Here is a 72,089-nt window from a genome sequence, read left to right as displayed (position 1 = left end):
ATAGGGAGTCGAAGTTGTTCCCTTATGCTAAGTCAGTTCATGGGTGGGGCCATCAAACTGGTTGGCAGGTCCAGGTGGGGCCATCTGGTAGTTAGAAATGCAAAAACCTGAAAAGACATCTTAAAAGGCCAATTATAGGTTCACAATAGTGATGCTATCTTTAAGAGTAATTGGGATAGTTGCAAATCTCATGACCTCCAGATAATGATTGATAATATTTAGAATTCCAACCCCTCTCATTCCAACTTGGTGGCTGGTGGCCTTTCATTCGTTTTACAGTAGTTTAGCTTTTGAGAAGGGTTATTCTTTAAACTATAAACTAAATTCCTTCCCAAGGCTAGTTCAGCCTACACCTATGAATGGATAAGGACAGTTTAGAGATTAGAGGCAAGATGGAATTGTTATAATTTCCTTAGTTATAATTTGCAAATTTTGCAAGTTTTCCTTAGTTTAATTTTGCAAAAGTTATAAATTTTGCAAAGGCACTTTCAACATGTGTCCGAATTTCCCCTTCTTATGAGGATATCTATCATAATGGATTAGGCCCACTGTAATGACCTTATCTTAATTTGATTACATCTACAAAGACTCTATTTCCAAGTAAGGTGACATTCATGGACAGCAGAGGATAGGACTTCAACTTCTTTATTTGCAGAACAGGATTCAATTCAACAAATAATATTCCCTTCTGTCTTCCTTTCTTCCTCTCTCTTTTGCTCCCTCTCTCATTTCCTTTTCTCTCCTTCCTTCTTTTATTCTCAATATACAATTTGCATTGTTGCCCTAATTTTTTCCTGACAGAAAAATGATTTAGCAAGTTCTGAATTAAGTAAAATTACTTCAATAGAAATATCTATGTAAGTAATGAATTTATAAGAGTGATACTTACGCAAATGAAAGAACTACATCCCTTTCTGAGTCCATGAGTCATCTAAAAACTGATAAAAAATGAATGACTGTCACTGATCTTTTCTTCTCCTTTGACACTTTGCTTTGAATATTCCTTGTCTCTCACTTCATGTCATGTTATGGAAAGTCATATCATCTATTTATATTGGCTTATCTTCTACCCCTCCTCAATAAGCTTTATTTACTAGGCATCATCCCTGTCCCAAATGTACTAAAACTTGTCCGTTCTTAATGCAAAAAATTATAAAATACAAAAAAAACCACACACACAAATTTTATTCTGATTCTTCATAAGCTACAATACTGTCTCACTCCTTTTTCACAAATGTTTCTAAAGAAATTTAAATTGTTTTAACCACCACCTAACCACCCTTTTAATCCTCAGTTCTCTGGCATTCAGCCTCCATCAACTGGCCAGGCAATGGTGGCTCACTCCTGTAATCCCCAGGTGGGTGGATTGCTTGAGCTCAGGAGTTTGAGATCAGCCTGGGAAACATGATGAAACCCTGTCTCTAAAAAAAAATACAAAAATTAGCTGGGTATGGTGGTACATGTCTATAGTCCCAGCTACTCAGGAGTCTAGGGTAGGAGGATTGCTTGAGACTAGAAGGTTGCATTGAACCAAGGTTACAGTGAGCTTAGATTGCACCACTGCACTCCACACTCCAGCCTGGTTGACCGAGTGATACTGTCTCAAAACAAACAAACAAACCCTCTGTTCTCTCCAACTCTATCCCTACTCCAGAGGCAGTTTTCCAATAAGACAGACCTAGCTTTTATCCAAGCACATCCTCTTTCCAGCTGTGTAAACTTCAATAAGCTACTTACATGCTAACTCTTGATTTCTTCTTCTATAAATGGTCATAATACTTTCTTAAAATGAAGTTTATTGAGCTAAGGCATACGCATATTTAGTTACACAGTGCAAGTTTGACAATGGTTAATCACTCAATCCAAGTTATTATTTCAATAATAGTAAATATTAATGTTATTATGTGCACTTTTAAGTAACAGTTAAATCATATTCAAAGTGATTTTGAACACACAGCTTTTTGCACTCTTTTAACTGTTTAGGGCTGCCACTAGACTCTACCCTTAGGCAAAATTATCATCTGATTTGAAATTCATCTCATTTGAGTATATCCTCTGCATTTGTTCATGTTTGCTACTAATGTTTAGATCGCTCCTCTACATTAATCAAGGACATTCTACATGATGGTCTGTGTCTTCTTCAAATCTTTCCAGAATTCCTGACATCTCCAGAATGCACCAGGCTAACATAGCCTCTTTCCTAGATTTTTCTTTCGACCAGTGTGGCAAATTATCATCTTCAGCCAACCTCAGCAACCCATCAGCATGCTCTTACAGTATACCTTGGCTTCAAATCAGTGGATCCTACACTGTAATTGGATTCCCCATTAGCCAATTAGCTCCTCAAATCTTTTAGATTTTAATAATTCTTAAATGTTTCTTAAAATTGGTTGAGAAAATTCTCAACAAACAAGAAAGGCAAGTGTTGCAGGAAGTCAGGGACCCCTAACGGAGGGACTGGCTAAAGTCACGGCAGAAGAACATAAATTGTGAAGATTTCATGGACATTTATTAGTTTCCCAAATTAATACTTTTATAATTTCTTATGCCTGCCTTTACTGCAATCTCTGAACATAAATTGTGAAGATTCCATGGACATTTATCACTTACCCAATCAATAACTCTTATAATTTCCTATGCCTGTCTTTACTTTAATCTCTTAATCCCATCATCTTTGTAAGTTGAGGCTGTATATCACCTCAGGACCCTGTGATGATTGCATTAACTCCACAAATTGTTTGTAAAACATGTGGGTTTGAACAATATGAAACCTGGGCACCCTGAAAAAGAATAGGATAACAGTGACGTTCAGGGAACAAGGGAGATAACCATAAGGTCTGACTGCCTGCAGGGCTGGGCAGAACAGAGTCATATTTTTCTTACTGAAGAAAATGAGTAGGAGAAATATCGCTGAATTCTTTTCCCAGTAAGGAATAACCCTGGGAAGGGAATTCTAGTCAGACCAGTTCTCTGCTCTTGAACCCTGTTTCCTGTTAAGATGTTTGTCAATGACAATGCATGCATAGTGGGACAAGGAACATCATCAGTAATTCTGATTTCACCCCAGCCTTATGACCTTGCCCTGCCCTTCCATCCTTGTGATCTTTTGTTGCCCCTAAAGCATGTGATCTCTGAGACCCACTCCCTATTCATGTACCCCTCCCCTTTTGAAATCCCTAATAAAAACTTGCCGGTTTTGTGGCTCAGGGGGCATCATGGAACCTGCCAATATGTGATGTCACCCCCGGAGACCCAGCTATAAAATTTCCCTCTTTTGTACTCTTTCACTTTATTTCTCAGACTGGCCGACACTTAGGGAAAATAGAAAAGAACCTACGTTGAAATATTGGGTGCTGGTTTCCCCGATGGCAAGAGCAAAAATCTACTGGAAAATTATTTTGAGTTTTCCATGAAGTTTGAGAACCAGTCCCAGTCAGCTTTCATTTTTTATTCATTATAGGTGTCAATCCTTTACTGTATGTCTTCGCATTTTAAACATTCTTTGAGGCGATGATCTTGCCTCCTGATATGAAGAAGTAATTCAGGCTATCAATTAGGAATTTCCACAACTACTTACTTTCTCCACCAATACATGTATTGATACTCACTGCAGTCTTTCCTCTTTCTCTTCAGGACAAGGAGGATGCATATATGTCTTCTAAGCCACACAATTATTTTACCTGTGCTCATGACTCCACTGACTTGTGATTTCTCCAGAGGTCTTGCTCTATCAACTCTGTCTTTATTGGCTATCTTAGTTAACTTGGGCTGCTGAAACAAAATGCCATACACTGGTTGACTTAAGCAACTGACATTCATCATTTATTCCTCACAGTTCTGGAAGGGGGAGAAGTCCAAGATGAAGGTTCTGAGAGATTCAGTTTCTGGTGAGGATCCCTTCTTGGTTTGCACACCTCCAAATACATTGGGAGTTACAGTGTTCAAATACAAATTTTGACGGGATAGAAACACTTAGTACATAGCAGTGACATGAACTGTTTCTCTCCTGAAACTGTATCATAAATACATAATACTTAAGACTCTTTCGTCTAAAAACTATACAAATTAACAAAACTACCACATTCTTCTTTGAGAGTTAAATTCTAGACAACAATGAATCTCTCTTTTAACTTTATAAGTAAAATTTCTAGAAATAATTCTTTATGCTCACCGACTTTACTTTCACTCTCTGTATATTCATCCATCTGGCTTCAACATTTATTTCCCTCTAAAACTGCTCTTATATAGTCCAACAGGCCAGATGGTTCTGAGAACATGTACTATGAGCTGGTGATGCTGAGAAAAATCTAAGACTTTTTACATTTTTAAGAGAGGCGTGAAGATGATCAGAATCAGAGACATTATATAAGATCACGTTCTATGTTACAGACAAGACTCTGGCAAAATTCAAACTCTCCAAAGTGTGTCAATCTCATGTACATAATGACCACCCCATGCATTTTAAAAATGTTTGTGCATCTGGCTATATTAGTGAAAGCTTGCTTACTTTATCTTGTTTTGGTGAAAGACAAATACAGAACAACACTATAGCATCAGTTAAAAAAACTACCAAATATATACAATGACCATAATTCCATGATCTAAAGCTTTGAGAGTTTTATGATAAAAAATTTTATAAGACAAGGAGATATGGTAATTCTAGGAAAATCATGTTGGTGTCATACCAAGATCACTTAGAAGCAGGTCCAGTTTTGATGACAAGATATAAATATATATATATATTTGCATGTAACTCTTTTTATATGTATGTTTGAAAAATAGTTCTTAAGGTTAATTATAAGAGTATGTAGAAACAGGGCATTCAAATTTTTTGGGGGAAAATATTTTGGTACTTAATTTCTTGAAGAAAATTTGCCAAGTATCAAATATCTTACTGTCTAGGTTTACTTTTAATAGAACAATATTAATTTTGAGATGTATTTGTTTACAACTGTGAAAGTGGAAAACAATATAAAATCCATTAATAGGTGGTGTATTAAGTAAATACATATACATACAGAGGCATACTTGGAAGCCACTAAGGAATCTATAGCACCAAAATATATAATTCTTGGAAAATATTTCACCTTATAAAAAGATTTAAATGACACATAGGTTACAAAATGGTATGTATCAGAGAATATCAATTCTATAATTAATACATAATATGTCTATATATACAGAAAGGAGTCTGGAAAAATTTGTAATTCTTGATCTTGCTTAATTTTTAGGGATCAGATAATGAATAAGTTTTGCTTTTTGTGTAGCTATTCTAATTTTAAAGTAAAATACAAAGTATTAATATAAGGCAATTATGTGAGGAAACACTAGAATTGTAACTTCTGCTCAATCTCCTTCACTTACTCAAGTGACAGCCATTGGCTCTACTCAAATTTCATCTCGAATTGTAATCTCCATGTGTCAGAGGAGGGACCTTGTGGGAGGTGATTAAATCATAGAGGTGGATTTCCTCCCTGCCGTTCTCGTGATAGTGAGTGAATTCTCACGAGATCTTACAGTTAAAAAGTGTGGCACTTCCCCCTTCAGTCTCTCTCTCTCCTGCTGTGCCACGGTAAGACGTGCTTGCTTCCCCTTCACCTTCTGCCATGATTGTAAGTTTTCTGGGGCCTCCCAGTCATGCTTCCTGTATGGCCTGCAGATCTGTGAGTCAATTAAACCTCTTTTCTTCATAAATTACCCAGTCTTAGGTAGTCGTTTATAGCAGTGTGAAAATGGACTAATACTCTAAGTGAATGACTGAAGAGGGTTTTTGTTTGTTTCTGATAGTCTTGCTCTGTTATGCAGACTGGAATACAGTGGCTTGATCATAGCTCACTGCAACCTAGAACTCCTGGGCTCAAGCGATCTTCCTCCCTCAGCTTCCTGAGTAGCTGGGACTGCAGGCACATGCCACCACACTTGGCTAATTTTTAAATTTTTTTGTAGAGAGAGAGATTCTCTCTAAGTGGCCCAGGCTGGTCTCAAACTCCTGGCCTCGAGCAATCTTCCTTCCTTGGCCTCCCAAGTGCTGGGATTGCAGGTGTGAGTTACTGCATCCAGCACAAGTGAAGAATTTAATTAAGGGGTGGCTTCTATATATGACCATCACTCAGTAGAAAGTACGTCACATATCCTATTCAATTTCACAAGAACTTATGTATAAAGTATGCTAGATGCTATAACAAATTTTTAGTCCCGATATGGTTAAACATTGTGATTGGTTCTATGGTTTTAAAGTTACTCTGTCACAAATTCTGGGCATTAGGTTGAGATTTGTGTCTGTTACTCACAGAGTTACTCAGGGAATAATGATAAATGCTAGTACCCAAATAGGGCCTCTCTAACATCTTAAAACTGCTCTGAATGTTCATTCCTTTTGTGTATTTATATAGAGTCTCATTACACTCAATCTTTACCTTAAGTTCAAACAAACAAAATGTAATAGGTTCCTATGTCCTGAACTCTCAACTTGACCCACTCATACTCTCCTAAGTGAATTGCTGGCTATTGTATGACTTCAACTCTAGCAATGAAGTTTTTAACTACAGTGTGTGCCTGGATTGCATTTACATAGTTAAAAAAAATCTTACTGTATTTGGAACATCATGAGGGCCAACATTTTAGTTTTCAACATGAATAATTAATATGGAAGAAAAGCATCATTAGAGAAATATTTACTGAACTTTTATACAAGTTTCTTGCTTTTGAACCTTAATTCATAATAAAATACATTTCAGCACATGTATCTATTTAAAGTAACTCAGACATCTGTACTATTTAGTCTCATACTGGGCATATTTTCTGTTCTATTATGTGGGGATTTGGTGTATTTGTTACTACTGTGGAAACACACACATTTTCATAAGTTTTTTCATCCAGGTATAATTTAAATGTATAAAAGTTGTCATATTAAAATATTATTTCCATTTCCAAAGGTCATATAAGATCATTGAATTCCAGTTGTACCAATATTAAATGAAACTCCTTGGAGTTTAGGAAAAATAAAAGGACATTATCATGTGTAGACTTCATTACTCAAATGGCATTATATACACTTCAAATTATGCATGATTTGTTTAGGAAAAAAAATGTTGGCTGGAATGCATTGTGTTTTGTTTACCTGTAGCCAGTTTTCGTCTTTTCCTTACATGGTAGAGCCACAAAGTACCATGTTATATAGGACAAATACAAAAATATATTTTTTCTTCAACTACAAATTATATTTAGATTTCTTCAGAAACGTGTAGCTATTTTTTCCTCATATTATGCCTATAGAAGTTGCTTCTTTTTACATAGTATATGTAGTATTTATTGCTTTATTTTCATCTTGATAAAGACAAAAGAAAGAAAACCTACATTTAAGTGTGTAATTTGCTTAAAATAACTAGAGTCCTTTAAGGTCCATGGATACATGACCTTGTATAAGCACACTGTGTTGTATATTTACCTCTAACTCAGTGAAGCTACTTTTGGTATCTGTTACAGTGTATATCTCTCTTACACAGAATTGGGAAGATGGTTTTTAGATAGTTCAGAGTAAGGAAAATTCAACCAAGATCATATCTTTCTCTATAAACATGTATATGATAAGTGAGCCAATTTAGTCAATTTTGCAAAAATAGATTCATCTTTATATTTTGAAAAAGTGACATTATATCACATTGCTTTTTATTTAACCATTTTAACTCATTAACTGTGCTGATATTTGACTTAATATAGCAATGGTAACTGTAAATGTTGGGAATGGTATTTACAATTGTCCTCACACTTCAACTAATATGTTGATGCTGATATTTATAAGCTCAGTAGAACAATGAAATGTCTGTAATGTGTGATGTATATAATTTTAATGTTTCTAAAGCTTTGTTGTAGCTGTAGTTCAGATGGATACATTGTCTCTATTGTGTTTACCGTTCATCATGAAGTTCTTTAAAATAACATTTCCTAAAATACCTGTCATTATAAACTTTGATCAATCTCATTTAATTCTAAGATGTCAGGCTTGTAGACATATAAATAGAAAAACAAAAATAAAAAAAAAAACTCCAAAGCTGGGGGAATTTAATTAACATAAGTGGAGTTTCAATAATATATTTTATTCATTTTATGATACATTTTTTCTTAGCATGTGTATTATAACAAGGGAAATCCAGTTCCATAGAATTATACATTTTTAAGTAATACAGAAACATTAACCTATTCAATTTAAATAGCTTTTCCTTTGATCTAAATGATATAAAACTGCATTGTACAATTAATATTAACAGGTTTTTTGTCATCTTAATGGATTATTTGCTGTAATATTAAAAGTATATTTATAATGTTGGCAGAGATCTGAATTCTGGGTATTCAAAGAAATTGTCTATCTTTAAGTAGGAAACTAAATCTAAGAGTTTAAAAAACTGATTTTAAAAACATTAAAACAGCCTATTCAGGATCCCAGTGGCCAAGCATTAAAAGGAAGTGAGCTATAGAATGCTATCAAGGCTGCCAAACAAACTTAAAGCACTTAGTACTTTTACATTTGACCTCTCCTGTTTAAACTCCAGGATAACACCCAATTTGGAAAGATAAGAGGACAGAACAGAGCAAGCACATATTTAAATACCCTGCTAATTTAGAATTGAAAGAAAATTAATTGAAATGATCCAACACTTTACAATAAAGTACAGTGTCTTCAGTGTATCATATTGTGTTACAGGAAGGCTTGCAAACTGTTCTGTGTTAACAGCTTGTCTCGTTTCTAAAATTAATTGCCTTCAACTGTATGAACAGCAGAGCATGATCAAGTAACATGAAAGCTTTGGACAGATCAATAATAAAGGCTTCCTAATTTATCCTTTATTCACCACCAACACCACAAGATTAATACATTTCAAAAGGGCCAATTGAGTGAAGTCTTTAGCCTAAAATTACTACTAAAACATCATCCAAATAGAGAGCACAACACAGCTCCTCAGAGTTGCTAAACCAATCAGGCAAAACTAACACAGAAATCAACAGTAGGGATAAGAGGTATTTGAAGATGCTGAAATATTTCTTCTGCATCTGTTATAGAATGTTATACTCTATAGGAGGCTGAACTATCTTTTCCATGTGCAAGATTAAAGGGAGAAAAAAAAAAGTAGAGAAATGCTGGTCAAAAGAAGGTTTTGTTTCATAATGAGCCAAACTGGTCTAACTTCATTTTTTGTCTCTTTCCTGTGTAGTCCCTGTTGCATGTGCTAACAAGGACTAGAGTTGTTTTTTTAAATGATGCAAATACTGCATTAGGAAAACTATTCAATTAAATATGTAGTGAGCCTGCTATACAAAGTATTTGATAAACATGTGCAGATAAATAAGCATAGGTATATGAAAAGCTGAGTCAATAAAATACTTTGGTAAGTAGTCAGTTGTGTATATTCACTTTCTAAAAGTCACTGCAGTAGACATCAGAAAAACTTTGTTCTAGCCTTGGCTTTGCCTAAAAACAGTTCTCTAATATTGAGTAAATAGTTTGTGCAAAATATTCCTCTTGGTTATCTACAAAATTTTATTATATGATTCTACTTATAATCTGGTCAGAGAACAGGAAGAATAGCAGGGCAGTGACAAGTAGATCATTATTTCATCGTGTTCAAAAAGAGTCCAAGACAAGATCAACTATTAGTTTCCCCTGCAAATATGTGGTTGAGTACAATATATATTTATGCAATATAGATGCATATATTTGTATGTCACAGAAATATATTTTTTAAATTTTTAATATGAATGTAATTTATTTTATACAGTATAAATCTCCTATGTTCCTTTATTTCTTCAGACTAAAGAAATCACACATATGATCAAAACGGACAATATTTCTGAAAACATTAGAATGTATTACTAAACACAGTCTTGCTTTGTTATCAGAACACTTTTGATGTGTTTTTTTTTCTTCTTTTATTATTATTATTATTATTATTATACTTTAAGTTGTAGGGTACATGTGCATAATGATCTTTCGCCTTTTGATGTGTTTTTAATAATTGTAAAAGCCAAATTTACTTATGTGGAAAATGACTCTGTATTAAACTTAATATTCAGAACTCAGGTTTAGAATGCAAAGATTCTAAAAGTAATATATACTGTAAAAGTAGTTAACTATCAGAAGGTAGAATTTGAAATCCAATGTTTCGAAAAACAAAAATGGAGATTATAATTTTTTCTAATAATGTTTAGCTTCCTTGCATTTGCTATAATCATTTTTTTAAAATTTAGCAGATTAAGCCCTAAATTTATATAATTTAACAAATTGTCTCTAAATAGAATCTCCTTAAATAATTACTCATAAATTGGTAAACAGCTGAACATGATTGAAATAACAGAGAAAAACTGAACTTACATTTTAGAGTTAAATTATTCACCAGAGATATTGATAAAGGTAAATATATTGATGTATTTAATGCAAGTTAAGATCTCCCAGTGGACAAAGAAAATTTCATGGAACTTTGGAAAAACTTGATAAAATGTTAAGACATGCTAAAATATTACTATAATTATCATATTAAGGGTATTACTAGAGACAAATTCATGTTAAAATATGTAAAAGTTCTTTTATACTTCCCATTTGTTCACATAGTACACAAAACCTCTAATTGTGAATACTTTGAAACTGCCACCACTGTGTGTTAAATGACCTTTTAAAATGTCAGTGCTAGGCAAAATGATCAAATAGGGGAAGCTTTGCTTTGACGTTTGTGCGTTTCTCCTTACAGCATCACAAAATGCTAGATGACTGGGAACAGATCTGCAGGTGAGGTTGCTGATGAGAAAAACAATGTCTTTCTTTGTGCCTCAAATGACAGGACTATTCTTTCAACCAAAAATTCAATGGATTCACTTTGGGGCAATTCCCTTCCTTCCCTTTCTTATGGTTTATACTTTGTAATCATGCCTATCATGCATTGTCCAATCAGATGCTATTTCTCCCCATCTTTGTATTGCTCTCTGCCACTGATCACCTTTCCTTCTGTCCACTGAAACAATGACTAGGAATCTCATTCCCCGATAGGCAGTGCTGATGCTCAGGTTTTTAGTATTTACTCTGAAAGCAATAATACACACAATACTTCTTCAAATCAGTTTGAGAAAAGCTTTCTACCTATTTTCTGTCTCTATGTGTCATTTAATAACGCAAAATGAAGAAAATAAATTAAACAACCATTTGATTTAGTTTCAAAATTGATGATGTAAGATAAAACCTACAAACACCATCCCAGTTATTCAGTCAGTTCAATTTATAAGAATGAAATCAATTTCTTACTGATATAAACAATAATTCTTTTGATCTTTTAAATCTAAATGAGGTGAACAGGGTAATATCGCTACAAAAACACTTTGGTATTCAATGAAGGGTAAGTATTATGAAATAAAATCATTATAAAATGAACATCATTATGTAAATAATAAAAAAACTACTTGATCTTAATTAGCTGTACTGTAAGGTTATGATGAACAGACTATGACACAAGAAATGAATTCAATAAATTCATTGTGTCTTTCAAAGTGTGCAATCAAATTATTTTACCAGAAAAATCATAAATTACTTTTTAAAAAAATATTAAGATTTATTTCATAAGTCATTTATTACAGTAACTCATAGCTTAACAATGGGAAAATCTTATGGGAAATGTGTCTTTAGGGGATTTTGTCATTGTGCAAATGTTATAGGATATACTTACATAAACTTCAGATGGTAGAGCCTACTACACACTTGGACTATATTTTTAATATAGTGTACTACTCTTAGGCTACATGTTACTGTACTGCACACTACTGAATACTGTGGGCAATTTGTAACACAATGGTATTTGTATATATAAACATATATAAACATACAAAAAGTACAATAAAATCAGTATTGTAATCTTAGGGGACCATCATCTTATATGTGGTTCATTTTTTTGTTTGTTTTTGTTTTTGTTTTTTGAGATGGAGTCTTGCTCTGTCACCAGGCTGGAGTTCAGTGGCATGATCTCGGCCCACTGCAATCTCTGATTCCCAGATTCAATCGATTCTCCCGCCTCAGCCTCCCGAGTAGCTGGGATTACAGGAGCATGCTACCACGCCAGGCTAATTTTTGTATTTTTAGTAAAGATGGGGTTTCTCCATGTTGGCCAACATGTTCTCAATCTCCTGACCTTGCGCTCCACCCATCTTGGCCTCCTAAAGTGCCAGGATTACAGGAGTGAGCCATCGTGCCCAGCCTGTGGTTCATTGTTAATGGAAATGCTATTACATGGCTCATGACTTTATATTTCTCAATGTATGGCTAGCCCCCAAATTCACAGCAGTGAAGTCTCAATTTATATTGTTAGTTATGTAAGTGATGTCTAAGCTATCTCTAGGTACTAAAGTAAGGTGCCACTGCAGCTTATTGAAAGTCTAATTTAATTAATTCAGGCAGGACTTGGAAATTGGATTATCAGGAAGACAATTAACTGTGGTACAGCATAGAGTGTAGAGGCATTTCTAAGAACCACCTCTTTTTGAAAAGAAAACAGCAGCTTTTTGGCATGAAACACTTTAGCTGAAAGGTAATTTTAACTATGTAGATACATACTGGGAATTATGCTGGAAATGTGAAAATATTCAGGAGAAAAAAAAATTGAACAAATAGAAGTTACCTATTCTTCATTAGGCCACTGGTCGATGTGACCAGTTCGTTAGCCCCTGTATCTAGATACTACTGGCCCTTGCCTTAATTTCGGGGTGCTATGACTATTTTAGTTTCTCTTGCTGGTTGTCAGACTGTTACTTAATCTGTTTCACCCTCTGCAGCCATTCTTAGAGCCAAAGTATCTTTTAACTTCAAACCATATTTCTAGATAAGCACAGATTTTATGTCTGTGACTATCAACTCTATTGCCTCAATAGTCCCCTTTCCTTTTTTATTTCTTTTATGTTTTAAAATGTGGGCAATTAGATGCTTTCACTTGTTTCCCACCACCCCATCCCAACCTACATACACAAAAGAACCATGAGTGTTAAATTTGTCTGCAAAACGTTTTTAAAATAAATTTTGAATTTGAAAAGAAAGTTTAATGTCAGAGATTCTCTCATAAAGTCTTCACTACCAACATCTCTTTAGATATCTGTGGACTGGTTACTCTAGGTTTGTCTCCAGATGAGCTGGTAAAATCTGCTGTTATTTTGCTGGGATGTGTGCTTGTTTGTTGCCTCAGTCTCCATCGCTCTATACTTGGCTGCTCTACCCATTTTCTTTGTTAGCTTCTCCCTGGAGGCATTTCATGTTGTATTCTTGTAATGAACACTGTTTTAAATAAGCTGTAAATGGACATATGACTTACTATTCAATGAATAAATACTCTCTGTGGGTGATTGTGGCAGAAATCTAGTTGTTTACAAATACCTGTGAGTTGTCTGCTTTGACAATGATATGATTTGTCTGTGTCCCCACCCAAATCTCAACTTGAATTGTAATAATCCCCATGTGTCAAGGATGGGGCCAGCTGGAAATAACTGAATCATGGTGGTGGTTCCCCCATACTGTTCTTGTGGTAGCAAATAAATCTCATGAGATCTGAGAATTTTGTATTTAGGCCTGTTCCCCTGCACAAACTCTCTCTCTTGTTTGTTGCCATGTAAGACATGACTTCACTCCTCATTCACCTTCTGCCATGATTATGAGGCTTCCCAAGCCATGTGGAACTTTGACTCGATTAACTATCTTTCCTTTATAAACTACCCAGTCTTGGGTATGTCTTCATCAGCAGCATGAGAAAAGACAGTCAACTGTTACCAGTAGAGTGAGGTGTTCTCTAAAAATTCCCAAAAATGTGGAAGTGACTTTGGAACTGTGTAACAGGCAGAGATTTGGAGGGCTCAGAAGAAGATAGGAAAATGTGGGAAATTTTGGAGCTTCCTAGAGACTTGGAGGGCTCAGAGGACAAGAAGATGTGGGAAGGGTTGGAACTTCCTAGAAACTTGTTGAGTGGCTTTCCAACATGCTGATAGTGATATGAACAATAAAGTCTAGCCTAAGGTAGTCTCAGATGAAAATGACAAACTGGTTGGGAACTGGAATTAAGGTCACTCTTGCTATACAAAGACTGGTGGAATTTTGCCCCTGACATAGAGATCTATGGAACTTTGAACTTGAGAGAAACGATTAGGCCTATCTGGTGGAAGAAATTTCTAAGTGGCAGAGTTCAAGAGGAAGCAGAGCATAAAAGTTTGAAAAATTTTCAGCCTTATGATGCAGTGGAAAAGAAAAACTCATTTTCTGGGGAGAAATTCAAGCTGACTGCAGAAATTTGTTTAAGTAATGAGGAGCCAAATGCTAATCATTGAGACAATGGAGAAAATGTCTCCAGGGAATGACAGAGACCTTTGTGGCAGCCCCTCCCAGCATAGGCCCAAAGGCCTAGGAGGGAAAAATGGTTTCCTGGGCTGGATCTAGGGCCCCCCTGCTGTGTGCAGCCTCAGAACTTGATGCCCTGTATCCCAGCTGCTCTAGCTGTAGCTAAATGGAGCCAATGTACAGCTTGGGCTATGGTTTCAGAGGGTGCAAGCCCCAAGCTTTGGCAGCTTCCATGTGGTGTTGAGCCTGAAGGTGCACAAAAGTCAAGAATTGAGGTTTGGGAACCTCTGCCTAGATGTCAGAAGATGTATGGAAATGCCTGGATATCCAAGCAGAAGTCTGCTGCAGGGGTGGAGTCCTCATGGAGAAGCTCTGCTAGGGCAGTGCAGAAGGAAAATGTGGGGTTGAAGTCCCACATGAGTTCGCACTAGGGCACTGCTCAGTGGTGTTGTGAAAAAAGGGCTACCGTCCTCCAGACCCCAGAATGGTTCATCCAGTCTGCCGATAGCTTCTATCATGCACCTGGAAGAGCTGCAGACACTCAGTGCCAGTCATGGAAGCAGCTGGGGCAGGGGGCTGTATCCTGCAAAGTCACAGGGCAGAGCTGCCCAAGGCTATGGAAACTCACCTCTTGCATCTGCATGACCCGGATATGAGACATGGAGTCAAAAGAGATTCTTTTGGAGCTTTAAGATTTGACTGCCCCACTGGATTTCAGACTTACATGTGGCTTGTAGCCCCTTTGTTTTGTCCAATTTCTCCCATTTGAAATGAATATATTTACCAAATGCCTGTAACCTCATTGTATCTAGGAAGTAACTAGCTTGCTTTTGATTTTACAGGTGCAAAATCATAGGTGGAGGGGACTTGCCTTGTCTCAGATGAGACTTTGGACTGTGAACTTTTCAGTTAATGTTGAAATGATTTAAGACTTGGGGGGACTGTGGAAAGGCATGACTGTTTTTGAAATGTGAGGACATGAGATTTGGAGGGGAGGTCAGGGTGAAATTATATAGTTTGGCCGTATCCCCACCTAAATCTCAACTTGAAATGAATAATACACATGGTGAGGGTGGGACCAGGTATAGATAATTCAGTCATGGGGGTAGTTTTTCCCATACTGTTCTCATGGTAGTGAATAAGTCTCAAAAGGTCTGATGGTTTTATAAATTGGAGTTCTCCTGCACAAGCTCTCCCTCTTGCCTAACACCATGTAAAATGTGACTTTCTTCCTCAGTCACCTTCCACCATGATTGTGAGTCCTCCTCAGCCATGTTGAACTTTGAGTCAATTAAACCTCATTTCTTTATAAACTACCCAGTCTCAGGTATGTCTTTATTAGCAGTATGAGAACAGACTATAAAGACAACTTCTAGTCTGCATTTCCAAGTTCCTTTGCAGTTAGGCGGAGCCATGCCTTCAGTTCTGGTCAGTGTTTTCAAGGGAAATTATGGACTTTTTCCTGGCTTGGCCCCTACAAAGTCTCCCCAAGCTCCTTCAAGCTCTTTTTCTTATCTAAATGCCTACAATTAAGTGGAGGATTCTGAGACCCTAAATATTGCAGATGTAGAAGATGGAGTTGACTTGTCTCCCTGACAGCACAAAACACAGGCCACTGCTTACCTGCATTGTAACATTACACAAGAGACACACAAACTTTATTGTGTTAAGCCATGAATATTTGCCTAATATTTGTAATAGAAGTTAGATTATCCTGATTAGTACAACAGATGGGGACAAGCAGCAGAGAAATTCTAGGTATAAAAGGGCAGGTGCCTAGTGAAGACCCACCCTCAAGCTGAAAAGCCTGAAACAGCAGCCCAAAGTGAGAATTTATATCTCTGTTTTTCTGCTCAAATATTGCCTTTTCCTAAACCATCCATGGTCCCACCCCATCCCATCCTGTGCCTGTAAAGACCCCAGACTCAGCTGACAGAGAGGAGAAGCAGCTGGACATGAGGGACTATGGCTGGATATTAGAGAGATGCAGCTTGACTTCAGAAGGACAGCTTCCCTGTGTAATTAACTTCAGAGAAGTATCTGGCCAGAGACAGCTGGACTTCAGGGGAAGATTACCTTCCCACCCAGTTCCCTTTTCAGCCCCCCTTCCTCCTGAGACCCACTTTCATTGGCAATAAAATCCCCCACATTTATTATCTTTCAATTTTGTGCATGACTTCATTTTCCCCGGATGCTTTCCAAGAGCTCAGGAGCTATGAGTGTGGATACAAAAGGCTACCACACTAGCTCTTTGCCCTTGTTGGTGGAAGGCAGGTGCCTCATCAAAGAGGCAGAGGGCCCACTTATCTGTTAACACTTCAGCCATCTGCAGATGGCAGAGCTAAAAGACCACTGTAACATGCTTTCTGGGGCTTCAAGGATTGGGGGCACCCCCAAAATGCTGCTGCAGGGCCTGCATAGAGTTTACTCCTTCCAGTCCCCAAATGCAATCACCTCAGCTCCTGGACCCACTCACCTGTGTGCTCCCTCCCACAAGGGGTGGAGCACAGCAGGTCTGAGTGAGTGGAGTACGCTCCTGGTGGTGCTGAAATAGCGAGTTGGTTTCCAGTGCCTCATGTACTACAGTTCCTGCCTTGTTCACTCATGTACTTCTTCCTATGAGGAGTTGAGCCTGCAGGCTGGGTAAACAAGTTGCGAGTCCTGCAAAGGGGTCAGGGGAATATCCTGCTTCACAATCCCACTATCTACAAATTGTTACTTGTTAATAATTGCCATAGTGTTAGATAAATAATACTTTCTTATAATTACTGTTTTCTTTTATCAAAAATTACCGGCATGTGTATCTTTAAGAAGATTCTTTGGGAGGCCGAGGCAGGCGGATCACAAGGTCAGGAGATCGAGACCACAGTGAAATCCCGTCTCTACTAAAAATACAAAATATTAGCCGGGCGCGGTGGCGGGGGCCTGTAGTCCCAGCTACTCAGGAGGCTGAGGCAGGAGAATGGCATGAACCCGGGAGGCGGAGCTTGCAGTGAGCTGAGATCGCACCACTGCACTCCAGCCTGGGCGACAGAGTGAGACTCCGTCTCAAAAAAAAAAAAAAAAAAAAAAGAAAAACAAGATTCTTTGAGGTCTTTTGGAGACCACATTCTCTCTGATTTCTCTTTTTCCTGAATCTTTTCAAATTAAAAAATGGAATTTTTATGTGTTGCTACAGCATTTGCTAAATTAAAATGAAAGAGATTTTTATGTGTTAGCAATAAGTTGATTATACAATTTATTGTCTAGACCAGGACACTTTTGAAAGCAAAATATTTTGCTGAAAATAATTGAAATTATATAATTTCTGAAATGTTTTACTAACAAATTTGTTTAATAAGTTGAGACATAAAAAATTCTCAAAATAAATTTGTTTTTTAAAATAAAAATTTTCAAAATACGTTTTTAAAAACAATTATTTTCAAAAATGCAACTTAAAATATATTACAGCAAAATTTTAAAAATACTGTTAATTTTTACTTAAACATTAAAATATAAGCCATTTAAATTATTTTTGTGACATTTTATATATTTTAATCAATTTCTCATTATATGTATCACTAATACCAAGTAATTTGTGCATTTATAAAGAAAAATTGTTTTCAACATTCAATATTCAATTTTTATATTTTATCATAAATATGTTCATAATCTTCATCACAGTCTAATTGTGTGCTTAATTAATTAAAATGTTTGATGCTTTCAATTGACTCAATCTTACAGCAGATTTTTAATTGGGGAATGTTCAGAAAAATACACTGGTAGAGAAAGAATAGTATCAATCCTGCTTCTTTTCTGTTTAAATGTGAAAATATCACAGTCCAAATATATTCAGAGCTACTGTCTTTTTACCTGTGGACTTCAGAGTATCTTTCTTTGATAAATATTCATACAAGAAAAACAAAAAATTAGTTTTTACATTTTAAACTTGTTTTATTATTTTTTAATTTTTTTAACATTTATTTTAGGTTCGGGGGTACATGCAGGTTTCTTAGTAGGCAATTTGCATGTCATGGAGATTTGGTGTACAATTTATTTTAGCACTTGGATAATGAGCATAGTACCCAAGAGGTAGTTTTCTATCTTCACCATCCTCCTACCATCCAACCTCAAATAGGCTCCAGTGGCTATAGGTTTTTAATTTGAGTCCAAACTCAATGTTTAGTTCCCACTTAAAGTGAGAATGTCTGAAATTTGGTTTTCTGTTCTTCTGTTAGTCTGCTTGCGGCAAAGGCCATTATCTCATTTTTTAATGGCTGTACAGCATTCCATTGTATATATTTTCCACATTTTTAAAACCCAGTCTACCATTGATGGGCACTTACCTTGATTCCATGTCTTTGCTATTGTGAACAGTGTTGCCATGAACATACATGTGCATGTGTGTTTAGGGTAGAATGATTTATATTCCTTTGGTTATATACCCAACGGTGGGATTGCTGGGTCAAATGGTAACTCTGTTTTGAGTTCCTTGAGAGATCACCAGCTGCGTTCCACAATAACTGAACTAATTTACATCCTCTCCTCATCAGCAGTGTATAAGTGTTCCCTTTTCTCCACAAACTTGCCGGCATCTGTTATTTTTTGACTTTTTGATAATAGCCATTCTGACCTGTGTGAGATGCTATCTCATTGTGATTTTGATTTGCATTTCTCTAATAATTAAAGATGTTAAGCATTTTTTTCACATGCTTTTTGGCTGTGTGTGTGTCTTCTTTTAAATAGTGTCTGCTTTTGTCATTTGCCCACTTTTTAACTTTTTCGCTGTTTAGGAATACAGCTCGCTGCCAGCACTCATCTAATTTTACATAAACATGCACTTTGAGGCTGATGCAAATCTGACTGATTTTCAATGTGAAAAGAAAACATAAAAGTTCTTGGAATTATTTCAAAACAGAATCAAAAACAGAACTGTCTGAATCATCAGAATCATCCATTTTGGAAAAATTGAATTTACCAAATGAATCTTAGGCCAAAAATTGTTCAAGAACAATGTTAACATCACACGCAGGAATGCTACATTTTCTCAGATTGGACATTTTCAGTGATCAAGAATTACTATATTTTGTGAGTGGAAATACATCTACTAAAACCAGAATGCTATAAATACAATGTTGTCTTTTGTTTCCAAAGCTGATACACTAGAGTGATGCAATAATAATAATAAGAGTGAGATATTTTGTGGCCAACTTATTTAGGGTAAATGTCGCAGCCACAAGCACCACTGACAAGTATTCCTGGGTGAAATGGGAAAAGAGTTAATGGGGTTGTTTGTTTTGTGCTTGCAAATTTGTTTAAGTTTCTAATAGGTTTTGGATATTTAATATTTGTTGGATGCATTGTTTGCAAATATTTCTCCCATTCTGTGGGTTATCTGTTTACTCTGTTGATAGTTTCTTTTGTTATGTAGAAGCTCCTTAGTTTAATTAAGTCCTGCTTGTCAATTTTGTTTTTGTTGTAATTGCTTTTGGTATCTTTATCATGAAGTCTTTGCCAGGTCTCATGTCCAGAATGGTATTTCCTAGGTTATCTTACAGAGTTTTTATAGTTTTAGGCTTTACAATTTAAGTCTTTAATACATCTTGAGTTAATTTTTTATATGGTATAAGAAAGGGGTTTGGGCTCAATCTTCTGCATATGGCTAGCCAGTTTTCCCAGCACTATATTTTGAATAGGGAGTTCTTTTCCTATTGCTTATGGGAAATTTGTCATTTTCTCTGAAGGTAAGATGGTTATAGGTGTACAGCATTATTTCTGGGCTCTCTATTCTGTTCCATTGGTCTATGTGACTGTTTTTGCACCATTACCATGCTGTTTGAGTTACTGTAGCCTCATAGTACAGTTTGAAGTAGGATAATGTGATGCCTCCAGTTTTATTCTTTTTGCTTAGTATTGCCTTGGCAATTCAGTCACTTTTTTGGTTCCATATAAATTTTAAAATAGCTTTTCCTAATTCTGTGAAGAATGTCATTGGTACTTTGATAGGAATAGCATTAAATCAGTAATTGTTTTGGGCAGTTTGGCCATTTTAGCAATATTGATTCATCTTATCCATGAGCATGGAACATTTTTCTATTTGTTGGTGTCATCTCTGATTTTTTTGAGAAGTGTTTTGTAATTCTTATTGTAAAGGTCTTTCACCTCCTTAGTTAGCTGTATTCCTGGGTATATTATTCTTTTTGTGGCTATTGTGAATGACATTGCATTCTTGATTTGGCTCTCAGCTTGGATGCTCTTTGTGTATAGGAGTGCTACTAATTTTTTACATTGACTTTATGTTATAAAACTTTGCTGAAGGCCAGGTGCGGTGGCTCACTCCTGTATTCCCAGCACTTTGGGAAGCCAAGGTGGGCGGATCATGAGGTCAGGAGATCCAGACCATTCTGGCTAACATTGTGAAACCACGTCTGTACTAAAAATACAAAATATTAGCTGGGTGTGGTGGCCAGCGCCTGTAGTCCCAGCTACCGGGAGACTGAAGCAGGAGAATGGCATGAAGCTGGGAGGCGGAGCCTGCAGTGAGCCGAGATCATGCCACTGCACTCCAGCCTGGTCATCAGAACCAGACTGTGTCTCAAAAACAAACAAAACAAACAAACAAACAAACTTTGCTGAAGTTGTTTATCAGCTCAAAGAGTTTTTGTGGAGAGACTGTGGAGTTTTCTAGGTATATAATCATATCATCTGCAAACAGGGGTAATTTGACTTCTTCTCTTTCTATTTGTATACCTTTTTTTTTTTTTTTTCCCTTGCCTGATTGCTCTCATTACGACTTTCAGTACTATGATGAACAGGAGAGGTAAGAGGGTATCCTTGTCTTGTGCCAGTTTTACAGGGGAAAGTTTCCAGCTTTTGCCCATTCAGCATTATGTTGGCTATGGGATTTTCATAGGTGGTTCTTGATATTTTGAGGAATGTTTCTTCCATGCCTATTTTGTTGAGGGTTTTAACATGAAGGGATGTTGAATTTTATGACAGCCCCTTCTTCATCCATTGAGATGCTCCTGTGGTTTTTGTTTTTCATTCTGTTTATGCGGTGAATCACATTTATTGATTTATGTTTGGTGAACCAACCTTGCGTCTGAAGTTTTCTTTTTCTGTTGTGTCTCTGCCAGGTTTTGGTATTAGGATGATGCTGATCTCATTGAATGAGTTAAGAAAGAGTTCATACTACTTAATTTTGGGGAATAGTTTCTGTAGGAATGGTACCAGCTCTTCTTTATGCATCTGGTAGAATTTGTAAATATGTCTGGTCCTAGGCTTTTTCTGGTTTTTGTAGCCTTTTAATTAATGATTAGATTTTGGGACTAATTATTGATTTGTTCAGGGATTCAATTTCTTCCTGGTTCAATCTTGGGAGGTTGTGTTTGTTTCCAGGAATTTATCCATGTTTTCTAGATTTTCTACAGCTTGTATGCATAGAGGTTTTCCTAGCAGTCTGTGAAGATTTATATATTTCTACAGGGTCAGTGGTAATGTCCTTTTTCTCATTTCTGATTGTGTTTATTTGGATATTCTCTGTTTTTTTATTAGTCTACCAAATGTTTTATCTATCTTATTCATTCTTTCAAATAACCAGCTCCTGGATTAATTGATATTTTGTATGTTTATTTCATGTCTCAATTTTCTTCAGTTTACCTCTGATTTTGGTTATTTCTTAACTTCTGCTAGCCTTGGGCTTGGTTTGCTCTTGTTTCTCTAGTTCCTCGAATTGTGATTTCAGGTTGTTAATTTGAGAGCTTTCTAACTTTTTGATATGGGCATTTAGTGCTATAAACTTTCCTCTTTACAGGGCTCTAAATATGTCCTAGAGATTCTGTTATGTTGTATCTTTGTTCTCATTAGGTTCCAATAATTCCTTAATCTCTGTCTTAGTTTCATTATTTGCCCAGAGCACATTCAGGAAGAGATTGTTTATTTCCATGTAATTGTATGGTTTTGAGTAATTTTCTTAGTATTGATTTTTCTGTTGCACTGTGGTCTGGGCAAGGTTGGTCTGATTGCAGGTTTTTTTTTTTTTTTTCATTTGCTCCAGATTGTTTTATGCCTGATTGTGTGCTTGATTTTATAGTATGTGCCATATGCAGATAAGAAGACTGTATATTCCGCTCTTTTAAGGTAGAGAGGTGTATAGATGTTTATCAGGTCCATTTGTTCAAATATCCAGTTCAGTTCCTGAATATCTTTGTTCAGTTTTCTGCCTCAATGGTCAGTCTATTTCTCTCAGTGTGGTGTTGAAGTCTCCCACTAAGTCCCCTTGTCGGTCTCTAAGAGCTTGCTTTATAAATCTGGGTGCTTGTGTTGGGTGCGTATGTATTTAGGACAATTAGGTCTTTTTGTTTAGAATAACTCTTTGCTACTATGTGACATTATGTGATGCTTCACTTTGTCTTTTTTGATCTTTTGGTTTTGTTTTATTTAAAGTCTGTTTTGTCTGAAATTAGAATAGCCGCCCCTGCCTTTTTATGATTTCCATTAACTTGACAGATTTTTCTCCATCCCTTTACTTTGAGCCTATGGGTGTCATTGCATGTGACATGGATCTCTTGAATACAGTATACCATTGGGTTTTGCCTCCTATATCAACTTGCCATTCTGTGGCCTTTATTTGGGGAGTTTAGCCCATTTATATTCAAAATTACTATTGATATGTCTGGATTTGATCCTGTCATCACTTTGTTAGCTGGTTATTATGCAGACTTGTTTGTGTGGCTGCTTTATGCTGTCACTGTTCTATGTTACTGTGTTTTTGTAGTGGCCAGTAATGGTCTTTACTTTCCATATTTAGCACTCATTTTAGGACTGCTTGTAAGGCAGGTCTGGTGTTAACAATCCTCCTTAGCATTTTCTTGTCTGAGAAGAATCTGATTTCTCCTTTGCTTATGAAGCTTAGTTTGGCTGGATATGAAATTCTTGGTTGAAAATTCTTTCCCTTAGGAATTCTGAATATAGGCCCCCAGTCTCTTCTGGATTGCAGTGTCTGCCATTGGTCTGCTGTTAGCCTGATGGGGTTTTGTTTGTAAGTGACCTGCCTCTTCTCTCTAGTTGTCTTTAACATTTTTTTTTTCTTTCATTTCAACATTAAGAATTTGATGATTATGTGTCTTGGGGGTAGTCTTCTTCTGTAGTATCTGACAAGGTTTCTCTGCATTTCCTGAATTTGGGTGTTGGCCTCTCTACCCAAGTTGGGGAAATTTTCATGGCTGATATCTTGAAATATATTTTCCAAGGTGCTTGGTTTTTCTCCCTCTCTTTCAGGGACACCAATGAGTTATAGATTTACCTGAGTACATATTTCTCAGGGGTTTTGTTCATTCTTCTCTGTTGATTTTTAAAACTTTTTTTCTGACAAAGTTATTTCATACAGCCACTCTTCAAGTTCTGAAATTCTTTCCTCAGCTTGGTCAATTCTACTGTCAATACTTGCAATTGGATTAAGATACTCTTCTAGTTTGTTTTTCAGCTCTGTCTGGTCATTTTGCTTCTTTCTTATAATAGCCATTTTGTCTATCAGCTTCTGTATTTTAAAATTTGAATCCTTACATAACACAGAGAGGGTCTGATTATCTCCTGCATCTCAATGATCTTCATTCCTATCAATATTCTGCATTCTATTTCTGTCGTATCAGTCATTTCAGCCTGGGTAAGAAACATTTCTGGTGAGCTCATGCAATTATTTGGAGGTAAGGAGATACTCTTGCTTTTTGAGTTGTCAGAGTTCTTACACTGGTTCTTTCTCATTTGTGTGGACTGCTGTTCCTTTAATCTTTGAAGTTGCTGTCCTTCGGAAATATTATGCTTTTTTCTTTCTTCATGCCCTTGGGAATTTGATTATGGTATAAGGTGGGTGTGGTTCACTGACTTCTATTCTAGTCTGCTCCTGGGTCTTAGAGAAGCCCCCTCTGATTACTGTCTCCATGCTCGTGTTTCTATTGTAGGGTATTCTGGTCAATGTGGCTCCCTCAGGTAGGGGCTGCAGTTGGCATACAAATGGCATCCTTGCCAGGTCAGCCCCAATGTGCTGTCTGTGTTCTTCATAGGGAAACAAGGTCTGTGCCTGCCCAAAGAGTTCAGGTTGAAACAGGACTGCTGAGGTAGAAGCCATAGCAGGTATGGCCCATCTGGGTATGAGAGGTGGGATGGCTGGAGTTGCCCCCACACCATCTGGGTATTTTTAGGGAAACAGGAGGTTTCACCCCTTGGCAAATGTAGGCGGAAGTAGCACCACTGGGCTAGAAACGCTAGCAGGTGTAGCTTGCCTGGCTACCAGTGGTGGGATGGGTGGGGAGACCCACGCTGCCATCTGGGTGCTTACTGGGAAAACAGGAAGCTCTAAGTCTTGTTTTAAATAACTACACATACTAAAAGCTACTAAGGATTAAATTTTAGCTTCCTATTCAGTGAATATTTTGAATAAAATTTTCAACTTTAAATAAATTTCAACTGAAATATAGGTGTTGCCTTACATAATGTTAAATACCGCACATGGTTCTTTAGGTTGATTTATAAAATAGTTTTTTCCAAGGACAGACATTTCTAAAATATAACTGATAATGGGCATCAGAGTGCAAAATATCATAATATGCAGAATTTTGTTTTGTTTTGTACAAGAGCCACATAACTAAAATTTTGTATTTTAATTATATTCTGTCTGTATGTGTATGCATAAGTAAACTCAGATAACTACAAGTTCTATTTCAATTGGCAAAATATGACAGCTAATAATAACCTTACGGTAGCATTCAGAGTAATGGCTAGGGTTTAGCCTTTGACAGAATGAATTTTTAATGACTTCACTTTGATTTCACAAATTGGATTTTAAAAATTAACCTATATCAGGATTCCACTGACTTTGTATTTGAAGTTATCTGATGACATAGATATATACTGGGATCATTTTATTATCTATGGAGTTCTGTTAGCATAGCCACACATTCATGGTTATTTCATTTTTTGTAGTGCATAGGAAGTGCATAGGAAAACTTGAAGATGAGTATAGTGAAAACAATTTTGGAAAGAAATCTTTGAATGCAAATTTGGCTTTCATAGGGAGGTGTGTAAACACACTTTCAGCAGTTACTCTTGCTAAATTATTATATTTGGGCACACATTTTTTTCACATATCAACTAGCTTTATACTGATTGTTCAACAAATTCAAGTCCCAGAGTTCTCTTGTGCTTCATTGTGTCACCAATGTGGATGGCAAACGTGCAACATGAACATTTTGTGTGATTACGTTTTTGATATCAACTATCCTAAACAATAGAAACTCAGAACTTATTTTTCCATTGTATATGTACTTGTTTGGGCTTATTGCTGCTGAATTTTTTTTTTTTTTTAATACAGAGCAACAAAGGCAAAAGCATGACAATATAACAAATATAGAATTGTAGTTTTGAACCACAGATGACAAAAATAATCATTATAACAACACATCTGGACTACTATGTGTTCTACTGCAGGATTACTCTTTGTATAATACATATATTTAAAATATAGCCAATAAAAATTGACAGAATTTCTCATTAACCCTGGTAGCTTTTGGTATCTTCTAACTTCAGCAAGGGTCGTGGCACCCTAGCTATTTTAAAGTGGCCAGCAAGGATAGCCACGTAGAAGAGTGTACCTCATTTTATTAGTTAGCGTGCTGTCCTTAAATATGTTGGCTTTTTTGCTTCTGGAAAAGGTCCAGAAATTAAAATTGGGTTTTTGGTTGTCTTTCAGACTGAAATGTGTTAGAATTCAATTCTCTGCCCATGAGTGTCTCACACAATACAATAGAGACAATATCAGAAGATGAAAGTAAAAATTAGAGATATGCCAAACCAATCCTAAATCAATCCATCCTAAATTAATGCAACTATTGATAATGATTTTAAACAACAACAACAAAAAATCAGGAACAACTGCTAAATGCACCATAAGGGTCTCGGGGACAATAAATACAACCTGGATATCTCCCAGGGAAACCAACATTTGGTCACACACAATATTGGGAAGTTCTTTACCATAGAACCACAACTAAAATGGTCACCTATTTAGAGTTCTGTTGATTATTCCCATTAGTTTGGGCAAGTTCCTTTATTTCTATAAACTCATAAAGTTGATATGAAGATTGAGTTCTAGGACAGAGAAAAGCTCAAAGTCTGATAGCTAGAAATATTAAGAGTAAGTATCTAGATGGATTTTCAGTGACCATAAAAGTTAAATAATCTCATTTTTAGTCCAGTTACATTTAGGTACTTTGAGTGTATTTTAATAAATTTAATCTGAAATCACAACTAAAATTCTTATATCACAATGAATACACTTAAAAATGCTGAATGTATTTAAAAATAGAAAACACATTGAATTAAAGATTACTTGGATATTCAGTTGCTTGCTTAGTGATTGAGGTGTGAAAATGGAAAACTATGAGCAGTAACAGAGAGGTCCCTTTACCATTAACATCTGTTACAGCCACAATTATTAATATTGTTACCATTTTTCACAGCAGGAATGGTTTCCATCTCCATTTTATATTACAACCAATAATTTGGGAAATGATTAATGAGCTTTTTAATTATAGATTGAGTTTATCTTAAAACAATCTGTGCCACTACAGCTGGAAAGGATCAGGCTTTAATTACAACCAGGAAAAACTCCACAGTGAAACCAAACATGTCCATTTTAGGGTACACAGACCTTCTCCATGCCTGCCTCACCTTCACACTTGACTGCTTAGCTCCATTTGTTAACACATGGTGCTATGAGGCCATGGCCATGTTTTCACTGCCCATATGTGCCAGTTAGCTTCACTGTTCCAGTGCTACAGATTGTTTTCGTAAACTTGGGCTGCCAACTCAACAATTTCTCCACTCATTCATCAGGGGATCTGGCAAAAAAAAAAAAAAAAAAGAGAAAAAAAAAGAAAAACAAAAGCATGGGTTATCTGTTGTAAAGTTCAAACAACAGCTGATTGCTTGGGGATAAGGTTAAGAAGGCTTATCTTGAAAATCATAGTCTTCAAAATGTCATGTTAATTCAGAGGCTTCCTGTGACTTGATTACTTTTAGTTTAACTTTAAGAAATAACTATTTAAGGAAGGCAGCATAAAAATAACACTAGATCAGGAATTTGAAATCTGGATTTTATTCTGATCTGTTTTTCAAAGAGATGCATGACCTTGAAATGCCATCAAATTAGCCTACGCTCATTATCTTTTGGAAAGTGTGAGGGTGGCCTCACATAATTGCCCACCAAGCAAGCTCTAATAGTTTATGATTCTATAATTCAAGATGCCAAGCATTGGAAGCATTGTTTGATGATAAGGCTTCAGGCTGGAAAGGGGAACTGATGCATCTTAAAAACTCGAACTGTGTCTCAGGCAGATGGTTGTTAGTTGTTAGTTGTCAGGATCTCTTGTTGAGCAAAGATGTGCTCCCACGGACTTACAGGTGCTTCTGTTTTGTAGCACTGGTTTTGCAGTTTTGTTGCTTACAGGAGGAGTGCAAATCAGCCATCAGGCCAGGGGGAGAAATACATGATATTGGTCTTGATGAATTTGCTCACTAACTATCTTTCTTCTGTTGATCTCAGCAGACTTCTGCCCGGGGTGTGGAATGAGTACATTCTTCCCTGTCAAGTCCTGGCAATTATTTTCCACCATGAGCACAGTGCTCTTTTTAGCTTTGCATCACTGAGTAACAGTAAGGAGACAAACGCTATGACAAGAAATATCCATCCTTAAAACCATCTATTTATTTGTACCCAAAGATGTGTTGTTGAGGGTAGAGGTTGGTGTAAAATCTTGTGATATGTATGTGCATATACACCCATACACACACACACACACACACACAGACATACAGACACGCACACAATCTAGTAAAGTTCCTGTTTGCTAACTTAACGAGAACTATAACTATATTTACAATAGAGTCTAACATAGGGACTTATTTCTTTTAACAAATATAGGCTGGATAAGAATTAGAACTAAGTTGGTAAAGCAACTCTTCTTGAGGGAATTAAATTATTATACTTAATAAGAAGCACAGTATCCATTTTTACTTTATCCATAGTAACTACAATGGGAGGGATATAGAGTGGGAATGTTTTTATTTATGAATGAATAAAGTTGCATGGATTACAAGTTGAGAAATAACTCAAACTTGATGTTAAATATCAATGCAAACAACCATACAGGCTTCAAAAAAAGTGTGCTAGAATTAATGAACGTGAAAAATAATTCAGTTAATCAGCAGTTTGATGGGTTTAGAGCAAAAATTAGAGAAATGGAAGAAAGGGTAAAAGTATTGGAAAAACACAGTAAGGAATGTAAGTAGAGTGTGAAAACTGCTGCGGAACAGATTGCTGTTATAATTAGAGACAACATTTCACTCTCCTTTAAATACAAGTCCCTGGAAATTGCTCTGAGTGAAAGAGGGGGAGGCACAGCTGTTTGAGTGTACAGCTGGTGGGAAAGACAAAGACTAGAGTCAGTTAGACATAAACCAGTTAAAAAGAAACTCACTAAGTAACAGTAACACCTGGCTTGAGCATAACCACAAATATGCATTATTCTTAAGGAAATAAAACATAGAGGGTTTTTATGGAGAATAAGAAAATTTTCTTGCATATAAGAATCTCTCCAACTAGTGGCTCATGCTTATAATCCCAGCACTTTGGGAGGCCAAGGCGGGTGGATCACCTGAGGTCAGGAGTTTGAGACCAGCCTGGCCAACATGGCAAAACTCTGTCTCTACTAAAAATACAAAAAATTAGCCTGGAGTGGTGGCACGTGCCTGTAATTCCAGCTACTCAGAAGGCTGAGGCAGGAGAATCGCTTGAACCCGGGAGGTGGAGGTTGCAATGAGCAGAGATTGCACCATTGCACTTCAGCCTGGGCAACAAGAGCGAGACACCATCTCCAAAATATATATATTTGGAGAATCTCTCCAACTATTCATTGTACAAAGAGGTAAAATACCTAAATCTGAAAGAACAATATATATTGAAATATGATGAGACTAATAGCATTAATTGTAACGCTGACATTCAATTGTGTCCTTTGTTTTACATAAATATTGAGAATAAGTGATCAAATACTTAGTGATTAATAAAAACTCTTCTCACTGTAATAGGCAAAAGAACATTTAGTAGGTGTCCTGGAAGGATACTCCACACACCCAATTACTAGTCTCACCCTTCCTCTGTGCGTTCTTCAGAAACGTGCACAGATTCAACCTACTCACTTATTTTGTCTTGCCATAAAAGTGCAAGACAAATGAGAAAAATGAATATGTACACTTTTGGTTTACAGCTGACCAAAATCTCAGAAACACCAGGATTGGACAGCTTGTTCTCTCATCTTTTAATGTTATCAAATATTAACATCTACATCAGATTTTTTTTCATAGTACACAGCAAACAATTCCTACCAGTGCCTTAGCTGCACAACTGTATAAGCAGACCCATCCTGTAGATATTCTTAAAGAGGCTGCTGTGATATTTGCCAAGAACACATTATCCTGTGAGTGAGGGTATTGTCTGAGATGAGATAGCAACTTTGTGAACCGACGCATAAGAATTCACAGACCATCTCTGTTTCACCTTCTCCTGATTATATTCACATGAAACCAAAGACATTTGATGATTCTTACCTCTTCAATACAGACAATTTTCCCTTTTCTAGTCTTCACCTCATTCTGCTAGGAAAAAAAAAGGGATGTACAGAGGGGCAAATTGTCTGATGAGAATCCAAAAGCCAAGATATCTTTATTGTGTACCCCTTCCTCTCTAGTTAGTGCTCCGTGGAATATTTATACCTTATCATCGTGAGGAAAGGAGCCAAATCTTTTCTGCTAAGTTAGAGATATTTTTAGTCAGAGTTTACACTGTGTTTTACTAGCTCTGGTTTAATCAGTAGTTGTTGATAAATTTAGTGTGTAAAAGTAAGAGATGTAACAACCCTCATTGCATCACCCCTTTGCTTGTATATAAAACAAGTATTTGTTGTATCTAACTTTATATTTAAATAGTCAATCATTTGTAAGGGTGTCTTGACTACCTATGCCAATCGATAAAGTGATTCTATTTTTATTTTGGAGGATATGGGTCACACGAGAAAGAATGAGACCAAATTTCTGATAACAAAGATTAAGTATAATCTGAATACTGTTATTTGGTCAACAAACAAGGTGACTCAAACAATGTTTGCAAACAAAAAGCTTTTTGCTCATATTTCTTAGAAATTTTTTTTTACTCATTCATCAGAACAAAATTTTAGCTCAATTTTGTAGTGGAACTTCTCTGAAGCCCTGGATTTGATATCATTATCTCCTATAATTTCCCATAATATTTCATATTTATTGATGACATTTAAGCATTTATTTAATAGCTATATTTCACATTAGAATATTTATGTATAAACAGAGAAAATATCTAGAGTGTCTGAAAGGACATGGCACATATTAAAAGCAAATAAATATTTACAGAGTATTAATTATTTCTTTATCCACCCATCATCTCCACAGATACTGCCTGAGCATCTGCCCTTGCGCAACTTTCATTCTACGAGAAGGAGTGACAATAAAACCTTTAAGTAAAATATCCAGTTTGTAGGAAGAAAAGAAATGTTAAAGAAAAAAGAAAAAAAATAGAACAGGGTGAGAAGGATTAGGAGTGTTGGCATGGAGGGTGGGGTGGCCTAAGGTAGGTTTATTGAGAGCATGTGATTAGAATAAGTCCGAAGGAGGTAAAGGAAATTTCCCTTGAATTTCAAACTGAAAACTGCTCCATGCAGAGAAGAGTCAGGAAAATGCCTAGTATGTTCAAGAGACAGAAATTACTTTTGTTGAAACAGTACCAAGGATCCAGGTGCATTCTTATTTTATTTTCCCTTCCTAAGGAGTCATTGTATTTTTATTTTTTCAGAATGGCTTTTTCTGATTACCCATGAATTATTTTCACTGTTCTGAAGACAAGAATCCAAATACTGTCTTTTGACACCACAGATCTGTTTTCCAACAGAGACATCCCTTCCTTCCCTCTGAAATAACCATGGAGAAAATAGAGTTGAGATGTAATAGAGCTTAAAATCAACTTTATTAAATTGAATTTCTCCAGAATTGAGAAGACATCTCACTTTTCCTATAGCCTTCAGGTAAACACTTACAAAGAGGTATTTTAATATCCACTTAGACACACAAGGACAGCTCTTCAGGTGGTCTCAGAGAGGATAAAAAATTGCATATGTCATCTGCCAGAACAGATACTAAATTACCTTGGCCTACAGAAACTTTCTATTTGCCTAGAAGGTATTTATTTTCCCACTTGAGGTGTTGGGAAAACAATAGCCTAAACTTCCTATGACAGAAAATATATCAGTGAAAACTCAGTATCTCTTTAATCTTTTATTACATACTCTGTTACTGGTGGCCTAAACTTTTTGTGACAGAACATACATCAATGAAAACTCAGCATCACTTTAATCTTTTACTGTGTTGTCTGCTACTGTGTCTCTGTGATTACTGTTAGCATATCATGATCATTTGTTCATTTTTCTTTGTACGCATGTTTTTTACATTTCACACAGTATATTCAATCAAAATAATACGTAGATCACATAGGTTTAAATTGAATGCTTTCTGAAGCTTATTTAGTCTGTACATTGAATGCTACCTTTATAAGTACCTTATTTTTGGAAACATTTCAATATAATCAATCTATCAATATTTGTTAATATACTAGAAACTATTTGATTAACTGTATTATTTCACAACCATATCTCCCTTTGACTGTGTTTTTGCCTTAGAAAATTTGTTGTAATTTATGCTAAAATAGGAAAAAATGAGCACAACAGCATAAGCATTATCCAACTCCTTTTGAAATTTAATTCTTATGTATAATTTTATGTACATTTTATTTTACATAAAAATGTTATCTCCTGTAGTGACTTCTTGAATTAAGAGTGAATACAAAAGATTCAATATGCCTCTAAGATTTATATACATTTTTACTGAATTGTGAATGCACTGAGCAATGTTTACCATATCAGTGTTGGAAATATCTTAACATTATGTTGAGGAATTGATATTCATACATAAAAAGAAAAATGAGAATATGTATAAATATGGTGTGTATACATGTTTGCATGTGTGTAAATTTGACCAAATATATTGTGAAATTAAAAATTATGAATACATTTGAGAAACAATCTGATAAAGAGAAAAAATACCGTCATAAGCCCCTGAACAATTTCAAATATTATGTTGAAATTTTCTTTTTCAGCGGATAAAAAAGAGGCATTAAACAAAATGTCTACTCCTAAATTGTGTCAAATAAACCGAAGTTCACTTTGGGAGGAAAGGCAAGTGTGGCCAACATCTTATTTAGTATTCAAACTATGCATTAAACTGTGGTTTATGGACTTGTTTCATATGATGACTTGTTTTTTTTTCTTGAAACAAAGTCTTACTCTGTCTCCCAAGATGGAGTGCGGTGGCATGACCTTGGCTTACTGTCATGTCTGCCTCCCAGGTTCAAGCAATTCTCCTACCTCAGTCTCCTGAGTAGCTGGGACTACAGGCGTCCACCACCACGCCTGGCTAATTTTTGTATTTTCAGTAGAGACAGGGTTTTACCATGTTGGCCAGGCTGGTCTCAAACTCCTGACCTCAAATGATCCACCCACCTTGGCCTCCCAAAGTACTGGGATTAGAGGCATGAGCCATGGTGGCCAGCCTCATATATGACTTCTAATTAATTAATATGAACAAAATTTCTGTCTACAATTATTACATAAACATGTAATTTATAAATGGAAAGACCTATAAGGGTGTAGCTATTTAAATGGTTTTTAAATAGGTTTTTTTATTTGTCAATTTATGTTATAAAATCTAGGAACTGACAAATTGTATAATTTAGCCCTACAAATCCTGTTTGACTTCTGTCTTCAGCAAAAGTATGTGACTGTCTTCCTTCAGGGCCCATGTTAATAATAATTTAGGAGTGTTTTGTGCAGATCTGATCCGAGCACCATGTATAGGTTCATTTCTTCTATAACACTTGAATTCAAATTTGAGAATCTTCAGAATTAATCAGGTAATATTTATAGAAATATCACTATAAAACCTCATGCAGACATTTATTATATAAAATATATTTTTTTCTAAAAAGAATAAGCAAACTGAATTTTGACCAGTAATCCAGGTGAGTTGCTTTAAGTTGAATATGAACTGAATAAACACATAAAAGTAATTTTTCATATTTTAGCTTCATTGAATTAATGATATTTCTTATTTGTTCTTGGAAAAATATATGTGTTTATAAAATTTACATAATTAAAAAATCCATCAATATTTGTTAATATATAGAAGATTATTAAATGAAAATATTATTTCATGAATACATCTAACATTGAATATGTGTTTTTAATTTGGGACATTTATAGTCATGTGTGGCAACATAGGAAAAAGTAAAACATGTATAACTTATACCTCCTTTCACCTTTGTGTTTTGTCATCTCAATTTCTAACTTCCATAATAAATCAATAAATATCTGCAGTTGTCATATCAATTAGAATTACTTTCAGTTGAATGAACCAGTAATTTGGCTACATCAGGATATTTTTTCTGTTCCATACGTAGTATTGAAGAATATTGAGAGGAAGTATGGCAGTTCCATTATGTCCTCAGTTACCTTAACTGTTCTTAACCTTCCATTCCACCTTCCTTAGAATGTAGCACTATTCTCATTCTTACAAAATGGCTTTTACATCTCTAGGCATCATACCTGTGCTCCAATTTGGAAGATGAAGCAAAGGAGAAAGGCAATAGGCAGAAGATACAAATGCATGTAATAGTTCTGCCAACTCTAACAAGCTAGAAGTGAGAGACAAAGCAAATTTTATTATATGAAAAGCATATATAAATACATATTTTAAAGTTTTCTCTCTCTATATAGGAAGATATTCTTTATACTATATATACCTTCTAGTTTCCTTTTGTGGTTAGAAACTGGAGATTAAATGTGGGTGATTAACAGCTGTTTAAGAGGAAGTGATAGTTTTTGCCAATAAGAGGATTACTGTAAAAATTTATTTTCCTCTTGGCTGGAGCCTTTTAGATTTACAATATTTTCAGATACTTTGTGGCATTCAAGTATATTTTTAATTTTAGTACTTGCTGTTTCTAGAGAAGTTTTAGATTCACAGCAAAAATAAGAGAGAGGCACAGAGATTTCTTATGTCTTCTCTGTTTTTACACATGTATACCCTCCCCCATTATCAACATTCTGCACCAGAGTGGTACACATGTTATAACTGATAAACCTACACTGACATATGATAATCACCCAAAGTTCATCGTTTGCATTAGGGTTCACCTTTAGGTATTGTACAGTCTATGCAAGTGTACTTTCAAGAAAGCATGGGCTTGCTTACAGGATTCTATTAACATAATGAAGGGATTCCACTTGTGTAAATACAGCAGAGGGATATTTTATTAGTCTCATTAACCCATTGAACCTCTTGGTGTTTCAACCCAACTGTAACAAGGCTTTTATTGAGTAGGGTAAACCAGAATGTTTGAGTGATAATTAATTGGCAACACCAAAACATGCCAAGAGATTCTAAGTACGTAAAACTAAATGTGTTTTGAAATGATTGTACATATGTCTGACTTTTTTTTGTTTACATGCAATGGCAAACCTGTGAAGATATTTAACTTTTAATTTTATTGTTAATTTTTAGGAACACATACTAGTTGTAAATATTTATAAGGTACATATGATATTTTGATATGAACCTATAAAGTATAATAATCAAATCTGGGTATTTGGAAGATTCATTTTCTCAAACGTTGATCATTTATTTATGATGGGTCGATTGAAATCTTTTCTAGCTATTTTGAAATATAAATACATTACTGTTAACTATATTTCCCTAATTATGCTACCAAACACTAGATCCATATTGTTCTATAAAACTTATTTAAATTCAATAGCTTATTGAAAATTCTAGAAAAGTATCTGCTTTGTCGTAAACACTTGATAAAACGTAGTTCATTGCCGGGCGCGGTGGCTCAAGCCTGTAATCCCAGCACTTTGGGAGGCCGAGGCGGGTGGATCACGAGGTCAGGAGATCGAGACCATCCTGGCTAACATGGTGAAACCCTGTCTCTACTAAAAATACAAAAAACTAGCCGGGCGCGGTGGCGGGCGCCTGTAGTCCCAGCTACTCGGAGGCTGAGGCGGGAGAATGGCGTGAACCCGGGAGGCGGAGCTTGCAGTGAGCCGAGATCGTGCCACTGCACTCCAGCCTGGGTGACAGAGTGAGACTCCGTCTCAAAAAAAAAAAAAAAAAAAAAAAAACGTAGTTCACTTATGAAACAAATAAATCATTTTCTTTAAATAACAGAATTCATTTATATACAGATTGTTTCTTTATAGTGTGGGTAGAAGCTACCATTTTATAATTCACTGGTTTTCAAATTTTGGGAGCTCAAAATCCTTTCAAAATAATAATTTTATGCAGACCTCCAATGTAGTAAATGTTCCAAAAACTGCTTTAATTAAAACAGAATTCTCCAGAGCTCTGCTCCCTCTGCCTCCCAAGCCATCCCTTGAGACTTCTGAGGCAACTCCAAATTGCTGTAGAATTCTTAAAAATGTATTGAATCTAGTAAAACAGGCCCTGCAGATAGTTATACTTCTAGCTTAATATAATCTTTTCAATTCAGAATAAACTCATTTATCTATATTGTTGATTGTCAAATGATAATGAATTATGAACAATAGTTACTTTTTGTTCATTTTAAAAAGTAATTTTATTAAAGTTGCTCATTGTAATATGTTAAAACTTAGGAAAACTTGAACCTTGTGAGAAATAAGTTATTGAATGAGGCTATTAGTTTGAACCCCTCTGTCTTCTAATTTATTACACTGTGCCACTCCCTACATTCTTTCTTTTGTGGAGTTACCTGTGTTTTCCTCATATACTAATCTGGGAATCAAAATGTCTTTATTTAATTATTTTAATTTGGATTTTTGTCCAACATTTAAAATCTAGATTAAGTGATAGAAACACATAACTTTGGATAATTTGGAATTTATGTCTGTGGCAATTTCAGCTATCAGAGTGCCAAAACAGCAGTAGTGACTTCATTTGATCATAGTTCCTCTGGTATGCCCTTAGTTCTTATACACTGTCCAAGTTTGGCTTAATATTCCTCCCATGCTATAGGATCCCATTCTATTTTATCCCATTCTATAGGTTGTCTGTTGACTCTGTTGATAGTTTCTTTTGTTGTGCAGAAACTCTTTTGTTTAATTAGGCACTATTTGTCAACTTTGTTTTTGTTGCAATTGCTTTGGGTGTCTTTGTCATTAAATCTTTGTTAGGTCCTATGTCCAGGATTATAGTTCTTAGGTTTTTTTTCAAGGTTTTTTTACTTGATCTTAGCCAAAAGGCCAAGAAGCAATCTCCAGGGTTTTTGTAGTTTTAGGTTTTACATTAGTCTTTAATCCATCTTGAGTTGATTTTTTTTAATATGGTATAAGGAGGGGGTCCAGTTGCAATGTTCTGCATATGGCTAGTTGGTTATTCCAGCACCATTTTTAAATAGAGAATCCTTTCCTCTTTGCTTGTTTTTCTTGACTTCATTGAATATTAGATGATTATAGGTGTACAGAATTATTTTTGGGCTCTCTATTCTGTCCCAGTGGTCTATGTGTCTTTTTTTTGTACCACTTCCATGCTGTTTTGGTTACTGCAACCTTGTAACATAGTCTGAAGTTAGGTAATGTGATGCCTCCAGCTTTGTTGGTTTTGCTTAGATTTCTCTTGGCTATTTATGCTCTTTTTTGGTTCCGTATGAAGTTTAAAATAGTTTTTTTCTAATTCTGTGAAGAATGTCATTGGTAGTTTGATAAGAGTAGCACTGAATTTGTACATTGCTTTGGGCAGTATGGCCATTTTAACAATATTGATTCTTCCTGTTACTGAGCATGAAATGGTTTACCATTTGTTTGTGTCATCTCTGATTTCTTTGAATAGTGTTTCATAATTCTGAATGTAGAAGACTTTCACCTCGTTGGGTTAGTTGTATTCCTAGGTATTTTATTCCTATTATGGCTATTGTGAATGGCATTGCATTCTTGATTTGGCCGTCGGCTTGTAGATTGTTGGTGTATAAAGGTGTTACTAATTTTTGTGCATTGATTTTGTGTCCTGAAACTTTGCTGAAATTGTTTACCTGCTTAAGGAACTTTTGGGCAGAGACTGTGACTTTTTCTAGGTATAGAATCATATTGTCTGTAAACAGGGATACTTTGACTTCCTCTCTTCCTGCTTGGATGCCTTTTATTTCTTTCCCTTGCCAGACAGATCTATCAAGAACTTCCAGTACTATGATGAATAGGAATGGTGAGAGGTCATTCTTGTCTTGTTCTGGTTTTTAAAGAGAATGCTTCTTGCTTTTGCCTATTGAGTATGATGGTTATGGGATTGTCATAGATGGTTCTCATTATTTTGAAATATGTTTCTTCCATGCCTATTTTGTTGTGGGTTTTTAATATGAAGGGATGTCGAATTTTATCAAAAGCCTTTTCTTCATCTATTGAAATAATTATATAGCTCTTGTTTTTAGTTCTCTTTATGTGATGAATCACATTTATTGATTTGTATATGTTGAATCAACTTTGCATCCCAGGGATAAAGCATACTTGATCATAAGGGATTGTATTTTTGATGTGCAGGTAGATTCAGCTTGCTAGTATTCTGTTGAGGATTTTGCATCTATGTTCATCAAGGATATTGGTCTGACATTTTCTTTTTCTGCCATGTCTTTCCCAGGTTTTGTTATCAGTATGATGTTGATCTCATAGAATGAGGTAGGGAGGAATTCATATTCTTTCATTTTTTTGGGATAGTTTCAGAATGGTACCAGCTCTTCTTTATACATCTGGTAGAGTTTGGCTATCTGATCCTGGGTTTTTCTGGTTGGTAGGCTTATTATTACTTATTCAATTTCAGGACTCATTTTTAATTTGTTCAGGGATTTAATTTCTTCCAGTTTAATCTTGGTGGTTGCATGTTTCCATGAATTTATCCATTTCTTCTAGGTTTTGTAACTTGCATGCACTGAAGTGTTCCTAGTAATCTCTGAGGACTTTTTGTATTTCTGTGTGGTCAGTGTTAGTATCCCCTTTGTAATTTCTGATTGTGTTTATTTGAATCTTCTCTCTTTTTTTCTTTATTAGCCTAAATAAATTTTCTTTATTTAGATTCTTTCAAAGAACCAGCTCCTGGATTTGTTAATCTTTTGTGTGATTTTTGACATCTCAGTTTCCTCCAATTCAGCTCTGATTTTGTTTTTGTTTTTGTTTTCCTTGTCTTCTCCTGGCTTTGGGATTGATTTGCTCTTGTATCTCCAGTTCCTCTCAGTATGATGTTAGATTGCTGATTTGAGATCTTACTTTTCAATGTGAGTGTTTAGCACTATAAATTTTCCTCTTAACACTGTTTTTGCTGTGTCCCAGAGATTCTAGTATGTTGTATCTTTGTTCTCATTAATTTCAATACATTTCTTGATTTGAGTCTTAATTTTATTGCTTACCCAAAGGTCATTCAGGAGAAGGTTAGTTAATTTCTATGTAATGGTATGGTTTTGTGTGGTTTTCTTAGTATTGATTAGTATTTTTATTATGCTGTGCTCTGAGAGTGTGTTTGCTAAACAAAACTCTGAGAGTTATTTTGCTTTTGCTGAGGATTGTTTTATGTATGATTATGTGATCAATTTTAGAGTATGTGTCATGTGCAGATGAGAAGAATGTATATTTTGTTGTTTTGGGGTGGAGAGTTGTGTAGATGTCTACTAGGTCCATATGGTCAAATGTCAAGTTTGGATTCTGAATGTCTTTGTTTAGTTTTCTGCCTCAGTGGTCTGTCTAATACTGTCAGTGGGGTGTTGAAGTTTCCTATTATTGTGTGGAAGTCTAAGCTTCTTCATAGGTCTCTAAGAGCTTGTTTCATGAATTGAATGCTCCTATGTTGTGTGTATATATATATATATTTTGGTTTGTTGTCTTCTTGTTGAATCGAACTCTACCATTTTGTAATGCTCAACTTTTTTTTTTTAATATTTGTTCATTTAAAGTTTGTTGTGTCTGAAATTAGAATAGTAACCACTTTTTAAAATATTTTCCATTTGGTTGGTAGCTTTTTCTCCATTCTTATACTTTGAGTCTATGGGTATCATTGCAAGTGAGATGGGTCTCCTGAAGACAGCATACCATCAGGTCTTGCTTCTTTATCCAGTCTGCCACTGTTTGCCTTTTAATTGGGGCATTAATTTTGTTTACAGTCAAGGCTAATGTTGATATGTGCATATTTGATCCTGTCATTATATTATCAGCTGGTTGTTTTGCAGACATGTTTGTTTGATTGTTTTATAGTATGAATGATGTATGTACTTAAGTTTGTTTTTGTAGTGGTTGGTTGTAGTCTATCCATAGTTAGCACTTCTTTCAGTGCCTCTCTTATGACAGGTCTGGTAGTAACAAATTTCTCTAACATTTGCTTGCCTAAAATAATATTATTTCTCCTTTGCTTATGAAACTTAGTTCAGTTGTATATGAAATTCTTGCTTGGAGATTCTTTTCTTTAAGAATGCTGAATATAGGCCTTCAATCTCTTCTGGCTTGTCAGGTTTCTGCTGAAACATTTCTTACATGCCATTTCTCTCTAGCTGTCTTTAACATTTCTTCTTTCACTTCAACCTTGGAGAATCTGATGAGTATGTATCTTGGGGATGGTCTTCTTGTGTAGTATCTCATAGGGATTTTCTGCTATTCCCGAATTTGAATGTTGGCCTCTCCAGTGAGGTTGGGGAAATTTTCATGAACCATAACCTAAAATGTGTTTTCCAAATTTCTTTCTTTCTCCCCCTCTCTTTCAGGGATGCCAGTGAGTTGGAGACATGGTCTCTGTACATAATTCCATGTTTCTTGGAGATTTTGTTCTATCCTTTCTTAAAAATTTTTTGCCTGACTGAGTTAGTTTAGATACCCAGTCTTCAAATTCTGAGATTCTTTCCTCAACTTGGTCTATTTTGCTGTTAATATTTGTGATTGCATCATGAAATTTGTGTAGTGTGTTTTTCAGCTCTATCAGATCAGTTTTTTTTTTTTTTTTTTAATAATGGTCATTTTGTTTACCAGTTACCACATTGTTTTGTGTAAACCTTAATTTCCTTGAATTGGGTTTCAATTTACTCCTGAATCTAGATGATCTTTATTCCTGTCTGTATTCTGAATTTGATTTCTGTCATTTTTAGCTACTTCACTCTGGTTAAGAACTCTTACTGGTGAAGTAGTGTGGTCATTTGGAGGTAAGAAGCAGCTCTAGCTTTTTTGAGTTATGAGAGTTCTTGTGCTGGTTCTTTCTCATCTGTATAGCTTGGTGCTCCTTTAACTGTGGTGTAATTTGAGTACCGTCAGTTGACTTTTTTTCTATATGTTTCCAGAGGGCCAAGGCTTTGTGCAAGTCTTTATCTGTAGCTGAATTCTCATCCATGGTTTCACAAGAGAGTATGTTAGCATTTTTGGTATTGAAATTTGGACTTTGAGCCAACAGATGGCATGTAAGCAAAGGATGTGTAGATAGACTTTTGCTCAGACACATGACTCCTCTGTATTTCCTCATGATTGCAGCCACGCTACCGCTCAATGCTCTGAAAGTGTATGCTCCTCTCCTATTTAAGTGCTGGCTGCAGTTCTCAGCTTGGCACTCCTGGGCTTCACACTGCAGCACTGGGGCAAGCTGAGGCTTTATGTTCCCTTTCCAGCTAGGAGGCAGCAGGAGAAGGGACCATGGCAGTGCCTGAGGCAGAGGACCTTTTACTTGTCTCTTGGGGCTCCACCCCAGAGAGAGATGCAAAGTGGCTTTCTATTAGTGTGATTGGCCTGTGGTGGGGCAGCTGTGTTCTGGACCAAAACCAGGGCACCTTACCTGATGATGAGCAGCAGCAGGAGCAGACAGACTTTCAGTTGCCTCTGGGATCTCCACCTCAGAAAAACACAGAGCCACTACTACTGGAAATGGTCAGCAAGAGTCTGGGGCTGGTGCACTGCTGGCTCAGCTGTTGGCCCCACTTGATGAAAAGCTTGTGGTTGAGGGCTCACAGTTAGGAGAGAGTGGGCAACTTTCCAGATGGTGACTGTGTTGTGTTGGAAATGAGTAAAGCCCACAGGCTCTTTGTTTCTTCTCCAGTCTTGGAGCAGCAGGGACAGAACTGCTGCAGGGACAGAGAACCTTTTCTTGCTTCTGGAAGTTACTGTCAGGGAAACACAGAGCCACTGGCAGTGGAAATGCTTGGCTGTGGGTAGGAGACAGCTGTTCTGTGTTCCCAAGCTGGGGGCCCTGACCAGTGAAGAGTGAGGGGTGGGGACTCACAGGGAAGAGAGACTGAACTCCTTTCTGTATAGTAGCTGTGGTGTCCTGGTGATCTAGTGTAGTGATTAGGCCCTTTGTTCCTGTCCAGTTCTGAGGGCAGTAAGTTCATTACCACTGTAATTGCAATGGGAGAGGGGCTGTAGGCTGTTTCTAGGATTCCCTCCTCAGAAAAATGCAGAGTTGTCACAGATTGAAGTGTCCAGATGGGGGAAATGTGGTTGCACTGGGGGTCAAGGTGGAGAAACACTGCCCAGTGAAGAGTAGTGGAGGTGAGGACCTGTGTGGAAAACAGTCTGGCCACTTTCCCATAAGGCTGCTGCACTATGTCCAGGATGTTCATCAGTTGCCAATCACTGTGTTCCCTCCCATATCTGAGGGCAACAGGAGCAAGGGCTGCAAAGCAACAAAAACGTTGGCCTGCTGACTTCCTTTGGGAGCTCCATCCTAGGGAAATGCAGGGCTGCTGCTGGCCTGAGAGCCAAGGCAGCGGGTGACTAGCGTCCAGGGTCTGGAGGCCGTTCCTAGAGTGGAGTAGCGGGGGTGTGGGCCCACATGGCAAACAGCTGCACTGTGCTGGGGGTCTGGATTAGTCCCTGATCACTGCACACCCTCTTATCCTGATGGCAGCAGTAGTGGGAGCTGTGGAGCAGCAAAAATGGCCACCTGTCTCTCCTTCTGGGAGCCTCATCCCAGGGAAGTGCAGAGCTGCTATTGGCCTGAGAACTTAGGCAGGTGGTAGCAGTTCACTTTTTACAAATAATGAACTGGCATTGAGACATCATTATCACTAAAAGTCCATCATTTACATTAGAGTCACTCTTGGTGTTGCATGCTTTATGGCTTTTGAGAAATGTATAACAATATGTATCTACTATTGTAATACCGTACAGAATACCCTCACTGCCCTAAAAATGATCTGTTCCCCACATATTTATTCTTCCCTCCTCCCTTACCCCCTGTTAACCACTGATCTTTTTACTGTTTCCATAGTTATGCCTTTTCCAGAATGCCAAAGTTGGAATCATACAGTGATATTATACTCTTCAGATTTGCTTTGTTCATTTAGTAACATGCATTTAAGGATTTCCCATATCTTTTCTTGGCATGAGAGCTCATTTTTCTTTGGAGTGAATAATAATTAATTCATTGCATGGATGTACCATTGTTTACTTATTCAGTAACCTACTGAAAGATTTCTTGGTTGCTTCTAGGTTTTGGCAATCTTGAATAAAACTGTGAACATCAATGTGCAGGTATTTGTGTGGACATACATTTTTAGCAGATTTGGGTAAATACCAATAAGATCAAGATAAGATTGCTGAGTCATATGGTAAGAGTATGTTTGATTTTGTATGAAACTGAAAATATCTTCCAAATTAGCTGTTCTGTTTTGCATTCTCAGCAGTAATGAATGAGAGATGCTGATGCAGCATTTGGTATTATTAGTGCTTTGGATTTTAGCCATTCTACTCTTGTCATCTATATTTAATTACATTGCTTTTCAGATGTCTTGCTGTTATTTTTCTTGATATTTTCATTTGTGCTTCATAAATGTGTGTCCACAGATAATATCTAATCATAAAATAGGTGATATTTTATGAACACATCAAATATTACAGTGATTTGCCAAAAGAATTTCATAGTGATTTATTTTCTTTGGATATTCTGAATCTCCTTATTGCTGCTTCCCCTGAACAGAGCAATAATTATGCTTTTCCTCACATTGTGTTCAATTAAATTATCTTCTTTATTGAAAATACACTCCCATTCCTCCTTTGGGTAATTAGATTTTATCTTTTTCTAAACACTTTAACAATTTCCTTCTTAGCATATATATTTTCCTTATTGCGGCAGACACTGTGTGTCACTTTCCTGTCATTCTCATTTCTTCACCAGTGGATTCCTGATTTTTCTTAGATGTAAAAGTGGTCCCAGAGTAAGAATTTATGTAATTGCAACAATCTGTTTCCATTTTTTCCTCTGACAGGCATAGTAGAACTTTGGCTACTCCGTTCTACTCAACTAGACAGAAAAGATGTCATCTGTGATATCATGGAACAATGTTTAGTTTCTTGACAATAATAGAGAGAAGTGAAAGGAAATCTCCTTGGCTTTCTTCTTCTCTTCTTAATAAATGTGGGAAGATATAATCACTGCAATTATGGCAGCTATCTTATGATTATAAAGGAAGAAGTACCATGATGAAAATGCAGATGGAAAAATGAAAAGAGCCAAGGATTGGGTCTGTGTGATAATTTTCACTCATAAAACCACCTACAGTACCACCTCCCTTAATAAGACACTCAGCTGATATTTCCTTACTTCGGCCAAATGTATCTTGATACCCTCCTAGAAATAGATTTAGTGTCAATGACCATGCCCACATCTTTGAAACATTATCAACAGTATTTATATCAGAAAAAGGTGTCAGCTATTTGTATTTCAGCCTGATTTAGGCCTAAAGATCTCAGGTGCAGGGTATTAATCAGATATTTTGTCTGTTCTCAAAATTCATATTTGAAATATAAGAAATTTAAGGCAATGTTTTAATTGCTTATGTGTGTCTTCACCATATTTCATGACACTTTGGAAAGAAAATCAATAAATGCGTTGTATGACATATGCCATCTGTCTATGTAGAAAATATGACCACTAACCTTTATAACAGTTCTGGGTAAAATTTTTAGTATCATTTTTTTTTTCCTTTTTCTTTGTCTTACAATTTTTTTTTTTTCTTTTGAGACTGGAGTGGAGCTGAATGGGCTGCACAACCCCTTCTTGATGACAAGCAATTTTCTTCCAATTCTACCAAATAACTCTCACACTAAACTTACATTTTACATAATAAAGTTTTCCTTTATTTTGTGTTTCTTTGTTTTTTATTTGATTTTTGGAGATTTGAGAGCATTAACTAACAGTTAAGCCACTCTTTTGATTAAAATTCTCATTTTCTTCCATTAGTACTTGAAATAAAATCCAAACTTGTCACTGGAAATGCTGTTAATGCTCTTTCTAGCTGTATCTTTATAAATCTCCCCACCAACAGTGACACAGCTGCTAGAGTTTGCCAAAATTTTTCCAGACACAGGCCCTAGACCTTTCCAAGCAAGGGCCCGGAGTCCTTTTCTAGAGAGCTTTACTTCCCATCATTTAGCCTTCACTGTAAATATTACCAACTCAGACAGACTAGCTCTGTTCACCTCTCTTAAGGTTCTGCATTTAGCTGCTCAACTCATGGTTACTTTTATTGATTATTTTATATTGTCTTTCTCATCCTGAGTATATATTTTAATCTGTTTTTCTACTTCTTAATCACTGTCAAGCCTTCTCCCCCACCACCATCATAAGTTACAACCGTGACAGTGTGGATCTTTAAAATTTCACCTTTATGCATCATCGTGTTTGGCAAACAATTACTTTGAAACATAATTTGAAATAAATAGGTAGATAAATAAATACATAATTATCTGTAATAATGATAAATAAAAAATGTTTTTAAGACTCATTTTCCTTCCTTCATTCCCTCCCAATAACTTGAGCTTCAGTCCACTCAACAAGTGGGTTCACCTTTTCTCTTCTCTTTCTACTGCCCCTTCTCTAACTTCCTTTGAATTTCTTTTTATTCTGCTGAGAAATGAACTTAGGACATGAGTATCTTCTTCCATCCACAGCATTGACATGAAAGCTTCTATTCCCCAAAAAGCCTATTTGGTTATTTTTCTAAACAAATACAAACTTTCTTGAAAGCCTACTGGTTAAAATAATATTTTAATGCCACACCAAATCAGGTAACCAGTGTCTCTACTTCATTTAAACAGAGACAAAAGCAATTTTTGCCATTCATCCCATTGAGTTATTATTGAATTGTTTTTGTGACATTTTAAAAATTAAAAGTCTAGACATTTTATACTTTTGCATCAAATATTATATTTTTCATATTCTTAATAAATTACCTGTAACACTGATTGTACTTTTTCTGAAAAAAATCTAGTCTTCTTTCATGACCATTAAATTAACAAATAAAATTTGTTTACTAGATTCCGTTTTTCGGAAAGTTTGTAAGTATCATTGAGTATAGTCGATTTTAAGAAATATGACAAATACAGAAGTAATATTGTAATAACATAGAGTCACCCTTTAGTTTTAGAAAAAAGTAGAGTGAACTTTTTTTATATTCACATATTTCCTTGTTTCCATAAATCTATCATAGATATGGACACACATACAATCTCATTAGATATGCATTTAAGATAATTCTACATACTTTTTAACATTATGGTCTAAATATTTTAGCTATTTTGGATACTTAACTGAAATAACTGATTAATTTTATTGAACTGATCTACATGGCTAATTAAAATAATTAATTTCCCAGTATTGGAATTAGACCAATATATATGCAAACATCATTTCTGCAGAATACTAATGTGATTGTGGAAAAGCTATTTGTTTCTTAGAGCTACAAATTTATTTTTTAAACAAAGAAAATGTCTAAATTTAGGGAAGTCACAGAGATGAAATTAGATAAGCAATATATTACATACACTATATATCATATATGTAATTTTTGTGATGATATATATTATATATTAGTACAATGTAGTTGTCATTTTCAGTTTTTCACGTTGCCTATTACAAAATACCCAATTTATATTCCTGACTGAATTTTATTTAATCATTTTAATGTATTTTATTAAACTATTTTCATATTTTAGGCTACTTGCCTTTTTCTGATTACAAATGATAAGTGCTTTAGAACCTACTTCTATTAATACATAGTTGTAATATTAAAATCGATTTATAAATGAATGGAGATTAGGACAGAAACTTTCTTCTTAGTTCTCTAATATTAGCCCTGCTTATATTGAGGCACTTTTACATAATGGCTCCCCTTTCTAAGATAGAAAATAGCTTTAGAATGCATGTACTTTAAACTCCTGACCTCGTGATCCACTCACCTCGGCCTCCCAAAGTGCTGGGATTACAGGCTTGAGCCACCGCGCCCGGCCCAAGACCAGCCTGGCCAAGATGGTGTAACCCCGTCTCTACTAAGAATACAAAAATTAGCCGGGCTTAGTGGCGAGCGCCTGCAATCCCAGCTACTCAGGAGACTGAGGCTGAGAATTGCTTGAACCCGGGAGGCAGAGGTTGCAGGGGGTCGGGAGACGGTGAGATTCCGTCTCCAAAAAAAATAAAAATAAAAATAAAAAAGAAGAAGAATGCATGTACTTTAGAAAGCATTTATTGGAGCCACTTAAAACTTTTTGTGAATACAAGATTCATATTATATACTAAAATAATTGTATCATAAAGACGTATGCTCCCTCTGGATCGCTGTTTATCAACAGAGCACAGTAGATCTGTTTTCCTGCCTTCTCCCTCTCCAGTCTGCACAGAAGGTTTGGAAATAGGCAGCAGCTTTCATAAAAGTCTCAGTGATTGAGGTTGGCACGTGCACTTAATTTTGAGTACGGCAGAACTGGTAAACATCCTGAAGTGTTCATGATGTTCTACACAAAGGGAGTTATCCTTTTAAAAATACCAAAAACAACCTTATTTTAAATACTGGAACACAAATTCATGATATCCACATGGTACTAATATTTATGAATTTGGAGTGCTAAATGCTACCACATGCCTTAAAAACAATAGTATCAGCATCCTCTACTTTTAATTAAAAGAAAATTTATCTAACAGGTATATTTAATTTGTTTTCTTAGATTTTCTTGTTATGTCATACTGTCTTATGTAACCATATATAAGTCACAAGACATGATAGATTGATCTAACCCATTCTAAAAATTCTTTTTACCTCTTTCTAATTTTCACATGGCTTGGCTTTAGCCAGAAATTTCAAAACAAAATGACAAACAGAAAATTTTATAGTGATTATTCTCATTTGTCACTTCTGGTAATACTTGTAAAAATTAGAAGTTCTTTATGATAATTTCTGACATTTTTATAAGATTTTACATGTGTTATGATTTTATTATTTAAGACTTTATCTTAAAGTCTTAAAATTGTTAGCTATAATCTGATTTTTTTTCATAGTTTTAACTAATTTTTATGGTAATTAGAATACCTTCAGTGTTATATTCCTCAGTTTTGTAAAAATTCAAATAATACATATGACTACATAGATATTATTTTTCAGGTTTTTTAAAGGGAATTATGCTTCTCTTAAACATATATCTGGGAATACAAAACCATTTCTTTAAATTATGGTAAACTATGATATACATATATATATATATAAAGTATGTTTTATCATTTTTATACATCTTAAATTTCAGTTAAATTGTAGCTGACAGATTCTTTAATTATCTAATCCTCCATTAAGAGAAATTCTTGCTGTTCTTATAGGTCTTTTCCCTCTTTTGTTTAGTTAAGCTGCCTTGGTGATCTCTGGTAACTTGTTGGTCTGTGTCCTCAAATCTGTATTACTTTCTTTCTCACACTATTTCGAATTTGTTCTCTAATTCCATCTGGTCAATTTAATCAAGTTGAACATTTACCATCTGCATATGCTCTGTTTAATACAACTGAAGGAAGACAAGGACCCTTGTTAGACATCCCAAACCTCTGACTTCAACCACCCCTATACTAGACAAGTCAAACTCCATATTCTAGAAACACTCACTGGCCGCAAGTTTACTTTCATTTTCAAGGTAGTACTCTTCCTCCATAAACATCAATTCTTCGTCTTTGTATTTCTTCTTTTTAATATCTAAATTTGGATGATTGCATTTCCAGCCCTTGTGCTGTATTACCTAATTCTCTCAACCTCTGGTCTAATGAGGAAAACTACTTACCTGATGTGATTTAGGAGGATATTAAATAAAGCAATTTAAATGAAATCCATAGCACTGTGCCTGTTAAGCAAAGTGTGATCAGTAAATATTAGCAATTCTTATTGTTTAATTATTATAATTACCAAACTTTCTCGAAATGATTTTTCTGTTTTATCAATGACCACTAGTGGTATTGGAAAATCATTTCTATCAAAATATTATTGATACATGAGTAGATTTTTTTTAAGGAAATACATTCTAATCCCTTAAAACTAAGGTCTAATCCTTTGGGTATATACCCAGTGATGGGATGGCTGGGTCATATGGTACATCTAGTTCTAGATCCTTGAGGAATCGCCATACTGTTTTCCATAATGGTTGAACTAGTTTACAATCCCACCAACAGTGTAAAAGTGTTCCTATTTCTCCACATCCTCTCCAGCACCTGTTGTTTCCTGACTTTTTAATGATCGCCATTCTAACTGGTGTAAGATGGTATCTCATTGTGGTTTTGATCTGCATTTCTCTGATGGCCAGTGATGATGAGCATTTTTTCATGTGTCTGTTGGCTGTATGAATGTCTTCTTTTGAGAAATGTCTGTTCATATCCTTTGCCCACTTTTTGATGGGGTTGTTTGTTTTTTTCTTGTAAATTTGTTTGAGTTCTTTGTAGGTTCTGGATATTAGCCCTTTGTCAGATGAGTAGATTGCAAAAATGTTCTCCCATTCTGTAGGTTGCCTGTTCACTCTGATGGTAGTTTCTTTTGCAGTGCAGAAGCTCTTTAGTTTAATGAGATCCCATTTGTCAATTTTGGCTTTTGCTGCCGTTGCTTTTGGTGTTTTAGACATGAAGTCTTTGCCCATGCCTATGTCCTGAATGGTACTACCTAAAGGATTATAAATTATGCTGCTATAAAGACACATGCACACGTATGTTTATTGCAGCACTATTCACAATAGCAAAGACTTGGAATCAACCCAAATGTCCATCAGTGACAGATTGGATTAAGAAAATGTGGCACATATACACCATGGAATACTATGCAGCCATCAAAAAGGATGAGTTTGTGTCTTTTGTAGGGACATGGATGCAGCTGGAAACCATCATTCTTAGCAAACTATCACAAGAACAGAAAACCAAACACCGCATGTTCTCACTCATAGGTGGGAACTGAACAATGAGATCACTTGGACTCAGGAAGGGGAACATCACACACCGGGGCCTATCATGGGGAGGGGGGAGGGGGGAGGGATTGCATTGGGAGTTATACCTGATGTAAATGACGAGTTGATGGGTGCAGCACAGCAACGTGGCACAAGTATACATATGTAACAAACCTGCACGTTATGCACATGTACCCTACAACTTAAAGTATAATAATAATAAATAAATTAAAAAAAAAACAAAAAAAAAAACTAAGGTCTAAATAAAATATTTATTACATGTTAAAAATCAAAATCATAGAAGTCAAGATTTGGAAAAGATTTAAGATTTTCTTCATTTTAAGGTCATCATTTAATTGTGAAGCCAGAAAATATATGACTTGTCCAAGGGACTCTCATCAATACCTTCTCAGAAGTAATTAATCTCAGGGGAAATCAATTTTGGTACTTGTTAAAAATCTGTTTTCTTATTTTCAAATAGTAATTATTAATCATGAGATTATCAGAAACAAGACTATCAAACAGTCTTTTATTATTTTCAGTTATCATTTTTAATATTGTCTTAGTATATATTTTAAACTGTAACTTCAGTTCTGGATTCACCATCATTGATTTATTAATTTTATTTATATATAAAAGAGTATCTAATGTATACAATCACTATGCTAAGTATTTTACAAATAATATGTAATGTAAGCCTCATATAACTATGGTGCTTCTGTTATTCTCATTATATATAGAAAGATTTGACAGAGTAAATTGTTTCTTTCAGACAAACATTGGTCCCAACATCTTGTATGCTGAGTTTGTTCCTATCTTACAGTTTCCTAGTCAGCGTGTGTTTATTGGGTTGATCAGACCCTCTCCTTCATCTGGTGCAATGCGATCAAATGATGTACGTGAGTTGAAAGCTAGTTACCTAACTTTTATCTTTAGGTCTTCCAAAATGATTATCTAAATGTATATATACAAGGTATTTGTCAAGTAATTCTTTTCAAAGTTCCACATCTCTTATTTCAAGGTGACATCCTTGAAGGAAACCTCATATACGTCTAATAATTGTAAAAATACATTGAAGAATTCATGAGTCATGGTACATTAAACAGGGATTTCTTGATTAGTCGGATTTTTAACGTAATGCAGGTATTGTAGTATCTGCAAACATAGTCCTTTCAGTCTCCTGCTAAACTTTTAAGTATGTAAAACTGCCTAATAGCATAGCAGAGTTAAGGTATTAATAGCATATGTTTCTAATTCAGACTTTTGGTCTCTTTCCTAAATTTTTTGTCTCCCTTTCTATTTATTTTCCTTACTAGAAAGTGTGTGCTCAGCTTTTAAAATAGGCAAGAGATTAAATTGGCTGATTCACTGATTTTCATTTTATTGCAGGATATACGAAACATGTATCTTCTTGTTATATACATCCCATATTATAGCTCTGTGCAATACCTAAGTTTTAGATTTGCATTTCAAAAAGAGAATTACAAGCTTTCTTAAGAGTAATGTTACCTATCTGATGCTTTCATTGAAAACAAAGTTTAAATTTCATCTCATTGGCAAGGTCAACTCTAAAGCTTACTACACAAATTTGGAATTTAGAGTGGTTGTATTCAGAGGCTTTTATTTAGTTTATGCTTATCTCTTTTTATCTTACTGATATTATAGAAGTAATAGGAGTCGTTAAAATGGTGTATTCAGCAAAGGTTTTGGAAATAGATATCATGAAAAGCATTGTTCCTATCTGGGTACGTGAATCATATTAGAATTAGTGCAGAACTAAGATATTTAGAAAAGATTGTAAGTAGTCACAAGTTTTTTCTTCCTAGGAATACATGTCATTTTATTTATTGAATTTAGATCATTTAAACCTCTTTTGTATCCTCAGATCTATGATAAGTTCTAAAAATCTGATTTCCAGCTAATTCAGCTTGTTCTAATTTTAGGATAGACCTGTAAGAATATAATGACCAGTTTAACTATAGTGATATATTTATTTCCAAATAATCCTTAATAATATAAATATTTCTAAAGTTTGCAATATAAATATAAATAACATTTTCTGTTCCTATTTAGAGGGAGGGCTATACACATATTTGTAGTTTAATGTAAGGGTCATAGTGGATATTCCTCATGCAGTAGAATAGTTGATAACAGGGAATCTATCCTATTTAGAAGAAAAAAATAGCTTTCATAGGAAGTAATGAGCAAGCTGAGAGATGATGAGGAGATTGAGAGTTCCTCACTGGGGCTGGGGCTGGTGAAGAGGGCCTTCCATGGTATGGACATACCGCAGTGTTCTCATCTATTTACTAATTAATGGACATTTGAATTATTGCTAGTTTTGAGTAATAACAAATAAAGCTATTATGAACATTCATGTACAAGTCATTGTAGAAACATAAATTTCATTTATCTTAAATACATAATAGTGTATCCAGTCAGTATAGTCCATGTATGTTTAAGTTTTTAGGAAACTGCCAACCTGTGATCCAAAATGGTTATGTCATTTTACATTCCCACCATTAGTGTATGAGAATTCCTGTTCTTCCACATGCTTGCCAAAATTTGGTATGGTTAGTCTTTTTGCTTTTAGCCATTCTAATATGTATGCAGTAACAATGGGTTGTGCTTTTAACTTGTATTTTATGAATGACTAATCATAGTGAGCATCTTTTCATGTGCATATTTCACATGCTTATTGGCTATGTCATTCTTGATGAATTACCAGTTCTAATCACCTCTCATTTTGTAAATTGGATTGCTGGTTTCTAAGTTATGGGCCTTGAAAGTTATTTTATATTTTGGATTCAAGTATTTTATCATGTATATGATTTGTAAATGTTTATTTCATACAGTACATATTTTGCATTTGGTCTTAGCAATATATGTCAAAGACTAGAAGCTTTCATTTTGATGAAAGAAGTTTATCATTTTTTTTCTTTGATAGATTTTGGCTTTGGTGTTGTATCTAAGAAATTGTTTCATTTGAAGTGATGAAGGTTTTATCTTATGTTTTCTTCTAGGAGTTTTATAGTTTTATGTTTCACATTCGTGCCTATGATCAATGTTGGGTTAATATTCTAATATGGTTTGAAGTATAAAAAATATTCTTAAACGAAAATGGAAAACAACGTATGGATATACAATTGTTCCAACGTAATTTCTGAAAATACTATACTTTCTCCCCTGAATTGCTTTTGCCCCTTTGTCAAAAATCTGTTGTTTATGTAGGTCAACTCTAGTTTCTAATCTAAATTCTATTTTGTTCCAAGGACCTATTTTTATGCCAAAACTTGAAATCAAGTATTGTTAGTTCTTCAACTACAATCATTTTCAAGATTATTTTGAATGTTGTTTTGAATATTTCTAGGTCCTTTGCATTTCCATATGAATTTTATGATCATCTTACAAGTTTCTGAAACATGCTAGGTGTGATTTTGATAGGAATTGTATCCATCTGTAGATAAGTTTGAGGAGTATTGCCATTTTAACAGTATTAATTCTCTGATTAATGTTCATGGGATGCTTTTCATTTAGATGGAGCTCCTTTAATTTCTTTCAGCAAAGTACAGGTCTTTCACGTGTTTCAGATTTATCCTTAAGTATTTCATATATTGATCCTGTGGTAAACATTTTCATTTCAATTTTTAATTGCTCATTGCTAGTGTTCAAAATGCAATTGATTTTGTCCATTGCTCTTTTATTCTGCAACCTTGCTGAACTCATTTATTAGTTCTAGTAGCTCTCTTTATGGACTTCATTAGAATTTCTTTATGAATGATCATGTCATCTGTACATAGTAACAGTTTTACTTCCTTGCTTTTCATTTTAGATATCTTTTATTTCTCGTGTTTTAGTTTGTTGATATGGCGAATTATACTGACTGCATTTCAAATGTTTAACCAAACTTGCATTTGTAGGATAAGCTGCATTTAGTACAAGAATTATTAATATAGGTAGATAGATTGGTTGCACAGATAGATTCAATTTTTATTTAAAACAAATTTCATCTAGATTTATGAGGAATACTTGTTTTTTTTTTTGCAGTGTCTTCGTCTTGCATTGATAGTGCAGTAATGCTAACCTACTATTCTATTCACTCTTTGTTTTTGTTTTGTTTTGTTTTCTGATGAGTTTGTGTAGAATTGGTATTGTTTCTGCCTTAAATATTTGGCTGATTCTAGCTGTAAGGCCATGAGAACTGGGAAAATTCCTTGGGGTAACTGTCTTAACTAGTAACTTAATTTCCTTAATATCCTATATTTTTCCTGATGCTTATATCTTTTGTTGTCCCTTTTTTCTTTCTGATGTATCTGGATAGAGGTTTATCAATTTTATTGATCTTCTCGAGGAACTAGCTCTTGGCTTCATTGATTTTTCTATTGTTTTCCAGTTGACTGATTTCCACTCTAATTCTTTTTTTTCTTCTTCTTCTCCTTACATTGAGTTTTGTTTTTCCTTCTTTCTTTAAGGTTTTCTTTTTTTCTGGTGGTTACTGAGGTGAAGATTTTAACAAGACATTTCTGCTTTTCTAAGGTGGAAATTCACCACTATAAGTTAATTACTCCTTAATGTCCTTACTGCTTCTGCAGTATCCTACGTATTTTGAAGTGTTTTCACTTCCAAATGTTCCAGTTAAAACTGCTTAACTTATATTTATATTTTCCCTTTTTATTTCTTCTTTGGATAATGGGTTATTTAGAAGTGAATTATTTGGCTGCTAGATATTTTGTGATTTGGTAGATTGTTATTGATGCCATTATTAGTAGAAAATATATTTTTAAATTGATTGGTATTTGTTTTATGGCTCAGAGTAATTCTATGTCCAAAAGTACTCCACGTATACCTAAATGGTATGGGTTTTCTATTTTTGTTGGATGCAGGCTTCTGTAGATATTACTGCAGTCCAGTTGGTCAGTGTATTCTTACTGATCTTTGTATACTTGTTCTATCAATTACTGTGAGTTCCTTTGAAATCTCAAACTGCAATTATGGCATTATCTATATCTCTTGCAGTTTCATTAGTGGTTGCTTCATTTATTTTAAATGTGCAAATATAATTGTTTACATATAAGCATAATTGTAACCATATGTTGCTCTTATGATAAATTAACCCTTTTATTATTTTGATAATATTGGGGTTTTTTGTTTTAAAATTTACTTTGCATTATTGTAATATATTCATATCAGCTTTTTTTTTGGTTAGCTTGATATATTTCTCATTTATTCACTTTTAACCGATTTGTTTCTTTATTCAAAGTACATTTCTTTGAGACAGCATATAGTCGGATCTTTTCAAAATCTGTCTTTTAATTTGAGTGTCTAAACTATTTACATTTTATATGGTAATTGCTATAACAAAGTTTAGCTCTATTATATTCCTGTTTGCTTTTTTATATAGCCTATTTGTCTCTTTTTCCTGTCTTTCTTTTTTATTTTATTTTTATTTTAGAGTAGTTATATCATTTTATGATTTCATTTTCTCTTAAGTTGCTTATTATTATGTATAATGCTTTGATTTATGATTTCAGTGGTTGCATTAGGTTTAATAGTGTACATCTTTAATGTACATAATTGTATTCCTTATCTTTTACTTAGACTTTCTTTTTATGGTAAATAAGAATAAAGCTTCACAGAAAAATTAACTAAAACATATGAAGTTCTTACACACCTCCTCCCCCTACACACACGTAGCCTCCACCATTGATGTTCCCCTCTATAATAGTACATTTGTTGCAATCAATGGACAAACATTAACCCATCATTATCAACCAAAGTCCATAGTTACTACAGGGTTGACTCTTTATTCTTGCTGCTGTACATTTTGTGGGTTTGGGCAAATGTATAATGACATGTATAATGACTATTCATATACATATTATATGTCTACTATGATGGTATCACATGGAAGCGTTTCCTTGTCCTAAAAATACCCTGTGCTTCACCTATTCATCATCCTCTCCCCCATTACCCCAGCAATCACTGATCATTTTCTTTTTTTCATCATTTTGACTTCTCTAGGATGTCATATACTTGGAATCATATAGTATGTATTTTATTTTAGATTGGCTTATTTCACCTAGTAGTGTGCATTTAAGTTTTCTCTATATGTTTTAATTGCTTGGTAGCTCAGTTCTTTTTAGTAGTGAATAATATTCAATTGTCAGAATGTACCACAGTTTACTTATCAATTCAAATAGTAAAGGGCATCATGGTTTTGTCAATTACGAAGAAAACTGTTGTAAACATCCATGTGCATTTTTTTGTGTGTGGACATAAGTTTCCAATGAACTTAAGTAAATGACAAGAAGATTAATTTGTGGGTCATACAGTTAGAGAGTGTTTGGTTTTGTAAGAAACTGCTAGAATGTTTTCCAAAGTGGCAGTGCCATTTTTCATTTTTACCAAAATCTCATTGCCTCAAAATCCTCATCAGAATTTGTTGTTGCTAGTGTTTGAGACTTTAGTCATTCTATTAAATAGCTAGTGGTATCTTATTGCTTCAATTTGCAATTCCTAAATGACATATGATGCTGATCATCTTTGTGTATGCTTATTTACCATATGTATATCTTCTTTGGTGAAGTGTCTGTTCAGATATGTTGACCATTTTTAATTAAGTTTTTATTTTCTTGTTTTATTTACCTTATTTTATTTATTTATTTAATTTTTGGAGGTAGAGTTGCCCAGGCTGGACTTGAATTCCTGGGCTTAAGTAATCCTCCTACCTCAGCTTGCCGAGTAGCTGGGACTGCAGCCACAGCCTGTTCGTTCATTTCCTTATTGTTGAGTTTTAAGAGTTGTTTGAATATTAAAGACAACAGTATTTTATTAAATATTTCTTTCCAAATATTCTTTCTCCATTTGTGGCTTGTCTTATTCTCTAGACAGTGTCTTTCGCAGAGCAAATGTTTTTAATTTGAATGGAATCCAACTTATCATATATCCCAATATACTCCCGAGAAAAACATCAAACAAATTCCTGTAAAGCAAATCCTACAATAGTACTTCTCAAAATGTCAAGATCATCAAAAACAAGGTAAGTCTTAATGACTATCATTGCCAAGAGGAACCTAAAAGGCACGGCAACAAATGTGATTACATCCTGGGACAGGAAAGGGATATCAGATTAAAACCAAGAGAATATAAATATTCTATGGACTTTAATAAAATGAAAGGTATTGGTATGCTCTGAATGTTTGTGTCCGCTAACAATTCACAAATTGAAACCTAACCAACAACATAATGGTATTAGGGGAGGTTATTAGGTCATAGGGCTCAAGCCTCATGAATGCAATAAATGCCCTTAGAAACAAGGCCCCAGAAATACACCTTCCCCTTCTGCTATATGAAAATGCAGCAAGAAGGCACCATCTATGAGGAAGGGCCCTCCCCATACACCAAATCTGCTGGTGCCTTGATCTTGGACTTTGAAGTTTTCAGAACTGTGAATAATAAATTTCTGTTGTTTATGAATTATCCAGTCTATGGTATTTTGTTACAGAAACCCAGACGAACTAAGATAGGTATCAGTATTCTTTCATTCATTGCAGCAATGGGTCATGCAAATATAAGATAATAATAAGGGAAGGTGGGTGCAGAATGTATGGAGATTTTCTGTACTATCTCAGCAAATTTTCTGTTAAATCTAAACTATTTAAAATTTGTCTATTTTAAAAATGAGGTTTGACCCAAACAGAAAATGTCAGGCACCCTCCAAGTTTTCTGTATTAGTGAGAGTTTAGACTTAGTTGTGCATACAAAGAAATTCCAGTACTATGTGATTTACTTTTCTTTTATGTAACTTAGAGTCCCACAGATAGGCAGCCAGTCAAATAAATCTGGCAGCTTTTCTTGGGGCCCTCCAGGAACCTGGTCAGATGCTCAATACTAATAGTAACCTAGAAAATGCAAGTTAAAACTCCAGGGTAGAACCACATTTCAAACACAGTATGTTGGCAAAATGTTTAAATGTTCGACAATATGAAAGTGGCAAAATTTGTAGCAAAGGGGACATTCATACATTATCACTGAGTATAATATTTGGTACAACTATTATATTCTACTAGATCACATCAGGTACAATTTTACTAAAATTGCGTGTTCTACTAGATCACATTAAATACAATTTATATTTGCAAAACAATTTTACTAAAATTGATAATAAATACTAAATACCAAACATTAATCACTAAAATTGGACATATATGGATACAAAGACCAAATCTTAGCCATTGGCATATCTGTTTAAAAAAATCATAAATATATGTACCCAGAAAAAATGTTCACAGTAACATTATTTGCAATAATTTAAACCCCTACACAATCAAAATGTCAATAATGGCATGGAAGATTTTACCTATGAAATTAAATACGATGATAATTTTTTTTTTTTTTTTTTTTTTTTTGAGACGGAGTCTCGCTCTGTCACCCAGGCTGGAGTGCAGTGGCCGGATCTCAGCTCACTGCAAGCTCCGCCTCCTGGGTTCACGCCATTCTCCTGCCTCAGCCTCCTGAGTAGCTGGGACTACAGGCGCCTGCCACCTCGCCCGGCTAAGTTTTTGTATCTTTAGTAGAGACGGGGTTTCACTGTGTTAGCCAGGATGGTCTCGATCTCCTGACCTCGTGATCCGCCCGTCTCGGCCTCCCAAAGTGCTGGGATTACAGGCTTGAGCCACCGCACCCGGCCACGATGATAATTTTTTAAAAACTCAAAATGAGTTTTGGAGTAATAGTCATCATAGTATCAGGCTTTACAATTTCAAGAGTCTTGAAACCTTTTAAAATTAAAAATAAAGGACCACACAGAGCTAAATTAACTTCGAAAAAATAAGGGTCATAATGAAGTCCTTTCCCTATTAGGCTTTAGCATGTGTATTATATGATAAGGGCAGTATGATAATGGATTAGGAACAGATAATCAGACAAAGACATACACAATTTGGAGACATTTATAAGTGTTTTATGTAGAAAATATATGGTCTCACAAGTCAAAGGGTAAAGAGTTTAACTATTTATAATGTAGTGTTAGGAAAATGGGTTTGTTACATGAAAGAGAGTAAAACTAAAATTATGCTGTTTAAAATGTCTGACCTAGGATTAATGTAAAACTTGTATAAAAGCAAATTAAAAAACATGATGTATAGAAATATGCAAAATATTTTTATGTCTTAGGAATGGTTAAGCACTACACTAAACATGCCAAAATAAATCACAAATCATACGGGAATAAATAATAAGTTTGAATTAATCATACTAAGGTTTCACTGTCTAAGTCTAGAGTTTCTGTTCAATAAAACCCAACTTGTGCAAATTTAACAGAGATTTAACATATTAGAATATATTTGCAAAACATAAAATCAACGGTGAAAGAGTATGATACAAAAGAAGTCCTAATTAAAATGGACCAAAAAGCAAAAGAAACAATAGAAAAATGGACAAAGTCAATTTGTAGAAAAGGAAAAGTAAATCATTAACAATTAAAGAGACAATCAACTTCTTTAGTGTGTAGAATAAGTAAAACATTAGTAAGGTGCTGCTCTACATATATCAGTGTGGCAAAAAGTGAGTAAGGTTGAAACTGAGAAGTTTTCTGAAAACAGAAAACTATCTTGCCCTTCCTGCAGGAATGTACACAGGTGCAACCCTACTGGCAGTATTAGATAGTTTAAGTATTAGCATTCATGGCTCAAAAATCCTAGAAAGATTCTTATAAATTTCCCAAACAAGCCAAGAGTGAGATTTTAATTGCAATGGTACGTGGTGGTAAGGAGTAGAAGGCAGTGTAGGGGCACATTATTGAGGGATAGATGAAACACAAACAGTGAAATACTTTCAGGAGTCAAAAGCCAAAAAGGCTACTTGTATGGCAAGCAGTGTGAATAGGTCTTTAAACAATGCTGAGTAAAAAATCACGACAGGAAATATCTATAGCAACATGTCATTTACATTAGTCAAATACACGATCTACGTATTTTAAAAGAATAAATACAATTTAAAGATACATTCTACTGGGTACGAGGCTTAATACCTGGGTGACAAAATAATCTGTATAACAAGCCCCCATGACACAAAGTTTACCTATACAACAAACCTGCACAAAAACAAAAGTTATATTAAAATATATGTGTGTGTATATATATATTCTAAGCACTCAGGACAGCAGGGAACATAACTAGGGAATAGGCATAAGAGAAAATGAATAGATACATAAAAAATTTAATCTGGAAAGTGAAATTAAATCATTTACTGCTATAATGCAAACATTTTAAAAATGCAAAAGTTAAAATTTATCATAAAATCTAAAATTGCACAGAACCAAGCATACATAATATTTTTAAAAAATTTACTGCATTCTGGCCGGGCGCGGTGGCTCAAGCCTGTAATCCCAGCACTTTGGGAGGCCGAGATGGGCGGATCACGAGGTCAGGAGATCGAGACCATCCTGGCTAACACGGTGAAACCCGTCTCTACTAAGAAATACAAAAAATAGCCGGGCGAGGTGGCAGCGCCTGTAGTCCCAGCTACTCGGGAGGCTGAGGCAGGAGAATGGCGTGAACCCGGGAAGTGGAGCTTGCAGTGAGCTGAGATCCGGCCACTGCACTCCAGCCTGGGCTACAGAGCGAGACTCTGTCTCAAAAAAAAAAAAAAAAAAAAAAAAAAAAATTTACTGCATTCTATCCGGGAAACAAACCTTTCTTGAACCTGATATTTGTAAGCCAACATGTGTACCTGTGAGATTATTGTTTATTGCCTTCTAGAGTACACTCATATTAATTAGCACAAACATCAGCTCAGTAAAAATTAATAAAGAAATATGTTTAACTGCCATATGTTTCTATTAATTAATGCATGCCATTGCAATTATCCGTAATTGCTAAGCAAAGATCAGACAATTACTGACCCTAATCAATATCACAAAGTTAGACTTTCCAATTAATTGAAGTTTATGAGGATTTTGAGCTTGGATTCCAGTCATGTCCACAGAGTTTATAAAATAACCTATGCTAATCATTCACACCCAATACCTCTGAGAAGAAATAAAACTCTGGTAGTAAATCCAAGACTCAAATGCAATGTTGCCTGAACTTGAATTGAACTCTGATAACTATTTGTTGGGTGGATTTGGACATCAAAAACTCAACTAAAGCTTTGTTTGAGGAGCCAAGCAGCCGGAACCACTGACTGCATCTTGGGGATGCCATTCCCATCACAGTCTCGTAGACTTGAGTATTTATTATGACAGTTCTTGGCTAATGGTAGTAAATTATTCATAAAATGGGGTGACATTCTGATTATTTTAGAGGGTGACATTCGGGTCAGCTGAGGTTTTAAGAACAGCATCACTAGTTTCAAAGAGGTGTGAAGGTGATTTCCTCTTTTGCTACTATCTTCCTCAATTCAGCTCATCTTCCTCTGTTATTTTATTCGTGATAAAAGAGAGACCTTTTGCCCTGTCTCCTGCTAATCCAATGCCTATGTCATACAGGTTATCTATTACTACTCTTTAAAAGATAGGCTCTACCTCCTTATGCTTAGCCTTTTCTTCATACAACAAAATATTTCAAGTGGGAGTCACCTAGAACCAAATATGAAAACAAGCCCATAAATCATAAATACCAAAAATATAGAAACAATTATGTAAGTAAAATAATTTGTATGCAGTTTACATTGAATTTTATGAATTTTATCTCTTGTTTACCGCAAGCCCTCCAGCACAGAGTCCTAGTTTTGTCTGTGTGTGTGCGTATGCATGTGTAGTGTATTGTTGTATTCTGAATACACTGAGTTATCTCATTGGTTTTGCCAAAAACACTCATGATACATATTTCTGTCACTATGGAGGAACAGTTAGCTTTTTGAGTAATTGTGTCAGGGATGCCCAGGACCATTGTCGGGTTCAGAGATTCACCACAGCGACTCACTGAAATCAGCAAAGCTGTTACACTCATGGTAATAGTTTATTACAGTTAAAAGATACAGCTTAAAAATAGCATGAGAAAAGACACTTATGGCAGATGGTCCAAGAGAGAACAGGAACAAGCTTCTAGTTGTCCTTTCTCACTGGAATCACTGAAACAGTGCTTAATTCTCCAAGCAATGATGTGTGACAGCACTTGTAAAATGGTGACAATCAGAGAAGTTCACCTGAACCATGGTTCCCAGGGTTTTTGACTTATATGACTTATAGTTTTTTTACCTATATGACTTAAAGGTAAATCTATAGGCATGTGGCTCTCATTTGATTCACCTTAGCTACTCCTACCCAGAACCCCCAGAATTCAAACTGGTACAGTGTGACCCAAAGTCTAGGAACAGAAAACAAGCATCTACCATTAATCACATTGTTAGCATAAACTGGCATTCCCAAGGTCTCAAATCTATAAAAGCACTCTTTGTATTTCAAAAGATTCCAGGAGTTCAGAGGTTATCTTTCAGGAACTGATCAAAGGCTGGTCCTGAAGACCTTTGGAATCTGCAGTTTGGGCAAGCTAGACCTGCTGAGTTAACCCTTTGCTGCACAATAATATTGAAGAGTATAGGCATCTGGAATAGCTACTTTTTCTCCATTTTTCTCAGTGGTACCTGTATGAAAGGGTAAGGTAGTGGTAATTGGTAAAAAGGGCTCTCAAGGAAGCTTTCTTTAAAACTATTTTTCTTAAGTTGCACATATACTTAGAAGGATGAAAACTGCAATCAATCACACTCTATCCAGCTGCCCTTTAGCTACCTCTCTTACCGTAATAACTTCTGAAAAATTCAGTGGAAACTTCCAGAAGAACAGGCACTCTAGAGTATGCTCCTTGCTTTCTCATTGGCCCACTTAGTCTTGAATCTCACGTTACCCAGTGGTCTACATGGCATCATTTTCTCACTGAGTGCCTACTCTTGGCACGATAACTGTGTTTGCTGAATCTGCTTTCACTCCCTGGCACCCCTCCACTAACAATTTGGATGTAATGGTGTAGTGTGCTTTGCTCAATTTGATGGCAAGTTTACAAGTGAGGCTGCTGATTATTGCATCACAGTTCAACAACTCTGGGTGATAGTGCACAAAAGCATAGCCTTTCCATCATGGCCATGGCATCTGGTGGGGTACACAGGCACAGACAAGCCATTGGCGGGAGGACTTATTATTAGTCATGGCTGATCCTGATAATCTAGAGCCCAGAGTGTGGGCAAAGCATTTCTTTCCTTTGCCTTCCTGTCACCTTTCAGTCTACACACAGCCTCCTTTTAGTGGATTCCTTAAATTCCCTTATTCTTGGACCTCCCCTCCGTTCTTTTACCCTTCTGGGTTCTGCAGAGAGCCTAGGCTTCACCCTTATAACTACTTCAGTTGAGATTACTGAGCTAGGTTTGCTCCTTATATCTGAGACCAGGGATATCAAGTGATTGTTCATTGGCTAGATTAGAGACCGATTTATGACTTTATTATTATTTTTTAACCTAATGAAGATCTTTACCTTCAAGAAATTACAAGGAAAGAAACATCTTCAGCTAATGTTGATGATCTCTTAGGGAAGGAGAAAGATAATAGTGCTCTGTTTTATATGTTTTGTTTCTACTCTTTTATTTGTAAACAAGTATCTTGCCTGTGTTTACATATGCACAAATTTGTATGGCTGTATATTGTACACATAAATTAGAAACTCTGGATGTGGCTCCCAACAATTTGTGTTTTGACATGTCCTTCAGGTGCTTCTGAAGCACACTCAAATTTAAGAACCACTGCACATATGAGTTTAAAAATTAGGCATTGTAGATTAATATTATTGTGATGTTTTATGCTTGAGAAATAGATACACAAGTAATAGAGATAACTTGTGATTCTGATACAAGAGATAACTTGTGATTTCTGAATATCTAGAAATCAATGAATGATAGCTACAGATAATATTGTCCCCGTCTTTCAGTTTAAGCAGAGGAATGTTTCTTGCTCTCACCAAAATTTCTTCCTTGTGTCAAATAAAGCAGTTGATCCATGAATAGTTGGTTTTGGTTGGGGAGGGTGACGTTTTCCTTCAGCAGACCTGATGACAGCAGCTCTGTCCCCACATTTTTTCTAGATGCAAATTATGTGTAAAAATGTCAATGAAAACATGTTTCTGCTTCAGATATAACAGATTTGATTCTCTAGATAGATGGAAACTAGGCAAAGTCAGTGTATCTACTGTTCTATCCCTGCACCAAGTACTAAAAATAACTGGACTCAATATCAAGAGAACATGTATGAGCACAACAGAATATTTTTCAATAAATATCTTTCTAGTCTTAAAAAGTATCAGACAGTAAGCTAAAATTGCTCTTATATATATTATATCTGATCTGTACATATCTAGTCTATCAACTTGCCTATCTCATCGTCAGTTTATGGGATAGAATGAAAAATATGATCCCCAAGGAAATTCAGGTCTTAATCCTCAAAACCTGTGAATATGTTATCTTACGCCGAAAAGGGGAGAGAAGACTTGGCAAATGTGATTAAGGTTATGAACCTTGAGAGTGGGAGATTATTTTGGATTATCTCTGTGAGCCCAGTCTGATCACATGGCTCCTTTAAAGTGGAGTAACTGTCCTGGCTGTAGTCAGAGAGATCTGTGACTGTGGAAGCAGCCCCAAGAGATGTGATATGAGAACCACATGATGTCAGTTTCTGGTTCTGCCATGTCGGGGCTATGCTCAAGGGCTAGCGAAAGTCCTCTAGAAGTTAAGAGTGTCTCTGAACTGATAACTAGAGCCAACAAGAAAATACAGACCTCAGTCTCTGCATTTGTGTTACTGGACAATTTTCACCAGTGTTACAATATATAATTCTATAGTAAGCCACAATGTTTATTATGTGGAATTTTCACGTCTTTCTTCTTCAAAATTGACACCTTTGTTCTTGGCTTTTCATTTTAATAAACATGATAATATTAATTGTTTACTCATACTGAATAGGTTAAAAATAAATCAGGGGCATTTTGATTGAAAATACATTGCCTTAGCAGGGCATGGTGGCTCACACCTGTAATCCCAGCACTTTGGAAGGCCTAGGCAGACGGATCACGAGGTCAGGAGATCAAGACCATCTTGGCCAACATGGTAAAACCCCATCTCTACTAAAAATACGAAAATTAGTTGGACGTGGTGGTGTACGCCTATAGTCCCAGCTACTCGGGAGGCTGAGGCAGGAGAATCCCTTGAACCCGGGAGGCGGAGGTTGCAGTGAGCCAAGCTCGTGTCACCTCACTCCAGCCTGGCAATGGAGCAAGACTCCGTCTCAAAAAAAAAGAAAAAGAAAAAAAAGAGAATGCATTGCCTTTGTAGGTTGATGTAGGTATAACTGGCATGCACCTTTTCACAGTGTATCATCCTAAAGAGAAACATGGTGAACTTACTCATTTACCTAGGCCTTTCAAAGATCTTTCAATCAATTTTATATTTTTCTTCATGAATTTTTTTACACATTATTTTTGTTGGATCATGCATTTCTTGAACATTGTTTTTGTAAAATATGAAATTATTATTCATTTTGTTTTATAAAAGCAAGTAAAGCATAAATTTCCTTCTGAATACCATTAAGCTTCCATCAAAATTCAGTATCTGCACCCATTAATTACCCTTGCTTCCCTCTATGGTTGAACATTATCAAAATATTTAAAAAACAATTAAAAAAATTATGTAAAAATTATGTGAAATTTGTATTGCAGAGAATTCTTGCCTTGTGATTGTTTGGCTTGCGGGTTTCTGACTTTATGATAGTTTTATCAAGGTGTTAAATGTGTTTTCAGCTTATATTTTTGACTTAAAATGGGTTTATCAAGTCACAACCCCATCATAAGTTGAGGAGCATCTGTATTTTATTATTTTAACTTAACTTCCTTTTTAAATGTGTATTTATAAATTTTAAGTGTATTGAATCTTTTGGTATTTAAAGCAATGAAGTATACTTAAATTTTAAATTAAAAACTGTAAATAGCATATCTGGGAAAATATTCCAACACAACTTATTATTGACATGTAAGAAACATGAGACACCTGAATTTAATAAAAATTGGCAAAGATATGTATGATTACCTATCAAAAGAAGAATTAGTGATCCATATTATTCAATTGGTAATATCAATGCTAAATGAGTACGTATTAATTTGGTTCATTGGAAAGTTTCAGGGAGATACTGGCCAAACAACTTGAAACATCTAATGTTAAATTTTCATTTCAAGTACAAGAAAACTCCTAAAATACTCCATAGAAATATTCTACTGTAGTAAATCAGATGATCTGAATTGATGGAAATGGCAAACTATTGACTAAAATCTATTTCAGGAAAAAACAGCTGTTGAAGTCAGCTGTCCTGGTATAAATAAAACAAGTTAAACCATAAGGGCAGAATCTTAGAAATTTGGAAACATAATTATGCCATCTGGAAATAAATAGACTAATCAGAGAATAGAGATTTGGAGAAAATAAAATTAAAAATAACTTGAAAAACAATAACAAATATGTGTTATCTATTCTCGAAGTCCAATTTGCTTACCGCTTATAAGATCACTATGTTTCTGTAACTGTATTGTACTGTATCCCCGTTATCTGTATTTGTCTATTTATTTATAGTATACATATAGTGGTTTTCTAAGCTATATGTTCCATGCATAAACTAAGTTACATTTTATTACATGACCCAGGTTTATTGTTCATAAATCAAGTTATAGAAATGAAAGATCTCAGAAATTTTTTATGTGGCGATCAGAATGTTGATATGTGTGTGTGTGTGTGTGTGAGAGAGAGAGAGAAAAAGAGGGAAAGAGAGGGAGAGAGAGCACAATCTACATTGTTCTCTTACTCCATGCTAAAGTGTTTTTGAAAACATACTTGATCTTCAGGATCAACATTACTAAGCAAGAAAACAACCAAGAAATGATGAAGACAATTATTCCTACTGTGACAAACAAGCATGTCATACAAAAATGAGACTGTGCCTTTAAATTATTTATATATTTCTGTGTGTGTATATTATGTCATCTTCTCAGAATGGACTGCCCTGATTATCTTACCTAGAGCAGCTGCTGCTATACTGTCCAAACTCCTCAACAACGAATACATTCTATACCTAGGGCACAATTTTGTGTTGTAAGATAAATAATCATAGAATCATATTAGAAGTTGTATAATTGCCTATGTAATAAAATTAATTTGAATGTCATTTATATTTCAGTAACCTATTTTTCATTATAAGGTCGGAAAAACATTTCGCTTGTAAAAAACATAAGAGATATGAACATAAGAGATATGAGTACAAATCTAAAATTTCTCTGTGTCATACATTTTCTTTAATGAATAATCGACATTTCTGTTATATTAATAAGGACAATATTAAATACAACATGCTAAAAAATGTGTGGCAATAGTAAACATGATTTCAGTGAATCTAACAGAATTGAAAATGCATAAATTGACATTCTTATGAATACTGATTACACACACATATGACTAGAAATGGGCATGATTTTCAGATCACATAAAAACTTTGAAGTTTCAAATTATATTCTGTGTATACCTAATGATGTTTTCCATTTGCAAGACAGAGAAAGCCAGACAAAGAGAGAGGAAGAAAGAGAAACAGAAGAGAGATAATTTGATTCAAGTCTCTAACTCATTGATCAAAAATAGGACTGCCATAAACATTCAGAGAGAATTTCTAGTCAGAATTAAACCAATAATGACAGTATTCTATAGTCATTTCAGCTCCTAATAAATCCCTTCTCCATGAATGCTCATAATTCAAGTCTGTTGGTATTAAAATACAGAGCTAAATTTTTTCAAAGAATATTACCATTGTTTTTGTTACATTTGAAAAAATGCTGTATTTCAATTTGAAGAATGCAGAAAATAAAGCTCTTAAATGTTGTCTGTCAGATATGTAGCAGATCTGACACACAGTCCAGCATTACTAATATTGCTTCACAACTAACTATATTTTAATAATTTCTAAAAGCAATAATTATAAATATATTTTCCCCCAGAAAGGATCTATGTCTGAACATTTTACCCATCTTATAACGTTGAAATACTTTGCTAAATCTAATTCAAGTAAATATTGCTTTAGTAGGCACCAAATTGATACATTTCCTCCTTCTAGCCTGAGTAGATCATACATATTTGAACAACAGCATCCAAAATAAGTTGAAAAGAAAAATCTTTGATCAAGATTGTGAAAGCACTGTTTGTTGTCTAGTGAAGTTATGGAGATTAGCCCACAATTTTACTTTCTATTCTTTAACCATTTTTTTGCCCTTATTGTTCTAGGATAATTTATGTTCAGCTGTTGGGTTAAATTATATACATTTTTTTCCTTTTAAATTTATGATTTGAGATCCCTTGTGCTGTGTTGTCTAATTTTTTATTGTGATTATCAATATACTGTTCAGAAAGGTGACTCCAAAAATAGCAAAATGATGGTATAACAATGTATGTACTTAGGTTACTTCATTCCATGAGAGTAAAAGCTGAGAAATTAACAAGGCCTGATATTTGAAGAAGTTTGCTTAATTACTAGTAGAAAATGTTAGAATTTTATTTATTAAAGTGAGCTACACAAAAATTTAAATTCTAATTAATTATTTATTGAACACTTACTAAATATTATGTGTTGTGTAAAATGCTTTTCATGCTTACTTTAATTTCATTCTCACAATGACCAGCAAAATATGATGGAATAGCATAGAAGAGAAAACTGCAGTTTTACAGAATAAGTAGCCCGACAAAGATGGCTGGACTTTGGCCCAAGTATTCTAGTCAGGGTATTAACTATAACTCTAGAATTTATGCTAAGAAAGTAACTTTGCATCAGTCTGAATATTTTTTCTTTATAAGAAAATAGACCTTAGTCTTCAGAGATTTACTTGGTCCTTTGTATCAACAATAAACACTAGTGAAATAACCATCAATTTCTTCCCAAAAAGTACATGTAGAACATACCTTTAGTACAGCAGTGATATGATCAGAGAAGTGCCTCATGCCACAACAACATTTTCTCCTAGAAAGTCCAGTAAGCTTCTCTTGCCTGTAGGAGGGCTTTGACGCAAAATGGTCCTTAGGAAGTGCTTTTGGTGGAGGGACTACTTGAGGTTTTACTTCTGATCCCACAGAGCTTCTTATGAAATACTTATACAAAGATAGATGTTTCAGGATAAATAAAACCTTTATCTCTTCTACAAAACTGACATTCTATTTAAAAACAATCCTTTATCACGTCAACGATTGCAAAGACTAACAAAGGCACTGTTATATTTTGAAGAGTGGCCATGCATTATAATTCAGTATTGTTTCTTATTCTAACATCAATAAAATAATTTATAATGAAAATTTAGAAGATGAAAACAGTTCAGCAGTCTCAACTACCAAAGGTAGATCTTAGTAGTGATGTCAGCAAGATAGTCAAACAGGAAATCTCAGGCTCTACTTGGCCCACAGAAAGTTTAACTAGCAACTATCCACGAACTAGAACATCCTTTGAAAACCCCTACACCTGGAAACCAGCCGGAGATACCAGCATGGGATGTAGAATTGAATGAAATCTGAATCTGAAGGGTAAGAAGAATGGTCTCACTCTACCTGGGCCTCCCCATTCCTTTTCCCCAAATTGGCACAGCAAATGGAGATGGTTTCCCTGCACTCACAATTTCTCCCAGGAAGAAAGAGAATAAGAGGCAATCATTCAGTTTTCCTAATGTTCTAAGATGCTACTCAGGAAGTCCACTCTGGCTTCACCTCATGGAGAATACTAGGGGAAATGGCATGGCTTGACTGCCCTAGGGTCAGGTAGAAACAAAAAAGTTACTGGTGCACAGATCCTCTGTTTTCCTGACAGCTGTGTTTCCCGGTCAGGGATATCAGCCAACCTCACAGCACAACCACAAAGTTAATCTGGTTCAGGTTCCCTTCAGAGGCACAGTGGGAATACAATTTAACTTGAGCCCCTAGACTGCTAGTCTCTGGGCTCAGCCTTAGAACCCACGCGAACAACTCTGCCCAGTCAGGGAAACACAGCTTCACCTATTTGTGAGAAGATCAGAGGTAGACTGGGCCTGACCAGGGAAAACAAGTAGCAGCTCCACACAGCCAAAAAACCCACACAATGACTCCAACCAGGAAAGAATATGTCCACCTTTCTATATTTTGGAGAAACACGAGGGCTAGTCTTACATTATCCAGGAAGTCAATGAGACAATAAACTCAGCTGGAAGCCCACTTCATGGCTCCACCCAGTTAGGGAGAAAAATCTTCAGTTTTATATAAGTAGTATATTGTAGCCTCAGGTCTTACCTGTCCAGGGTTGTGACCCTGCCTAACTTCAGAGTCTAACTTGCAATCTTGCCTAACTATAGATTTCAAATAGCAGAATTTTCCGGCCAGGAATACATCTTATGACTGAATTGAACAGAAGCCATTGTATTTTCCAGCCAGTAGTTTCATCTGACAGAAAAGCCCAGACAGTGGTCTCGTTGGTCAGTAAAGCCAATCAATAGCCCATTCTGATATCACAGCAAAGACAGTGGATCAGCCAACTAGAGAACTCAGCAATTTCTACCTGCCTGGGATTTTCACTATCTAACCTTCCAGAATCACAGGCTAGACCAAGTATGTGAAGCTCTGGGCTGGGAGTGGTGGATCATGCCTATAATCCTTGCCCTTTTGGAGGCAGAGGAGGGAGAATTGCTTGAAGCCAGGAGTTTAAGACAAGCCTGGGCAATAAGATAAGACTCTGTGTCTACAAAAAAGAAAAAGTAAAAACAAAATTAGCCAGACACAGTGGTGTGCACTTGCAGTCCCAGCTACTCAGGAGGCTTAGGAGAGTAGATTGCTTGAGCCCCAGAAGTTTGAGGCTGTGAGATATGATTGCCACTGTACTCCAGCGTGGATGTCACAGCAAGACCCTGTCTCAAAAATGAAATAACAAAATAGTGATGCTTTGTTCCTGCCAAAGAACTCCTGTAAAGGCCAGAAAACAAAGCTATCTCCTAAAATGTGCAGATAACAACATAAAAACACAAGGATTACAAAGCATCAGGGAATCATGACACCTCAATAAAAAATAAATAGGCTCTAATCATGAACCCCAAAGAAATGAAAATTTGTGAAATAACTGAAAAGAATCAGAATAATACTCATAAAATAGTTCAGTGAATGACAAGAATATGCAGATATACAATTTAGTAAAATTTGGCAAACAATACAAGAAAGAAGATAGAAGATCAACAGAAAGTAGAAACAATAAAAAGAGCCAGATAGGAATTCTAGAGATGAAAAACACAATGACTGAACTAAAAATTTCAACACAAAACTTCAAGAGAAGACTGAGTTGATCAGTCGGAAGAAACAATGAGCTGGACAGAACATCCAGTCACTGGAGAAAAAAGAGAAAATAGAGAAAAAGAATGAAAAAAGCCTATGGGAATTATGGGACACAATCAAGAGACTAAACCTTTGTGTAATAGAATTTGTAGAATGAGAACAAAGCGAAAAAGGGCCAGAAAGCACATATGAAGGAATAATGGCCAAATAGTTCCTTAATCAGAGAGTAGGTGCCAACATTAAAGTATAGGAAGCACAATGATCTCCAGTAAAATCCACCAGAAAGAGAAGTACACCAAGACATAATAATCAAACTACTAGAAATCAAAGACAAATAAAAAATTCTGAATGCAGCAAGAGACAAGAAACATATCAGATACAAGAAAGTCTCAACATGACTGTCAGCAGAATTCTCAGCAGAAATCTTATAGGCTAGGAGAGAGTGGCATGATATATATGAAGCGCTGAAGGAAACCTCTCAACTAAGAATACTTTATCCAACAAATTTTTTTAGAAAGAAAGCAAACAAAGATTTTTACAGAAAAACAAAATTTAAGGGAGTTTAGTTGATTATCATTAGACCTATGTTACAAGAAATGATAAAGACAGTTCTTCAAGCTGAAATTTAAAAATCCTATTGATTTAAAAAAATTAAAACGTATAAAACTTACTTGTAACAGTAAGTACTCAGTCAGATTCAGAATAATACTGTAACAATTATGTGTTAACTGTGTATATCTTTAGCTATGTTGGAAAACAGTAGGGAGGCACATCAAAAAACTAAAAATAGAATTACCATATGTTCTAGCAGTGTCACTACTGGGTATATATTCAAAGGAGTTAAAATCAATATGGCCAAGAGATGTCTGTGCTTTCATCTTGCTTGCAGCATTATTCACAATTGCAGATATTTGGAAATAATCTAAGTGTCTATCCATGGATGAATATATTTTTTTAACGTATATAGACACAATAAAATATTACGTAGTCTTAAAAACACAGGAAATTCTGTC

The 72,089-nt window shown here is 35.3% G+C and overlaps 1 long non-coding RNA gene across 1 annotated transcript; it reads right to left on the bottom strand.

The window, feature by feature from the left end:
* Window positions 1–27,463: 27,463 nt before the first annotated feature.
* On the bottom strand, window positions 27,464–70,177 carry LOC144336297 (uncharacterized). Its single transcript, XR_013407929.1, has 6 exons — window positions 70,048–70,177; window positions 66,777–66,832; window positions 48,227–48,311; window positions 34,030–34,127; window positions 29,990–30,034; window positions 27,464–28,051 (listed from the first exon to the last, which is right to left on the bottom strand). It is a non-coding gene; the product is annotated as an uncharacterized LOC144336297 (long non-coding RNA).
* Window positions 70,178–72,089: the final 1,912 nt, after the last annotated feature.

Source organism: Macaca mulatta, chromosome 17 (assembly GCF_049350105.2).
Source record: "Macaca mulatta isolate MMU2019108-1 chromosome 17, T2T-MMU8v2.0, whole genome shotgun sequence".
Lineage (NCBI taxonomy): Eukaryota > Metazoa > Chordata > Mammalia > Primates > Cercopithecidae > Macaca > Macaca mulatta.
Note: the sequence above shows the minus strand (reverse complement) of the source record. Positions and strands in the feature narration are given on the sequence as shown.